The sequence below is a fragment of the Diadema setosum genome, chromosome 5, assembly GCF_964275005.1.
Source record: "Diadema setosum chromosome 5, eeDiaSeto1, whole genome shotgun sequence".
NCBI lineage: Eukaryota > Metazoa > Echinodermata > Echinoidea > Diadematoida > Diadematidae > Diadema > Diadema setosum.
The window spans coordinates 9,401,328-9,472,281 of NC_092689.1; the positions used below are offsets into that span (position 1 = coordinate 9,401,328).

Here is a 70,954-nt window from a genome sequence, read left to right on the forward strand (position 1 = left end):
TTGTAAGCCATCCTTTTCTGCTGTCTTGTCATATGTCCGTTTCTGGTGTCTAGCTGCTTTAGCTAAATTCACTCTAGCTCTTTGATGTGCTGTTCTCATCTTCTTTCTCAGCTCGTACGCATAGTCCGACTTCATTTCGGGGTCAATTTCTTCGTCTACTCTGGTCGCTTCCGTAGTAAGATCAATGGGGAGATGTACCTCACGACCTAACATCAACATATTTGGTGACTCTCCTGTTGATTCCTGGGGTGAGGATCGATAGCCAAATACGGCCAGGGGAACTTGTTCGTCCCAGTCACGCTGCTTTCTGGTCGGGTCGATCATCATGGACACCATTGATACGAGTGTACGGTTAAACCTTTCTATGAACCCGTCAGATTTCGGGTTGTAGGGCGTTGTGCGAGTTTTGTCGATTCCCAGGATAGAGCACATCTCTGCAAACACTTGAGATTCGAAATTTCGTCCTTGGTCTGAGTGCAATACCTGCGGCACTCCGAATCTGCATACAAATTCATGGACAAATTTCTCAGCCACTGTCTTAGCCGTTTGATCCGGGATGGGATATACCTCTACCCATTTTGTGAAGTAGTCCCCTACAACTAGCAGATATTTGTTGCCTCTCTCTGTTTCTGGAAAGGGACCAACGACGTCCAAGGCAACACGTTCCATGGGCATCCCGACTGATCGTTGTTGTAGAGGTGCGCATCTTGTTCTGACAGGAGACTTCTTGCTGGCACACGTGTTGCACATACGAATGATTGATCTTACGTCTGCATCCATTTTTGGCCAGTGATACCTCAGGCGAACTTTTGCGATTGTTTTCTTAGACCCCAAGTGCCCTCCTGTATGACCGGCATGCAGTTCTGCCACTACTTGCTTCCGGTACTTCTCTGGAAGAATAACCTTCCACTGTACGACATCTCCACTGTCGGATTCCCAACGTCGATGGAGGACGCCTCGTATCATTCCCAATTGGTCCCACATACGCCAGTACGACTTTGCGATGTTCGATTGCGATTCGACATTGGACCAGTCTGGCCGGATACCCTCCTTTTCTTTACACTCGACTACCCATCTGATCGTGTCGTCAGCAAGTTGTGCTTCTCTGAAATCAGAGAGTGTGATGGAGGGCTCCACGTGGACTGCCTTTACCTGCTGGTGGAATTCTGAGTTTGGTACCGGGCTCTCCCTATGTTTTGTGTTTGGCTGAGGACAATCTCCTTTGATGTTATCGCACTGTGTACAATCCCTGCACGGTCGCCTGGAAAGACTGTCAGCGTTCGCATGTGACCTCCCCGCACGATGCACAATGTCAAGGTCATACTCCGAGATGACTTGGAGCCATCTAGCCATCTGGCCTTGGACATCTCGGAAGTTCAGAAGCCAGGTGAGAGCTCCATGGTCCGTCCTGATTGTCGTCCGTTGGCCATAAACATACGGCCGGAACTGTTTCAGGAAGACAACGACAGCCAGTAATTCCTTGCGGGTTGTACAATAGTTCTTCTCGGCTTTGTTAAGGGCCCTGCTAGCATAGGAAATGACTCTTTCCTTCCCATCGATCACCTGCGAAAGCACGGCTCCTATGCCCTCGTTACTAGCGTCAGTGTCTAAGATGTACTCACAGTCAGGAATTGGGTACGCCAAAATTGGCGCCTCTTGTAATCGTGCTTTCAACTCTGTGAAAGCAGCCTCGCAAGCTTCGGTCCATGTAAATGGTTGACCTTTCTCGGTCAGTCTGTGTAGAGGGCGAGCGATGTTGGAGAATCCTGCGATGAATCGGCGGTAATATGACGCAAGCCCCAAAAAACTTTGAACTTCCTTCACAGTAGTGGGGGTTGGCCATTCTTTAACCGCTCTGACCTTCTCTGGGTCCGTGGCTATTCCTTGGGCTGAAACGATGTGACCTAGGTAAAGGACACTTTCCTTGAACAAGTGACACTTTTTTGCCTTGAGTTTTAGACCGGACTCTCTCAAGCGCTGGAAGACTGTCGCCAAACGATGTAGTTCCTCTTCGACGGTCTTGGCATATACGATGATATCGTCCAAATAGACCAAGAGAAGATCCCAGTGTAGCCCGGACAAGACACGCTCCATCAACCTTTCGAAAGTGGAGGGCGCATTCGCAAGGCCAAAGGGCATTACGTTCCAACAATACAGACCTCCTCTCACAACGAATGCCGACTTTTTCTTCGCGTCATCGTCAAGCTCGACCTGCCAGTAGCCCGAGGCAAGATCGAGGGTTGAAAACCATTTCGATCCTCCAAGGGCATCCAACGAATCGTCTATTCTTGGAATGGGATATGCATCTTTGATCGTGATCTTGTTTAGACGCCGGTAGTCAATGCAAAACCTTTTCGTGCCATCCTTCTTATTCACCAATACAACATTGGAAGCCCACGGGCTATCAGAAGGCTCGATCATGCCAGTGTCTAGCAATTGTTTGATTTGACGATCGATTTCATCTTGTTCCTTTGGAGGAAATCTTCTGGGGCGTTCCTTGAGAGGTGGGTGATCCCCTGTGTTAATTCCATGTCGCACTCTGTTCGTGCGCCCGATGTCTACGTCAGATTCTGCAAACACATCCTGATATTCACATAGGAGTTTTGCGATATCTTTGTGGTGTGTTCCTTCGATTCCTTGTTTGGCCCGTTCGTAGAGGTCTCTTAGATGATCAGGCACCTCTTCAATCATTCCGGCATCTGTAGGTTGTGTCTGTTTCTCTTCAACATCAGTAACAGGAGTGACGAATCCAGCAAGGGTACCCCGCTTAACAACGCATTCTTTGTTACTTGGGTTGTAGACTCGGATAGGCAGGGTCGTATCTTCGGCCTCAACTAGTACACGTGCCACTAATATTCCTTTCCGAGCTAGTTCATTGTGCGCAGGCTCAATCAGACCAAGGCCTGTCCTGACCTTGCTAGATCTCACGTGACCTGAAATTAGTGCCTCGTGTCCAGCAGGTATTCTGGTAGTTTCCCCAACTACTACCCTTGCACAGAACGATGTTCCTTGTCCGTTGGTGCATCTGATTCTCTCGCCCTTCAGGTTCAATTCCTTGGACTTCAAATCTAAACTTGCCTGGTTTTGTAGGAGGAAGTCCATACCGAGTATTCCATCGATTTGGCCAGTGTTACCGAAAACAACTTGCAATGACGAGATACAAGCCCCTATTCGAAGTTCGATCCAACCACTTCCTAGTGTTGAAAGCTCACTACCATCTGCGTTCCTAACTCCTGAGATGTTGGTATTCAAATGTGGCCTTTTTACTCTAGGAATACGGTGATACAGCGTGGACGACAATATCGTGTCGGTAGCACCAGTGTCTACCAGTAGCATTGTCTTGATACCCCGTACTTCCACTTCAACGAAAAGGCCACTGCGAGCCACGTCGGGTCGTGTTCGAACAGTTGGTTGTATCTCTGGTACTGTTGACAACTCATTCATTGTGTCACGGTATTTGTTGGCCCCTAATTCTGATCCAGCCTCCTCTCGGGCCTCTGAGTCGGCTGATCCTCGTTTCCCGAATTTTTGACCTGTTCTTCCTTCAACTTGTTTCCTGTCTTTTGCGGGCAGTCTCGTTGGAAATGCCCTTTCTCATGGCACTTAAAGCACCTCCGATCTGTTCCTGGTGTGCTCCATCCCGGCTGTCCTGTCCACCCCCTGTTTGCTTGTGGTTTGGACTCTAGTCTTTCTCTGATCCACTTCAGTTCCTGTCTCAGCTCGTCTATCTCCGTCAATGAGTTCCTTTCCAGGACTCTGGATTGTTTATATCTCCTTCCAGTCCTTTGTTCCTCCAATCTGTAGAAATTGTCGGTCGCCAGTGCAGCCTGAATGGCTTCGTCCAGCGAAGTAGGCTTGGAACGGAAGACTCCCTCTCTGACAGACTGATCCTCGATTGCTTCCGTAAAGTGGGTTCTCGCAAGACGATCCTGTGCTTCCTCCGGTAATTCAGGATAGGCGAGCATGGACAATTCTCTTACCGCTTGGCCCAACTCCTGAATTGTCTCTCTTGGCCCTTGACGGCGGTATCGGAGTTCAAGTAGATAGTTCTCGGCTAGCTGTCCGGGACCGAAACGCTTTTCTAGAAGGCCCACCAGTTCGTGATATGAAAAGCCTGATGTTTCACTTATCTTCCCGCCGAGGGTTTTCAGGGCAGGCCCCCTAAGGCTGGCAACCAAGAATACTTTCGCCTGGGCATCATCCCAAGCATTTGCCATTCGACATGCTTCAAAATGGCCGATATATTCATTCCAAGGAGTTTTCCCATCGAACCTGTCCGGAATGATATTAGGTTTTGAAGGTGTTGTGTGTGCGAAGTGTGGTTCGTCAAGTTTTCTTTCTTGTGCAACTACTCTTGTCGCATCAGAAACCTGTCTTTCCATGTGGTGAGGTTTGTCTGCTTGACGTGGTTGCGGTCGTCTGCTATGTGTCGGCATCCTTAAACCTGTCGATGTCTTTTCCCAACCGCGAGAAGAAACGGGAGGTCCTCGGTGCTGTTCAAACATCGGAGAGATAGGTCTCTCGTCCGCTAGGGCACCGTCGTCAAATATGCTCGCAGTAGGTGTCCGTTCTCGTTCACGTACCCTCGGAAATTCGACGGTTGATTGCTCCATTTCCAATCGTTCCAGCTTTTCACGTAGGAGACGATTTTGTTCCAGCAGCAGTTGATTCTTATCTCGAGAGTGTTGCAATTCTACATCACCTCGCTGGACTTCTGCTGCCAGCATGTCAAGTTCTTCTTGAGGATCTAGAGCTGAATTTTCCGCCATTGTCAACGGCTTTGCTTTTCTTGCTCTAGAAGTACAACCGCCTGCAAAAAATGTAGTGAAGCAACCTGACGAAACTGGAATGAAACTGGAATGCTCGTATACAAGCGATGAGATGATGACACCTGAAGACGATGGAGTACCAAAGGCACCTGTGAGCCTAAGGGTGCCCTGTAGGTAGAGTTAACTCCTGCCCTGGACGTCTATGGATGAATTTATAGCGCCCGAAGGTGACGTGTAGGCACAGCTGTAGCGCCTGCAGGTGACATGTAGATGAAGTGGCGCCTGCAGGTGACGTGTTGGTGAAGGTGTAGCGCCTGCAGGTGGCGTGTACAGGTGAAGAGGCGCCTGCAGGTGACGTGTAGGTAAATAGGCGCCTGCAGGTGATGTGTAGGTGAAGAGGCGCCTGCAGGTGTTGTGTAGGTGAAGAGGCGCCTGCAGGTGGTGTGTAGGTGAAGAGGCGCCTGCAGGTGGTGAGTAGGTGAAGAGGCGTCTAATGCAACGTAGAGGTGAAGACACCTTTGCCTACTACGTAGGTGACTAGGCTTTACGGCGACTTGTAGTTAACGCAATAGATTGCACACGTCGGTGACAGCGCCTTTAGGCGTCGTGTAAATGAAGTGAATAACGAAATTTGAGTAAGATCGGAAAATCTTGCAAACGATATGAACTAATACAATCAAAATCCCTCAATATGCCTGACAGATCCCACCGCTGCCACCAAATGTAACACAACCGGGACCGTTGTGATCGAGGTCGGGACTCTCCTGTCTTGGCATACTTGAAGAACTCAACTCCCTCTCATACATCACCGCATTCGTACGTAAAATATATCACAAATAAACACACCGGTGATTGAATTGTATATGTCACAAGCACTTTACTTGCCTTTATTTTCGGAGAGGGGCGAATAACACATCGGAAAGTATCTCGCGGGGTGGCCCTCGGCCCTTCGCAATCTCACCAACTGCTTGTATACGGACGACCCAAACACTGTCCTTACCCGGCCGTGGCTAGAACGCAACTGCCATTTGTCAGTTGCCGTACAGACTCTTATTCATACCGCGTGCTGTAAACGCACGCCCCGTCCGTACCTATATTCTCTAAGAGAACGTGCGTACACGCACTATCATGACACCACTTTGTTACACTATCTATCATATATTCTTTACTTTTAGTCGAATAGATAGATAATAATTCTCAATAGCAGTCGCAATTTCATCAATAAAATCTAATATTTTCGTATATAAGTGGGTTTTTTTTCTTTTTTGTCGAAATTCGAATGGCTGAATAATATGCATTTTGGAGAAAGATGTGTTTAAATAGTTTTTTTTATGATATTTCAGAAGACACAGATAAAATGGATACTGGTCTACAATTTGATAAAATGCTCATCTCTCCTTTTTTACATAGATGTACAACTTCGGCTACTGTTAAATTACGTGGAGATTATAGCCTTTTCTATGAAAAAAAAATATTTTACACAATGTGGTGACATAGTGATGATATTAACTTCTCTACATTCAAAGGAGCAATGTCATCAAATCCAGGACTCTTATCTGTTTTTAATTCACGCACAATCTTAACTATTTCGTCTATATGAATTGGCTGCAAGAAAAAAGAATGCGCGAATGGTATATGTGGCCAAAAAAAAAAATGGTCAAAATTTGAGTCAAATTTTGGTAAACTGTGTGCAAGTTTGGAGCTTAGATAACAAAGAAATAGTGAGTGTATCAACAACGGTTTGAAGGTCATATATAACTTTGCATCGTGCTTAACTTCCAGGTTTGCTCATACAATATATCCTAGTTCTCTTCGATACCACATGGATACAGAGTGTATCAATTGCCAGCATATCCACATAGTTACGTACATACTCAAACATATGACAATAGTAGGCCCTACTCCCTTTTACGATAATGAATTGCACAGTTTACCATATTTCTATAGTTGATATAAACTGATACTTTAATTTTCTAATAAATTAACGATCGGTTTCTTAAAGAAACGCATATTTATTTCCTTATTTGATCTCAGATGATTAAGCAAAAGCTGAAGGAGTCTCTTAAACGTCCTGAGGACGACGTCTTCAATGATGGTGTCGTGGGAAAGCGGAAGAAGCGGAAGCGGAAGCTTTCTTGGATCTCCTTATCCAGATGCACAGAGAGGACCCCAGCTTCACTCTGGCAGACATCCAGGAAGAAGTGGATACCTTCATGTTCGCGATAGGATTCAACAAGAACACTTTTTAATGATATATCTTAACTTGATGTATAATGTAAAGTCAACAGATGAGAGGACAATGAAGCATGAGCCGTCACTTGACAAGAGGGTTGTTACACCTTGTATGATAAACGTACTTCATGATATGGATGCTTTGTGAACGTCGCAAGTGATGTGAATAATTATTTCATTTTCCTTCCTTTAGTTTAGTATACACTGCTCAAACCCCACGTCTTATTCATCATGTGAAATCAAAAGAAAAAAAAAATTGTTGTTGTTGAAGATGCTGCTCTTCTTAACTCCAAAGCACCACGCTTTTTCAAGGTATATTCACAAATAACTCAAGATAGATAACAGAAAGTATCAGGAAAATGCTGCTGTTTTTGCCATCCTCTAAAATCTAGTTTGTTTGTTTTTGTAATTATTATTCATCCCATTTCACTACTTGTGTAAGTCTTGTATTCTATTTAAATTAGTGTGCCAGCCTTCTGAATCAGACAGGCCTGAAAATCTTTGATGATTTCAAAAGGTGCATTTCTATTGTTTCAAATCCTTAAGATAAAATTTATTGTGGGTTTTTTTTAAATGATTATAGCAAAATCTATATCTAAGATCCGTAAAGATTCTGCAAATAAAAGTTAAGAGGCACAGAAATTATTCTAACTTAATAAAACAATGATCTTAATTGAATTCTGAATTTAAAACACAGATTCGATTTCACAGTGACAACAGCATATTTCACTAAAATAGAGCCTGGATTCATTTCAAAGCTTTTACTATGATTTTCATCGCAAATAATTTTGTACCATCAGTTTACAATCTAAATCGGATGCAGGGTCACGACACAACTGCTGCTGCTATTTCTTGGTGCATTCAGCTAATTGGTCTATATCCAGACGTACAGGTTCGTCTCCATGAAGAGATCGACGAAGTTCTAGGTATGACGCACATGATTCTGTTACAGTTACCGTAACTACATAGGGAACACCTTGGCACCTTTATTGGTACACAACATCCCTACAGAGTTGTATTCCCGGAATCATCGGTTTTGTTATATATAGAGTATGTTCCACAAAAAATTACAACGGGGCTCTCCGCAATGATATCTTTAAAAATAGTGAATCAATCTAAATACAAATTCAGGGTATGAAACTATAACTCATTGCCCACATCTTACAGAAAACCCCATTCGATTTACTTCAGTGGTCAAAGAGAAATGAGGAATTTTGTAGAGGATGTCGGGAATCTCTTCTGTCCAAATTCTGTCTATTATTCACACACAAGAGCATTGAATTGCTAAAATTGGAAGAATCAGACTCATGACATGCTTTACAACAATCCACATTTCTCTTTGAGATATAACATTTTAGCTCTATTTTGCAGAAATCCCCATTCGATTTGGTTAAGCGGTCACAGAGAAATGTGGATTGTTGTAAAGCATGTCATGAATCGGATTCTTCCGAGTTTAGCATTTCGATGATCTTGTGTGTGAATAATAGACAGAACTTGGACAGAAGAGATTCCCGACATCCTCTACAAAATTCAGTATTTCTCTTTGACCACTGAAGCAAATCCAGTGGGTTTTCTGTAAGATGTGGGCAATGAGTTATAGTTTCATGCCCTGAATTTGTATTTAGATTGAGTCACTATTTTTAAAGATATCATTGCGGAGGGCTCCGTTGTAATTTTTATTGGGACATACTGTATATATATATATATATATATATATATATATATATATTATGATTACTCATGCAAGTTAAGCAGACCACAGAACCTGAAGCTACAATGTGAGTCTCCCACGCTATTCGATCTCGTGCGTCTATGTATGACGGATAAGTTACTACATTATGTAGTACACCATGTAGCTTTTTCTCCATCATCAGCCTATAAACAATAAATCCGTACCAAATTCAAATTGTTTAGAGAAAAAAAAAATAAAGTCAAACTACCAGTTTAGATGAGCTTTCATCAGATTGGTATTGTGAACATGACATATGAAAGGTAAGGAATGTCAAAGTTTTTACGAATTGTGTCGGTTGCACAGGGTCTGCTTACCTGCTCCAAGCGACCATACGATATCACGGATATGTAATCATTTACACAATGAAAATGGGCTTTTTGATATCTCCAAAGGGGATACAGACCGTCCGGTGAATACAGATGACCTGGCAAAGTTCTCATACCTGGCTTGTGTCCTCAAAGAGACGCTCCGCCTTTTTCCACCTGTTCCCGCCATATACAGGACATTGAACGAGGACATTGTGATTGGTCAGTGATCCTCTTTCGATAAAATAGAATGTCGATCGCACACAATTGTCTTTTTACTTTAAGGAAATTCACTTCAGAGCCAATATTATTTGCTCCATTTCTCCTTCTGCTTTTTTTTTTTTAATTCGTAAAGGAAACATGAATCGGAGAACTTCTCACGACCATAGAATTTTGAATGAGAGTGAGACAGTCAACCCAATCTGCAGTGAAATTCAGCCTTGCATTACGTCAGCCATAGTTATTAGAGCATGACGTCATTTGCGCTATCAGTGTCAACAGGAGTATAGATCAAGGTATAGATCATGTTTTCTCTTTCTGTCTGTATGTCTCTTTCTCTCTCTCTTCATTTGAATTAGGAAGGAATGTCACAAGCACTTCACAAACACTTTTTTTTAATCATCTTCCAAATAGCAGTATAAATTTCTCTTTTACTAAAAAAAAAGCAAAATCAGCGGCAAAGGGAATGATTAGTGATCTTATAATGAAGCTGCAACTAATCTAGTATTAGAGTGACCATCATGAAATGCTCCTAGTTCATAGATCATCCTATATCCTAGTATTTTTTTTTTTTTTTTGCATAAGTGGTCACACTCGGACATAAAATGAATTCTTCTTTTCTCCGAGACACCTTTTTTCAAAGTACAGTTCTAAATGATTTGCTTCAATACAAGAAGGAACACAAAATTGAATAAATCCGAACATTAATTTTAAAACATTTCAAACTAATACTATTGTCGCATGGAGCATGATGAACATCACGATGTAATTTAGAACTAATGCCTCCCGTTCATCTTTGAAATTCAAGATGGCAAAGTGGTCCCGAAGGAAACTGACATCACACTAAAAATCTACGACCTCCATCATGACCCTGAGCAATTTCCTGACCCGGAAAGCTTTGACCCCGATAGGTTTCTTCCGGAAAACAGTGGCAAACCTACGTTTCATTTTTGGCCAAGAAACTGCATCGGTCAGTGACTAACATGTTTCTTTTCTTGCAACCTACAAAAATTGTTTGTTTGTTTGTTTTTTGTTTTTGTTTGTTTGTTATGTCTACTATAATATGTCTTTAATAAACCTTGTTAGATATTCGGTTTAACGGCGTCTATATTTTTCGGTTAACGCACCATTTCATGTTCGGACAATGGACCCCTATTACGACCTGGATATACGAGCTTCTGACGAACAGCTGGAATAACGGACGTTTGGATAAACGAAAATTCGGAATGATGAACCTTCGGAATAAATCTTAATTCTCTATAATGATCTTTAAAGATGTCGCTGAATAAAATTATATACAAAAGTCGTGTTACATTGATGATTAGAGAGAATCGAAGGTGTGTGTTTGACAAACCGACAAACCCATCTCATGAAACAAGCTAATACATTGTAATGAAAATTTTACAGCCCTAAATGACCAGGATATTACAAAATATTCAACCGCCGGGATTTATTATTCGACTTTTTGTTCATGCTGTTGGGGCTTATCAGCTTTTCAAAGTCTTCTGATGAAATATTCTGCAAATTCCCTCCACCAACCTGTCATTTTTTATACCTAATTATTATTTTCAATGATATTGTTTGATCTGCAGGTCAGAAATTTGCCATGATGGAAGCCAGAGTTACCCTTGCCAATCTTCTCCGAAGACTTTCCTTTCAGCCGACTCAGACAATTGAGGAGACCAAGCCCGCTGGGGCGCTGATCAAAACCGACGGACGAAAAACTCCTGATCAAAATCACGAAAAGAAAGCAAATTAAGGACTGATATTCTCAGAAACTTTTAAAGAGAATCTCAGGAAATATATTCCCCATGTTGGTAGTGAGTTTCATAGTTTTGGTCCAGTAAGAATGTTGTATAGGTATGACATTGTTCTATGTTTGTAGTGTAGAAAAGCTGATAATCGTGTGCTGAATAATGGAAACGCTTATTGACGAGGAAAAGGTCTCTAAAACAGGATGTTATGGTTTTGTTAATAGTTTTGTATACAAAAACAACTCGTGAAAAAGCAGTATATCACGGATTGTCATAAGCCTCATTTCATGATAATATTGTTCTGCATTACTTCTCGGGGATGCACCAATTATTAATTGAAAGATTTCCTTTTGAAGACATTTCTTTTTTTTGAGGCGCTACTGGTATGCGTTTGCCCATATCAAATTTCAGTAAGTGAAATAGGGAGAATGATATAGGGAATTATATATGGGGTTTTGTTTTTGTTTGTTTTGTTTTGTTTTGTTTTTTTTGTTTTTTGCTTTTTGTTTTTGTTTTTTGTTTTGTTTTGTTTTTTACTGTCCATGTTAGCCTTTCAAATTGATATTTTGATCATTCAATTTACTGGGGTATAGTCACAGCCATTTTATAGTTCAAATTTCAAATCAATCAGTGGAATTTGTGATCATGTCAATCAACTTTAGAAATTTGTCATTCAAATTCGTAAAAGAAATACTCAGACTTTGCCAAGGGATCGTTCAGTTTTGCCCGAGACGATGTTGTCACTGCGCAGTGTCGCTTCTGTAGCACTAAAATCCGAGTACCCAATAAACTGTGTTGGTTTTATCTCTTATGTGCAATCATAATTACGTGTTCTGATTAGTGTGTTTGTATTATGCCCTGTATTGCCGGTATGTAATTTTTGTTTTGGTACATTTAGTTATTATCATAAGACTTCATAAAATAGCATTTCAACCTTTTCAATATTGCAACTGATTGACAAATTGCCCTACATCGACGTAAATAAGCACTGAATTGATCAGTGTTTTAGTAGTAGCCATGATAAAAAATCATGGGCGTACATACTCGAGCAGGATTCGAACCTACGACCTCCTGATAACCGGACAGGCGTCATCTCCACTAGACCATCGAGCTTTCGCCCGACAGCAAGTGTTGGTTCCAATCCTTATAGCATGCAGCGGGTACTGCTTTGTTATTCAAATTCATGAAATTCTTCCGTCGAGATGTCTTTTCAATATTCTTATAAATAAAACCACAGGTACAACAAAAATTCCACTTTCTTTGTTTTTGTTATACTTGTGTTGTGATGGTTTGATGTTTTCTTCGTTTGCACATTATATCTTCTTGGAAATAGTGTGCATATTTTCTTGAGTTTGCATGTTTTCTTTCGAAGGGGAATTATGTAATATACACTTTGAATATTATAATGATAATGGTAATAATAATAATAATAATAATAACAATAACAATAATAATAACAATAACAATACATGATACTTATCACGTCAATTCCACATGACTAATGTGCTCAAGGTGCCATGAGAAGAAGTGAATTATGAAATAAGATACTCCTTGCACACACACATATACAATTGTATATATGAGAGTAAACAGTGTTGCAGAAAAAATGACATAACCCGCAGACTGGATTCCATTAAACAAGACACACACACACACACACACACACACACACACTCACACACACACATATATATATATATATATATATATATATATATATATATATATGTGTGTGTGTGGGTGTGTGTGTGTGTGTTGCATTATTACTATAATTTTCACTACTCACGAGGGGACTGCATTCTGCAAGCTTGGCTTTTTAGCAGTCCCCTCCATTTCCGACTTTTTCTTTGTTATGATTCAGACACATTTTGTCCATGTATCTCTTCAACTAAAGTATGTTTATTGTTTCATGTAAACAATAACGACGTGTATTTAAATTTCATTTGGATATGCACAAGTTACATTGTACTAAATTTGTTTATATGCAATTGTCATATTATATGCTTTGGCGGGAAATGAAATAAAACGAAATGTAATTTAAAAAAAGGAATATATACTCGTGTGTGTGTGCGCGTGTGTGTGTGTGTGCATGTGTTGAAAAATGAATGAATGGAATATAAATGAAGAGGTACCAAAGCCCAGTGATCCATTACCTTTTTTTTTTAGTGTAACTCTGACCTTCTTTTGCTTCAAAAGAAATTTCAGCAAGATCACTCGATTTTTTTTTTTTTTTTTTTTTTTTTTTTGTTCGTTGGAACCATTTTATGCTTGAATAACGATTTTCAATCAGCGGATCGGCCCGTGTGCAGAAAAGGGTGTAAATCGGTCTCTCACCATTATCACAGTTATGACGTATATTAGACCTACATTTTACAAACTCGCGTCATTACGGACAATTCATCAGTGTTCATAGTGCATATACTTCGTTGCTTCCACCTAGCTGCGTTTTGACGAAGTATGAAGCTGTAACATAAGGTACGAATTTGTCCTTCTTTAATTTCGTTCATTAAAGTATCATGTACAGTCACTGATATTTTGATTTCCTGGCATTTTACTGTGTGGCCTTGTTAAAGGGATCGTAGTTTTGGTTGAGACCTAATTTCAGGTTTCTAAAATTTTTCTGTAAGATAAGGAGAAACCTCTTATGAAATATGAAAGAACATGTAATTCTATGATAAATTCAGCGTTTATTTGATGAAATTGGGTTTTGAAATGGCTGAGATAGCCAAAAAGAGCCATTCTAATAAAGTGTGGGACCCACACTTTATTATGATTGCTTGGTTTTACTTTGGTTTTGGATGTTTCAGTCATTCCAAACCCGATTTTCATCAAATAAACTTTGAATTCCTCTTATAATGGTATGCTCTGTACTATATCATAAGTGTTTTCTTGGTATCTCGCAAAAAGTTAAAAGCCCAATTCTCATCTCCATCAATATCTGTACCATCCCTTTAACGTAATTATTCCTCTTCTTCCATGGTCATGTTAAGAATATACATACTAGTATACATACATACATAATGCTAATTTTATACACCTTTCTAGAGTCTAAGGCTGCAAGCTGGGTTGAATCAGTAACCTCTAGATTTAGAATATCAGTTATACGATGTATGTATTATCCATTATTTTAGACACTATACAGAGCAGCCACAGTCTGTGCACCGATACACACACTATTATATAGGCTTATTACTTGCACGCATAAAGTGCAGGGGATTCATGAATTTCTAAGCGAAGAAATATATCTAGAGGATTATATGTTACTTATCCCAGCACTTTTTACCTTTGAATCAAAGATTTTCGAAATGGAAAAGACCAAAGATGGGTATGCTGTGAGCCTCATGGTAGCCACTGCCATTGGAGTTGCAGTAACGGCACTGGTGTGCTACACAGCGAAATGCCTCCGAATTTTCTTTCTGATCAGCAAGTTCCATGGACCGACGGCCCTACCGATAGTTGGTAATACGTATCACTTCAGCAAAGATCCTAGAGGTTTGTAAAGTAATGTGTCAGTAACCAACAATCACTGAGTTAGTAATATATGGCTGTTGGAAAATTGGAAATAGAGAAACTAAACCAGTACAGCATTCAATCTAACTTTTTTGTGTGAAAAAAGAAAGAAAAATAAAAGACAGGATAAATACGTCTATAATACAAGTCTCTGGCTAATGCATCTCTGTCATACATTATCAATCAATACGGTTTGAGACCAATTAAAGGAGACCTCCGAATGATTTTCAGATTTTTACATTTGAACAAGTATAAATTAGTTATACTGAGGACAGAGTTTCAGAATTTGTGATGATTGGGATGAAGAATAAGAATATTTTCAAAATTTAGAACAAATTGCAATGAACAAGGATGATGACATGGCAGAGTCACCAAAAGAATGTATGAGTTGGGGCTCAAGGAAGCAGAACAAAAGAAGAAGGCATGCATAGATTATACACAGGTGAACTCGCAAGCAAGCGGTATTGTAATGGAATTACACTGCTACATTTCTGAAATATGTGAACCTCCTATGTCATCATCCTTGTTCAGTGTAATTTGAGGTTTTTCAAAGCATTGTTTCTCTGCTCAAGAACCAAAATAAATTCCAGAGATTTATGCATGGAGTTGTCGATTTTTGTACTACATGATGTGAAATTATGAAAATCGTCTGGAATGTCCCTTTAATCGCAGTATTGACGTTTTCATTCCAGCATTTCTGATCGATATTTTTGGGGTTAAACGGAGAGCAGTCAAGACGAAGTTGAATGTTTAATGACTTTACACAGTAAGATATTTTTTCTATTCCGCTATTCATGGCAGTGCACACTTACCTACTCAAGAATAGGTCAAATTTATGCATGCAGACTGAGGGAAAATTACCAGTAATTAAAAGTACATTTCTTTCTGATAGTCACTTCATACAACTTTTGTATTTTTTATCTAGATTGGAGTTCACAAAGAAATGTTCTAAAAAGAAAAAAAAATCATATTCATTTTTTAATCTTTAAAGCTGATTTTGGTTCCAAATCCTAAAGGCATATGTAACATGCACAGGGAAAATGTCATGGACTATTTAAACGAGTATGATTTATTGATTAATGTGGAAACGGATTGCAAAGGTACTTGCGGAATCGCTGCAGTGGGATAAGCGTCTATATATCAGTTCTCTTAGTATTGGAGCTTACATTGACTAGTCTCTAATTTTCAGGCCATCTTGACATCTGAAAAATCCTCCATTCTTGTTCCCCAGTCAACCATGCATCGGCAATTGACAGTCTGGTACTCATAATACATCTTACGTCCTATACAGTGTTACTCCACAAACCTTTGATATTGATATCACAATGTGGAGAAATGCCCGACCATCATTAAAGCAGCAATCCATGCAGCTATCATCAATGTTGAGAAGACGGTAGAAGTCACTGAATGGAAGTGTGATTAAGCCCCTCTTCACTCTTTTTGAATTTTTTTTTCCACTAATGTTATCAGATCGAAACAAGCTCCAACTTCACAACCTCAGGATTTTGATATCCCATACAATACACATTCAGGGATAATGTAGACCTAATACAGCACATAGGTCTATACACATCCATGCTGGAAATAACAGTTTCCCCCTGGCGTTCACAATGTGTTCACAGTGTGTGGATTACGAGGCTAGATATTTGACAGATTTTTGCAGGCATAACGAACGGTGGCCCGAAATTGTTGAAGCAGTATAATTCAGACCTAATCGCAATCATGACCAAGATTTCGTGAGATAGCTAAACTATATAGTCATGCCATGATCTGTATCATTGTGTAGTTTCGATATTTTTCTTGCAGAATTCTTTGTCAACAACACAGCCTTAGCAAATCAGTATCGTGAGAAATCTGGGGGCGTCATGCGAGTTTGGATGGGTCCACTCCCTTGCTTGATCATTTACAGTCCCAAACACGCAAAGGTAAAATGTTGATTGAATAGTCGGCTGGAAATAAGCGAAATCTAGCGTTGAGGAATGCATCCATTGATAAAGTGTGTTAAGCGCTGTTGTGGCGTTGTGTTGTTTCACTCAAAAAAAAAGTTGTAAAAAAAGACAGGAGTAATAACAGAAATCATGCATAACAAACCAAACAAACAACGACAAAAATAGTAGAGACAAAGAAATATTAGCTCTTGAGTATTTTGTTTATTTTTTCCTCCGGGGATGTTACTCAACAAGATTGCAAATGCTGCTAGTTCAACGGTTTATCTGTATCCTTTTTAGTGTTGTTAATAGACTATGTTAAACGATCAAAATCTTTTGGAATTGCAGGGTGTATCAGTTACAAATTGTAGTCGTACTTGATGTCCATTTCTGAAATGATCATAAAATCATGGAATTTCTAGTGGAGATTTAAAGGTGCATGGTCCCGGTGTTTTAGTCAAATGCGTACGCGGGCGCACGGCGCAAGTTTCCTATAGAGACCTACGCTATCGACTCCTCTTTAGCGCTTACGCTTTGGTCCACTTCCCCGAGTCCGAAGATGTCCGATTCTCTGCAGTCAGTGGTCCGATCACAATTCGGCTCATGATTCGGCTGAGGAGGATGACGGCTTTAGCAAACTTCTTTTGTGATGTCATAATAACAAGCACATATGCACGCACCCTGGCATTACTACAGACTGCGTGATGCGCAGAGAAGACAACGAAGGCAACGTTACTTAGCAACACCTGCGCACTTCACTCTTGATGACAGCTCAACTTCGGTAATCTTCGTGTCAATGCTAACGGTGATAGGCAGTATCATCAACGGCGCCCTCTACACTACTGGGACTATGCCCCTTTAAAGGTCCGATAGACCGAAATATTTCAGTAAATTCCATATTATTGTGACAAACATACACAAACACCCATAAAAGCACGCACTCTCCCCTATGGTGCACGCCTTTAAAAATCATAATTAATCTAGTGCACCTCATGAGTAGTTTTCCTTCAAGCTTGCATATGCAAATGAACATAAATACATACACATGCACCCAATTTCCCTTCCAAAACACACACACACACACACACACACACACCACACAATGAATTGCGTGGGTGCGGTATGTGAAGAATGGGTGCCTATCTATAGGACTACAGACCTTCGGTATACCGGACCTTTTTTGGGAGGGGGGGGGTTGTGTTTTTGTTTTGTTTTTTTTTGTGTGTGTGTTTTTTTTTTTTCATTTAATATGGCCGTAAATCGGTTCAGGCGGTGACAGTAACGTATCTCTTTTATTCAACCAGGTCATACTACGCAGCAGCAGCCATATCAAGAAGGGTTTCCTTTATAAATTCCTTAAACCCTGGCTTGGTCAAGGACTATTGCTCAGGTATGTCATACCCACGTCTGTGCTTACACCAAACAATAGAAATAACAATGACGATGATAGATACAATAGTGAAGGTTCAACGACATAATTTTTTTGCTCCTGTGACAACTGCTCCCATGAAATATCTGCACGTCAAGCCAAACAGAAATTCTACCTACAAGCATAACACTAATCCTCATCCTAATCTTCACGTCAAAGTAAATCTAATGCCGTATCACAACCCTACAAACCTAACCCTAAGTCCTTGGTAAAATAAGACCGGAGCCATTGCCGCAGGAGCAAAGTTAATGTCGTGTCACCGTTAATAATGAAAAAAAAAATACAGACAAGACTTTTAAGCAGGAGTAGAACAAACACCGGAGGCCATTTAGGCTTCAGCAGGTGTACTATGTACTCGCAGACCAGCATATGAAACACACTGCCGAATACTTAGTAGGCCTATACAATTTTGCCCTACGATAACTCCACCCTATTTTTGCCAACTATCCCCAACTTGAGATAACAGCCATCAAGAATGTGGTGTATTGTGATATTTCCTCGATAGTTAAAGGGATGGTACAGTATTGGTAGAGACGAGAATTGGGCTTTTAACTTTTTGCGAGATACCAAGAAAATACTTATGATATAGTACAGAGCATACCATGTTAACAGGAATTCAAAGTTTAGTTGATGAAAATCGGGTTAGGAAGGACTTTAACATCCAAAAACAAAGTAAAACAAAGCGATCGTAATAAAGTGTGGGTCCCACACTTTATCAGAATTGCTCTTTTTTGGATATCTCAGCCATTTCAAAACCAATTTTCATCACATAAGCATTGAATTCCTCATAGAATTACGTGCTCTTTCATGTTCTTACACACATTATAGTTTGTGTAGAAATCTTGTTATCACACCAATGTTACATACATAATGGTGCGTGTGGATTTGTAATTACACCAGTGAAGTATAGGACATGTACTTCCCTGAATAGACAAACTCTACGAGGATATACCTATGGAGACCATACCACGTCTCTGATGTCCTGCCAGTCTAATCCTTCAGGGCGTATACCTGCCTGCTTTATTGTCACAAGGTCCTACGTTGTCAAACTCATTTCCGCAGCTCCGGCAAGAAGTGGTTCCACCGCCGCAAGATGCTGACGCCAACCTTCCACTTCTCCATCCTCCAAAACTTCATGGAGGTCTTCAACGAGCAGAGCAACATCTTAGCTGAGAAGTTGGATAAATTCGCGAATCAATTTGTCTCTGTCAATATTTTCCCATTGGTGACCTGCTGCGTTTTGGACATAATCTGCGGTAATAACAACTTAGGTCTACTTAACACCCTTGTAACGCAATTGTTCACTTTGCCAAAAAAAAAAAAAATGCAGGAGAATGTAGGTTAAGCAATCCGCAGGCTGCGTCGTTTGAATATTGACTTTGAACTTAGTCTACCTAAAAGACTTGAAAGAGGTATACATGTTATTTGGAGGCCGTGAGTTAGCCTATTCCTTACATGCAATAGCCTGTTTTTCCATGACATACAGAACTAGAAATCCTACAGACCTTGATTTGACAACATTAGATGTTCAGATTAATACCATCAAACTAAAACATTTACCATGAAAATCCGTCTCTATATTAGAGCTTCCAGAAGTTGTCCAGCAAACGTCTCAAAAGGGTTAAAGGGGAATTCCAGTCCAGATATAAGTTAGTCTGGAAAGAAAGATTAAAATATTACGAGTTCATAGTAAAATTTTGATTGAAATTGAGTGAGAAATAAGGAAGTTGTGACGTTTTGAAGTTTCTCCAATTTTTCAGGAAATATATGAATGAACAGTCAAAACGGATATGCAAATGGAAAAATGAGCATCTTATCCCTTCACAACTTGCCATTATATTTTGTACAAAATATTTTTGAAATTTCCGGTTTTCCATTCAAATGCAATTATGCCCGAGGCTCAAAACCAGGAATAACATCATGTTTCAGATTTCAATGACAGAAACATGGAATTATCATCATTTTTTTTTTGTACACGATCAATAAAACATTGTGAGGTTATGACATGGTTAGCTCACTCATTTGCATATTCATATTCACTGTACGAGAACTGTTATTGCAGAAATTAGCAAAAACTTCCAAATGTCATAACTTCCTTATTTTTTCATTCGATTTCAGTCAAATTTCTACCGTTGAACTCGTAAGATTTTACTCTATTTTTTTATCACACTAACTTATATCTAGACTGGAATTCTCCTTTAATGTCCCAGATTGGTCTGCTCCCGAATCCATTCCCAATAAAGACGTTTCGAAAGATAATTCAGAAGTTTTGTCTATCCTTGTCATACATTCGTGTGCTTATTCTCTCCTGTAGACAGAAAACCAACAAATGTCTTGGCTTTCGATATCAATGCAGGGTATTTCACACTCCTCTATCAGGTATATCTTACTAGAATTTAATTTTCAGTCTGTTACCGGAAACGTGGGTGCACATGGCTAAATGGTCATTTTTCCCCATAATTTTGTGCGTGCGTACTTGTGTGGTATAGATGATGAGTCCGAAAATCTTATGGTCAAAAGTAAATATTACTGTCAACGTAAATCAGTGGCTTATTGTGTCAGCCTGGACCAGGATTCCGTGCTTATCAAGGGGGGGGGGGGGGGGACTTAAGTTGCATATTTACTGGACTAGACTTACACTTTCTTCAGAGCTTGTTACATTTATACGGTGCCTATAAATTCTCTCGAAGGGAAAATCAAGTCTAACCAGGGAGGTGAGTCTCACCTCCCTGGTCTAGCCAAACCTCACGTTGTAGGAGGTAAATTTGAAGTATCATGTTGGAATCTCCAGGTTATAATCGCCATGCGTTCATCATCAGGGTCTCACTTTTCGTTTTCTTGATTTTGTTGTCATAGAAACAGCGATGGGAAAGCATGCAAACGCACAACGAGAGACAGACAACGAATATGTGCTTGCCGTCCGAAGGTAGGCCCATTATAGCTAATAATTCTCATTAACCTACATAAAATATGATATGAACTACATCACAAGAATAGAACTAGTATACCTTTGTACTCCCTTTTTGTGTTTTTGTATGTTGTCTTTTCTTCCCCATGTTGGTCTTTGGATAAATCTTGATAGCTCCATGACACACACATACCTTCTGTCAATATTATCTGCCTAACCTCGTGTCGTATTTGTAATTTTCGTCATTGGCACAATACTATATTCCAAATTTGTGGGATCTTCTCAGAGATTCAGACCCTAATAGAATTAACTATTTCTGTACCACATCTGCATAGGCCATAATTTACACCAATTGAGCAGACTGGAATTCCTATAAATAGCTTAAAGTGTGACATATGACTAGAAATATATATCTTTAACCTGAAACCTTCTGTTGGACAAGTAGCAAGAGGTAAGAATGTGTGACGTCGTAATTGTAATGCACACAAACACACACACACACACACACACAAACAAACAAACATGTACATTATGTCGGAGTAAACTCTCAAATGTATGAATTCAGCAAAGTTGCAGACGGCGAAGCCCATCACCAGCACGCTTCTGCATCACGGAACGCTAATAATAAGCTCTTCTTCTTCGAGAGTCCACTTGAGAGGAAGGATTTAGGAAAAATCATTCCGTACACTGAATTGTCTTATCGAAAGAACACTGAAGATAGCTTCGAATTTCTTTGGTACTTTCAGACTAAGTGATCTGATTCTACAGAGGGTTAAATCTCCGGCGATGTGGATGGAAATCATATTCGACAACACTGAAGCAGGTGAAAAGCAGAGAAATTATCTCAATATTCTTCACGACGTCACATGCAGAGTAAGTATTCAATGAGTGCGCATTAAAAAAAAAAAGACGCATTACATACCTACGGTTTCATGTTTTCAATATTATCTTGTTGTATTGTAACCTAGAATGAATCCGTCACTCCCAGGAAACAATCGCAAACTTTTGATATTGTTTAATGATGGAGATAAACACAGGGTATCCATCAACACCAGCCAACTAGACTATTGAACTTCAGTGCTCGTTAAAAATTCATGATGATAATAGTGGTGATAAACAGAGCTACATACACTAGAGCCAAAATAATTGTGATTAGTAAATGGAAAATGGGGCAATTATATGTTAAGTTAGAGACGAGTGCTTGTTCTATCTTTCTAGGATGTTTAAAAAATGAACAGTTTTCGGGTGGATCTAGGAATCTGACAAAAGGAGGGCATGCAGATGGTGGTTAATAATGTCCAGTTGTGTTTATAGCAATACGTCATGTTATAACAAAAGTAAGGGATCTATCTAATAAGTTTCAGAAAGTGTCAAAACTTTCAAAAAGTTTGAAAACTCTGCCGCTTAACTCTTTGGAGAAACGGAAAAGCATTTTTGCACAATAAAATGAGTCAGATTCAGAGCTCACACTGATAAATCTAACTTTCTGAGTTCTGCTTTACATTACCCTTCTCATAGGTATATTATTTATTTTTTGCAAGGATTTGCCATGCATGTCGCCTTCATTTGTTTTATCAATTGCCAATTTCTATCATAGACAACAACAACAACAAGAATTGTACCAACCAACGATTGACATATATAATTGCTGCAGTTCCTTTAGCCACTTAGTGCTTATGTCTGTATTTTCCATGTCCACTGTCTTCGTAAGATGATTCAAAAGAGACTACTTGAGCCCCCAAACCATCGGAACCATGCCGACTGGGATGATGGGAGCGTTGCCGGGAAACGGAAACGAGTTGCTTTCTTGGATCTCCTCCTCCAGATGCACAGAGAGGACCCAAGTTTCACACTTGATGACGTCAAGGAAGAGGTGGACACCTTCATGTTTGAGGTGCGACAAGATGAATATCGGCATTATTTCAGAAACTGTAACGACTAATTAAAACCTATTTCTGGGATAAGTGTTATCAAAGTAATTTCATAATTTATCTTGTTTCATGTAACCAAAACAAAATCGTTTCCTCTGTAAACATGCTATATGTATGTGTACTGATTTTTCCACACACGACAAAAAATACCAAACCTTGACGAAATTTGAAGTTATATGGCATTTGTTTGACCAGCTAAACTTACTGATTTCATGTCATTTCATACTCGTGAACAATGATCATGTGAACTCTCTATCCCTTATCAGGGCCATGACACCACCGCCGCATTCATCTCCTGGGCCATCCTCCTAATTGGTCTTCACCCTGGAGTACAGGCGCGTCTTCACGAAGAGATGGACCAAGTGTTTGGTACGTAATAATTATGACGCCCCTACACATTCAGTAGAAATATGGTAGCAATGATAGGATCATAGGATTGACTTCACCATTGTTCATACAATGAATTAGCTTTCAATGCTGCGTGACGAAGTTACGGTTATACCACAGAATCGTAAGAGGTAACAGAAAGCAAATCCTGGAAAATTACTTCAGTTAAGGGTGCAGCCTTTTAATAGTAGACTGTAGCCGTCCATTGATAATAATGGTAAAGTGCTTCCCTCAAACTAATGCACAATGGTTTCCTCTTTCTTTTGGGGGATGAAATTTGTTGAATGAAGTAAACTATTACTAACAAAACGGTGACAGTTAAGTTTAAATCAATCTGCAATATGGATGTGAATGAGTCATAAACATGTATGCTAATACTGCTATCTGATGTAGTCACACAAGGCGAATGTTATTTAATGTTCATAACTTCAGAGGCTTCTGAACGTTCTCATTCACCTTCACTTATTGAAATTGTTGAAGAAATGCACTCGGGATAAACGCTCGACAGACAATTTATGAAAGGGGTTTTCACAATGAAAACTTACACTTTACACAAAGAATATGTAGTAGGACTAAACTGTTTATCACACGCAGCTGAACATGACACAATGAATTAATTCACGTGTATTTAATACTTTCAACAGGTTTTAAAAATCAGCTTTATTCTAATTTTTTTATTCTGTTTGATTTAACATGCCTTAATGTGTTATTTGTTCCTTTTTGTTCACAACAACAAAATTAATGAAGGTTGTTTTTTTTTTTATTTGCCTTTAAGTTTAATATCCTCAGTATGCATCAGTATGCGGCAAATGCCAATCGTGACTTTGATAATGGAATGGAAGCTATACAAATGAACTAATATGATTTCAGAAATATCTCTCAGCAAGGGGAATGCAATATAAAAAGAACTGACGTTGACATTATCCTTTTTAAATGAATGTCGACCAAAAGTTATGTGCAAATTGGTAAATGGTAATGGTGCAATCCACTATTCAACTTCCCTATTCTTTTTAATGTTTACACCTCTTGGAAGATTTCATTTGAAGGATGAAATTCTACACTTGTTGAATGATGTAAGCAGGGAAATGTAAAAATTTGTTTTTGCTTTGTTTGTGGGTTTGTTTTCTTTTGTTTTTTTCACTCTAATAGGAAACTTGTTAGACGATGATAGCTTCACCCCTAATCCGAGATTCATATCGATGATTATGGCAGATATCTCTCCACTGAAGAAACGTTTGAATTTTCAATTCCATCACTTTGTTATGAATGTTTGATTTTCAAAGGGACCTTCTACCACCATGTCAATTTGAAACTGCTTTATTTATCAAGTTCAACTGAAACAAACATGAAACTCTAATGTTACAGACCATTTATGGGAGCATGATTGTATTTCTTTAAGAAGGCTATACGGACCGTCCCGTGACAGCGCAAGACCTTGCAAAGCTGACGTACCTGACGTGCGTTGTCAAGGAGACTCTTCGTCTGATTCCTCCAGTACCTGCCATTCAGCGGAAATTAGAAGATGATATTGTCCTTGGTAGGTCAACAATTTATAACAAATTTTTCCTGCACTGCACACTATTGAACTCAAAGATCAGAGAAGAAATAAAGGTCTGCGGATATCTCCGTCAATGAAGGATACTTTACATTGAAACTTTCAACACCTCTACACGTCATGGCGACAAATCTCTTATTATCATCATCACAACGATGCTTGGATATAACAATTATGTTATCAATAAATTCAGATAAGCAAAATTAAAGCAATTGCAGGTATGTCATGAATACTATAAAGAATGTCGTGTATGATCACAATTATGTCATTATATACCAACAAGGATCATATTATGCTCATAAAATTTGATTTTAAACTCCAGATAATATTGTGAACTATAATGGTAAGAGGTAGAGCAGGTGGAAAGCCGAGGAAAAATTTTTCCGGATACTTCAAATTGAATAAGAGCAAAAGAGCCTTTCCAAAACTTAATACCTTTTTTTCTGTAAGCACATTCATTTCACCATGAGGATTTAGAAAATGGTTATTTAGTTAATTTTTCCTGTCGTGTTTAAATCTATGGTGTCATTGCCTACAGTAATCTTTTGCCAATTTTATTCATTTTCCCCTCTTGCAGATGGGAAGGTTGTCCCGAAGGAAACAATTATCACTCTGTCGATCTACAACCTTCACCATGACCCGGAACAGTTTCCCGAACCGGAAGCATTTAACCCAGATCGCTTTCTCCTTGATGCCAATGTGAAGCGGCATCCTTACGCTTACATTCCATTTTCTGCCGGACCAAGAAACTGCATAGGTAATGTATTCTTAAGTGAATTATTTCTTATCCTTTTTTTGTTTTTCGTGTTTTGTTGTTGGTTTTCGTTTTGTTTTTGTTTTTTTTTTACATTGATCTCATGTCAAAAAAATACGAATAGCCTAAGCACCAATGCATAGCCCATAAAAATAAATGAATTGGATTGAATTGAGTAAGGTCACGACTGCTCTGCAGATTGCTACTTTCTCTTTACCTGAACCTTTGCGAAGGGATGTATGCCCGTTCGAGAGGTAGATGAGGTCAAGTTGATAGTGGATGATTTTGGCTAAAGAATTTCTCAGATCATTGCTGTTACTTCATACAATGTATGTTAAAATCGCCATGTGACAATTTATCAGATTCAAAATTATATTCAACTTCCAGGTCAGAAATTTGCTATGATGGAGGCCAAGGTCGTCTTGTCAAATCTTCTGAGGAGATTTTCATTCCAGTCCGTACAGACAATTGATGAGGCAAAGCCGATAGATGAGCTGGTCATGAGACCGATGGAAGGCGAAATCCTTGTCAATGTTAGCAGGAGAAAGTAGACCATACTTCCAATCAACTTTCTCTTACAGGATGTATTCCACGAAAAGAATTTGCCAGCGATCTTGTATTCATCATCTGAATTAGTACATAGCGACGGTGTGAACACAGACTTGAAACACTACGTCGCTTCTGTCTTCTGAATTGTGACGTGACGTTATCCCAAGTAATCCTTCACATTACAAAGTGTGTTTATGTGTGTGTGTGTGTTTTCGATGTATTTAACATCTTATTTAGGCGAAGAGACTCTGTGAAAACGCACATCCAACAAACGTGGCGATTACAAACTACAGATGTATCGACATTTTCATACATGGGAAATGTGTATACATGAAAAGTTATTATCATCAGGTGATATAATGTTATTTCTATTTTGTATCTAAGACTATCTCAAAACAGTGTCAATTGCAAGCTTTTTCCTGTGCTATTCCTTTGGTTTTTGCTCTTTTAAATCGTCAGTTCAAATTGAAATTTCGGTTTGTTCTTGTTAGCTAATATGAGACACTGTATGAAATTTGTATATTTTGATATGACTTATTAAAACATTACCAGCAAATTAAGATTGGTCTATGTAACCCCGTTTTGTGCAAGGATTTTTTTTTTGAAAGTACAGACATTGATGTATGCATCTGGATACGTTTGACAAAGAAGTCAGATCGATTTAAGACAAAGCATGCTCCCAACGTTAAATCCTTCTATATAAAGCTCTAAGTCATATGTAAGTCATGCGTAGGACTCACAAGTCATGCGTAACTTTACGCACGATCTAAAGCCCTGCGTATAAAGTTAAGTCATAGTCCTATTTAGGCTTGGCCATATAGTAATGCTCAATCCAAACTGGCAGAGGTTCACCGGCATATGAACTCCTACTATTCATTGATATCTTCTCTGACGTGAAGTATAATCATTTGTCAAACTAGAATAGCTACTCCAACTCCAAGATGAGTTTTGAGCCCTTTCTGAGGTATTTGCTTTGCTTTATATGTTTTTGTTGTCTTTAAACAATCTTAATTTGTATTCAGCTGTCAATTATGCATCGTTATTTTAATATATTTTAGTATGTATGTGTTTTGTATTGTTATTCAAGACCCCTTTGTTATACAGTTCTCAACTCAAACGCCTACAATGTGAAAGTAAAGTGGAATGTTATAAACAAATCGAAAAGCTATCATTTCGTTGTTGTTATTTTTCCTTTATTTGTAAACAAAACAAGGACATATTGACATAATATACCAGGTCCATGGTAATATTCTGTACACATGACAGGTAATGATACACTTACAAATACGAACAGTGAACAATTTACAGTATATTTACATCAAATTTAACGACTGACAGCAATCACAGAAAAATCTATAAATCGTACATTCCCGTGCAGTAGGCCTATACATTTTAGATTGCTTTTAGTGTCAATCCAACTGTGCAATCTGTGTATTTTTCCTGGATGCATGCATATTACATACTTGTTTTTGTACAATGATATGTGATATTGACAAAACATTAGTTACTGCTTACTTTAAAAGAGTTGGATTGCTTGTCACTTTCAGCTTTCAAGCCTCAAACACAAAAAATGATGAAACATATCGACAAGATGAAATTGAGCAGGCACTCGCCATGCAGGACAGGCCAAGTCACAGGCAGGAGCATAACCTCAGAGAGGTGCCAGAGACCTGTGTCATGACGTAGGCCTATGTAATACACAAGTGATTTATTTATTTATTTATTTATTTATTTTATTATTAATGTCTGGTAGTAACATCATAGCGTATATACAGTTTATGTGGACGGCTCCCCCCCCCCACACCCTTACAGATTCTCCACAGAGAACCCGCCTATTCCTAATCCATTTTGTTTTATGGGTCCGTGGGCAGGTCGTAGCATAATTATTATACATATACTGTACCTTTGGTACATGAAAAGATGTTTCCTTACCAAATAAGGTGACCCCCCCCCCCCCCCTCCCTGGTTTCCGGTCCAGATTTCGAAAAGCTCTCATGCTTGATGAGTTTGGCTTTGATTGCTTCGCTTGATTCGTTCTCAAAGCCACCGTGCTCTTTGGATTTAATAGTAACCCAATCGGCCCAATAGTGTGGTGACAGGACTAGGACAGTCATAAGTCATAAACGTACGGCAAGACCCTCCACTCTGTCCTTTCTAAGAAGGTTGCTTGCTGGTATTATAATCACTACTTCTATTATTTGGCGTACATACTACCTGAAGTCTGGCGGATAGGCGAGAGTTCGTGGAGGAGCATTGTTTGCATTAGATGAGGTAAACCTATTGCTAAATTTCATTCAAGTTTGACCAGTAGGCCTAATCGAAAAATAAGAGTTTAGCATTAGTGCCGCGATCATGGCGATAAAACACAGTACGTATATTTCAGAACTCGCCAGGCCCTTTTCGCCTTCTTGGACCCCATGAGGTCGAACTATAGACGAGATCTCAAATTATAACTATACGTCTTATCAGTAGGCCTAGGTGTGTTCATGTTATTTATTAATTTTCTACATTCCTGTATCCATACATTTTCTTTTGATTCCCTTATTGGTCATCATAAAGCCCTACAATATGTGATGAATATGACAATTACATTATGGTGACTCGTTTTATGAGTGGTGTTTATGCAAGTGGTTGATACAGATAATGACAGATGAGATTAGGATAAGGAAGTGAGATTTAGTGCAAGTGGCACATCTGCTTGCAATAGGCTCGTGTGTATTGATGTATTTTACAGCAGTTACTATAATAGAGAAAAGAAAGCTTAGAAGGAAAAACAACGAAACATAAGTCTGCCCTTGAACCTCCACATTTGTCATTCTACTATTTTCCAGTTTTGCATACACCTTGTGATGATCAGCTGCTGCATTTAAAACTGGCAACATGGATTTAGCAGAATCTGGTAACCATCCCGGCTTTTGCATGCTTTGGACCACAATTGCTGTGACTCTATTCACTCTGCTGGCCTACTTCTCAGCAAAATTCCTCCGAATCTTCTTTCTGATTAGCAAGTTCCATGGACCGTTGGCCCTGCCGATAATTGGGAATGCCCACATGCTCAGCAAAGACCCCAGAGGTTAGTGATCTACTAATATAATATCGGCTATGCATGGCTTGGTGTGTAGCAGACCAACTTTCTTTGAAGAAGAAAAACTCTGGGAAAAAAGTCACCAGATAAAGATTTTTAGGTCAAAATCTGAAAAAGAGGATACTGAGCTTTACAATTATATATTATATCCATCAAAATGTAGTCCTAATACCACCGAAATAAGCATTGGAAAATTGTAGGAAAGCTGCTTTTGACAAAAGAGGGCGTTTGAGGAGTAGCCTACATTAACATGATTAAATTGAACTGAGTCTCCTCATTGTGTAAAAAACAAATGCCACCAACCCATCAATTTTCCTAAGCAATTGTTCCTGCAGAAGTTATGACTTTGTCATCATTAAATTGACACATTTGTATTTTACTGCACATACTGTAATGGAGAAAGATTATAATATGTTTGATCCGGTCAAATGCATGAAATCACCCCCCCCCCCCAAAAAAAAAAAAAAAAAAATCATGAAAACAGTAACAAGAAAAATGTTTGCAATTTGGAGGAGAATGTTACGAATGCTGTGCTTTGTGAAACGTGTACCGAATCCTAGAATCAGCCATGAATTATAAAACTACTCAAGTAAAAGGTTTTTGAATATTTGCAATCGAAGCAAACGATTAGAAATGAACAAGAAAGGATTCAAATGAATGAGATTTTGAGGAGTTTTTTTTTTATTTCCTCTGCCCTATAAAGCACTAATAATAAACGTTAACTTTATTGTAATTGGAGATGCACCATCAAACGATAAAAATGTGGCCCTGGACTGGTGTTTTCCTGACGAAATTACATTCATTATGGTTTCAAAGTATTTAATCTCATGCTGATTGTTTTTTATTGTCTCTGTATCAAAGGTTTCATACCTACTTTCGCATGCCCCAGGAATAAAATACTTCGAAAAATAAATTGGAACGCGGAAAGGTTTATAACAATATTCTTTGTGCTACTATATAAGAATTTCAGTAGTCTAGATGGAGCTATGACATGATGTAAAATATGTTTGACTATTCCCCCCCCCCTTTTTTTTTGGGGGGGGGGGTCTTGCAGTTGAAAAAAAAATTCTTCTTACTGCTGTCTTTCTTGGATTTACATGAAGCAAGAAGAAACATATTTTGTCAGTGATCTGACACAAAATGTATGATGAAGCGTTGTGATGGGCAGAGTCTTGATGAAATCATTTGCTGGCAAGGATATCTGAATATCGTGTCATTTGATATACAAAAATGAAGAGACGGGGGTGTTGTAGACATAATTATCAAACATACATTGAGTTGCCGAATGACTGAATGGACTACAGCATTCTTTATACCTTTTCATATCCAAATGGGAAAAGAGATCAATGCTCTCTTGCTTTTGTACATATTATTGATGACGTTATCTTTTTTATCATTGTATTTCAGAGTATTTCTTGTTCATCAAAACCTTGGCTAATGAATATCGTGAGAAGACGGGAGGTATCATTCGGATTTGGTTTGGTCCATTACCTTCGCTGGTCATTTACAACTGCAAGCATGCCGAGGTAAGAAGCAGGATGCGTAAAAGCTACATCAAACCATAACGAAGTGAAAGAAAGTTATTGAATGCTAATTTTCCCGTGTTTACGGGAATAATTGATAGCGGTCTTTGGATCTGGCGACGCAAAGGCGAAAGACGACGCTATTAGACTATTTCAAAGTGGTATTCTGTACATGCGTAAGACAGCTGTTTCCATTGTTTAACATGGGAGTCCGCGTGGTCCTAGCGTTTGCGTCCCTGATCAAAAGCTTGCTATTATCAGTTGCATCAGCGTACATGCCAGTGTTGATGTCGTTTTCTCTAAAGTTTCCAACTGAATTGTTCGCAAATTTTCATTTGATTTCCTTCTTTTTTCTTTCTTTTTTTCTTTTTTGGAAATCAATAACAAAAGGCTTATTTTCCAGAAAATTACTGTAGCCTTTCAAAATCATTGACCAAAGACAAGATTTTCATAAAACTTTGATGTGCCAAGCCACAGTACCACGCTTGCAGATTGAGAGTATCGTTACTATACGCGAGAAACATGTCACATATAGTCAGCTCGTCTAATCGTCGTTTCATCTAAACATTGTTTCTGCTAATTACCATTTAGCAGCTGTTTAGTCTAATTCTCATCTGGTATAAACTAAGGAGTTATATACTGATCGGGTATTAAAAGAACTGGGCATAGCCAATAATGGTAATTAGATGATAATGTAATTCAACCAAGTGCCAGTTTGGGAAGAGATGGAAATTACACGAACTTGTTGTAGACGAAACAGGATTAGAACAGAAGTGGCATTAGGTAATGGGATCCGACCAAGTTGCAGTTTACCATAGTATGACACATGTGATAAATTCTATGAATAAACATAGAAAACACTTATTTTGGTTATATTTGCATATATATATATATATATATGAAGGGTTTGTTTGCAAAAACCGATAAGTCCATTTTTGAAGATTTTGAAGTACGATCTCTGTCATAAAGTACAAAATAATACCTTTGAAATGATATATTGGTCACTACATATAAAGGTATATTTTTTAAGTTATGGTCAAAAGAAGCAAAAATTTTCTTATTATTCTCTTTATTTTTCTTGACCTTTAATCGCAAATATCTCCATTTGGCAAATATGGACTTATCGGTTTTTGCAAACAAACTCTTCATAAATGAAAGAAAGATATTATTCAGAGGGGTAAAGGCTCAGGTTTTGTTTTGTTTTTTTTTTTTTGAGTTTCTTCAGTTTGTCTCCCTCTACAAATGAAAATTTGTTAAGATCGCAACTGCTGATCTGTAAATTAACAAACATGTCGGAAAAAAGGGAACCAGCGGGACTCGAACCTGTCATCTACTGCTTTCCGGGCAGCGACACTACCACCAGGCTGTCCCTGGTTGCCGGCAGTGACACGATGAACATAGAACAAATACCCAAGCTCCGAGATTCCGACATTGTTATGTTAAGTAGTCCAAGGCGGACAAGGCATATAAATGAAAGAAAGATATTATTCAGAGGGGTAAAGGCTCAGAGGGGTATACCCCTCTGAATAATATCTTTCTTTCATTTATATCTTTCTTTCATTTATATGCCTTGTCCGCCTTGGACTACTTAACATAACAATGTCGGAATCTCGGAGCTTGGGTATTTGTTCTATGTTCATCGTGTCACTGCCGGCAACCAGGGACAGCCTGGTGGTAGTGTCGCTGCCCGGAAAGCAGTAGATGACAGGTTCGAGTCCCGCTGGTTCCCTTTTTTCCGACATGTTTGTTAATTTACAGATCAGCAGTTGCGATCTTAACAAATTTTCATTTGTAGAGGGAGACAAACTGAAGAAACTCAAAAAAAAAAAACAAAAACCTGAAACTCTTCATATATATATATACCACCAAGAAAACATCGCACCAAACATTAATGAATTTTTTTAAGTGTTTGTGGTCACAACGCATTGTCCCAGATTCGTTTTTTCTTTATTAGAATTAGCTATCAAGTGGCATGGCATGATATTAAGCAAACTGACATGATACAAGGTATATCACGATACGATTAAATGCACAAACCTTAATCACAAAACCCTTCGTAAATGCTGACTGATGTTTACGTGCATATATGTGTGCGTTGTTATGAACATGCTGTGTACATTAAGAGTCTGGTTGCTTTCACTACAGGAAATACTAAGAAGCAGTCGTCACATCAAGAAAGGATATGCCTACAGCTTCTTGCAGCCCTGGCTTGGTCTTGGTTTGATAGTCAGGTAACGAGGAATAGAGTACTGTAAAGGAGCCAGAAAAACTCCCTCCATGGCAGTTCACAGTTTCTGCAGTCTGTGTCAGTGAAATCACGTCAGATGCTTGATAATGTACTTGTTTGTACTTGTTTTGAAATGATCTCGATTTTGTCTTCATATTGATGACCTATGTCTCCATAATGATGACTCATGGTATCCTGAATCCTATTGACTCCATCCGTTTTTATGAAATCTGTATAGCATAGGCCTCCAGCACCTGTGGCAAGTTAAACGTAGCTCCAAAAAGAAAGAAAGAAAGAAACAAATGTTCCCCAGTATTTTGATTAGATTTTACGGCATAAACGCCTATTGATACTGCAAGGTCTTTATACTAATTATTTGTACTATTATCTAACGGTGGGCATTCCGTTCCACATTCTAGCTTGCGTGATGTGCACTTTCAATTTTGTAAATGCCAGTCCGTAGACATTTTATGATAAGCATGTAAGTATGCAACCAATTCGAGAACCTATGCGACATGCACATGTGTTGCCACCTTGCAACTATCTCGGTACCTAAGCCCCTTTACTATTTCATTATCTAATTTGATTCGGATGTGATTTTGTAACCTTCAGTACTACATTGGCCACATTGGGGCCACAACCGACAACAATTTAAATTCCTAGTATTTTAATTTATACGGATTACCTTAGGTTTTTTCTACTGTTGTAACCCTTGTCGCCGTCCTACATCCATCTTATCAACCAATAATGACTAAAATCAGATATTGTTTATGTACGTCCTTGATTAAAACATGTTTTTGCTCCATACAATTGTTATGTGCAATTTAGTAACAGCAGTGCAACTGCAAATTAATGCTACTGCATACTACAATAACAATAATCACCAAAAATTTGTAGTATATATTTTTCAGAAGATAGACTTCTGTGAGGATGAGGATGGCGAAGTAGTTCTGGCATATTAAACTTTAAAGGTTCAACTCTGTTGGAATGATGAAATAAGCTTTGAATACAGGTGTAGGTATCAAAGGGAGAGTTCAGCTAGCTTAGACAGAGTTTGGAATAACCCCTTCGAGGTTGTATACGAAATCGCTTGGATTACGAAAACTTGTTCTTACGAAATATATTAACTTCATTTATATACTGTGAAATTAACAGAGAAAAAGAAATAAAATCTCACTAATTTGATATGTAAAAGTAATACATTTTGGTGTGTTATACAGTATATTCTAATCTATTAAAATTAATCGTAATTAATTTATAAGTAATCGTTATCTTTCAAATTTAATGCGTTTGGGAATGAAATTCGAGTGTCAATTTGATATTGTTTTCAGCCAGAACACCCTTCTACCAAAAATACTGAACTCCCCCTTTACACCAAGTATTGGTTATATTGCATACCTTGCCCAGGTAAAGGGGCCTTAACAAATTATTCACGGGGCTGGTACGGCACCCGTACAGAGAGTGTTTTGATAGTAGCCAACCAATATCTTATTCGAAAACGTTATTAGCATGAAGGTTGGCCGATTATCACAACATGCCGACTCCAAGGCGATCCACAAATTCGTATTGGGCCAGGTGGATATCTGACCTAGGCTTTACTAACTTAATTCATTCACTCACCCCTATGCAATAGCAATATAATAGGGACGCCATGTCCCCTGTTTTATTGTATACTTATCCGGAATCATGTCTTTCACGCAACAGTATTTATGTAGTCCCCCAATGATGCACCTGCATAAACTCTCACAAATTTTCTTCAGCCAGAATATCTCCTTAATTGTAATTAAAATGATGTGAATTCATTGACTGCATTTCAAATGTCAGCCATTCTAAAAGTGTCACTGTAACGTGCATTATGATATAGAGTGCCGAAGTTTTGAAGCCACAATTTTATGCATGTGTATTGCAGTAGTTAAACGGTCTTAGTGGGGCCCTCGAGGATGATCTCGGGCTATGCATGTGAATCGCAAAAAAAAAAAAATCTTACCCTTTATTTTTAATTGTTCCACTCATCCTTGTATGCCTGGATTTGGCTTGTCTGTAGGAGCTACACTCGATAGGTTCCCAATGGTTATCAAACGAGCCTAAGTGGCACTACTGTGTTCTGTGGCCCCACTGTTAGGCACTCTGCATAGTTACATCTGACTCTACATTTTACTCTAAGGCATAACTTGTCATTATTTCCTATATCACATCCACTGTAAAGCTCCATTTCAGACAACGTTTGATTTTATATAATGTAGGTCCCTCTTTTTGATATCAACCGGTACACAATTGTAAATGTCATCGGTTTCTGAGTCCTTCATGGTTGTCCGCAATTTCTTTATAAATAAGATTTATATAGATTTAGTTCTACTCACTTTACGGGAAAAAAAAAAGACCCAACAAACTAACATTTGTATAATATACGGTTGATAATACCTCGCATACAGTATACTGTTTATCAATAATTCATAGGTAATATAACATTTATACCTGTCTCTTAGTTGCATTCTAATTTCTGTAATCACTGTCTCATTTTGTAAATCAACTTTATAATTGCATTTCCTTAATTACACCCATAGTGTAGCAGGGAGCTCCCTCTGGTATCATGCTAATGTTTTGCATTGTTTTTTTCAGCTCATGTACATACCCAGACGCTGACCATGGCCTTGAGTACCATCCGTAACGATGTTGATTTTGTTTTATGTGTGTTCATGTTCGTTTCCTTGTTCTGTGTGTGTTTCATGTTTCTCTGTACACATTCCGTTTTCCTTTCTTCTTCTAGGTCTGCATACCCCCACGTATAGCTGCTGAGTCAGGTCCAGGCGAGAAGCCAGTTATTAACTCCCGAATGTTTTATTATAACCATGGCTAACATAACAAATTTTGTTTTCAATTCCTTGAATAGTGATGAATTTTATGACACAGTGAGGCATTCTGAATCTGACCATGCAAATATTACTTCCAGTTTGTATGAAGATTATATATCCAATAAATACAATACCTCAGCACAAGAATTTGAATATAATTTCGACTCAAATGATCCAGTTCAGAGTCCATCATGTGTTTATTTGACTGAAAATCAATATAAGAATCGTATTATGAATACAGTCAATGAAACATTGTTGTTAACTCACTTTAACATACGCAGTATCAACAGAAACTTTCACAAGTTGCGTTTACTCCTAGAAAACCCAGATCAAAAATCTTGCTCCATCATAGGGCTAACAGAAACATGGTTGAACTCCAATATAAGTCATTTGTTTTCTTTACCCGGATTCGAATTTGTATTTAGAAATAGAAACAACAAAGTCGGTGGTGGAGTTGGTTTGTACATCTCGAAAAAAATTAAATATATCATACATGAGGAGATCAGTGTTATGAACGATAAACTCGAATCCCTTTTTATTGAATTGATAAATCCACATGGAAAAAACATTGTGATTGGCGTAATTTACAGACCCCCTCGGTCGAATTTGAATGATTTTCTGACATATATGCAGGATTTAGTACAAAATCCCATTATACTTAACAAAGATACATTCTTAATGGGCGATTTTAATATTGATCTCATGAAATGTAATTCCCAAAACAACCCACAAGAATTTATAGAAACATTAATGTCTGCTTCGTTTTTACCATTAATTTCCAAGCCTACCCGAGTCGCCAGTCAATCGGCTACCCTCATAGACAACATTTTTTTCTAACGTTCTTCCACTTCCTGAGTCTGGTATCGTCCTCTCAGACACCACTGACCATTATCCTATATTTGCCCAGGTTCCAATTAAACTGACTAAACAAAATAACTATCACAAGCGACGTAAGATTACTGCAGATAAGCTTACAAGTCTCCAAAACAGCCTCAAAGAAATCGACTGGTCCTTTGTATACAACACCACCGATGTCAATTTGTCTTATGACTACTTCATATCTACTATTACCTCTGAAATCGATAACCATATTCCGCAGCGTAATATAAAAGATAGATATAAGCAAATTCCAAAACTCCCGTGGATAACCCAGTCCATATTAAGATCTATAAATAGAAAAAATAATTTATTTTATAAATACAGATGCAATCCTACTGAAAAAAATAAGAAAAAATATGTTTCATATAAAAACACACTCACCACATTATTACGTACGCGGAAGAAAAACTTTTATGTAAATCAGATAAATAAATATAAAAATGATATTAAAAACACATGGAAAATATTAAAAGATGCTATGAATACACCTAACAATTCATCCAATATTACTGAAGTTCGATGGGGCGATGCCTCCAGCAACATTCCCGCTGGCATGGCTGAAATTTTTAATGACTTCTTCTCTTCAATTGGACAAAATCTTTCTCAAAATATTCCTCTTTCTAGTAAAACTTTTACTGATTTTTTAGATACACCTAACTCCAAAACTATATTTTTTGACCCTACATATAAAGAAGAAATAGTAAGGATTGTTGCCAATTTGAAAGAAGGAAAAAGTCCTGGCCACGACGGAATTGATAACCACCTGATAAAAAACATAATTCCTCAAATAGTGGATCCCTTAGTACATATTATCAATTCATCGCTTACAACTGGCCATGTGCCAAATAGCATGAAAATTGCGAAAGTAATTCCTATTTTCAAGAAAGGGGAGAAGGATGATGTCAACAATTATAGACCTATATCTTTATTATCTTCTATCTCCAAGATTCTTGAAAAAATAGTTTACATCCGGACAGTACGTTTTTTTAAAACCTGTGACATATTTTCAAATGTTCAATTTGGATTCAGGGAAAACAACAGCACAACACACGCATTACTCGCCCTCATCGACAAAGTCACACACGCACTTGACACATTTTCACACACGATAGGTATCTTCTTGGACTTCTCCAAGGCCTTTGACACGATTAACCATGGAATACTTCTCGCAAAATTATCCCATTATGGCATACGTGGAAAGGCCTTGGAGTGGTTCACGAGTTACCTATCAAATAGATCCCAATGTGTACATGTCAATGGTTTTGATTCTCAAAATAAAACGATAACATGTGGTGTCCCACAAGGGAGCTTACTAGGCCCGTTGTTATTCATTATTTATATCAATGATTTTCATAGATCCTCGGAGAAACTATCATTCATATTATTCGCGGATGACTCTAACCTTTTCTTTTCCCATCCCGACCCAAATATCTTAGCAAGAACAGTAAACGAAGAACTGAAAAAGGTTATACAATGGATATACGCAAATAAATTGTCACTTAATATTCAAAAAACAAAATTTATGCTTTTTAGTAACTCTTTAGATAGCCTCCCGGGCAATATATCATTTGATACTACTCCCCTAGAAGAAGTTTCTACTTTTAAATTTCTTGGTGTTTGCGTTGATAACAAGCTTTCATGGAGGAATCATATTGATATCATATGTAAAACTATTTCACGAAACATTGGCGTAATGAACAGATTAAAATATTATCTTCCTTCATGTGCATTATTAACTCTTTACTCTAGTTTGATACTACCGTATCTAAACTACGGGATTCTTGCTTGGGGTAATACATATCAGATATTACTTGATAAACTTTCTTTATTGCAAAAGAAAGCACTCAGAACTGTTTTAAACCTAACTACACGAGAACATACAGATCCTTTGTTTTTTTACCATAAAATACTAAAAATAAAAGATTTGTATGTGTTTCAACTTGGTCAGTTCGTGTTTAATTATAACAGCAACTTTTTACCCAAAATATTTCACGACTCTTTTCATCGAAACAGTCATGTACATAACTATCCTACGCGACGATCCAACGAATTCCATCTTCCATTCATGAGAACCGTACATGCCCAAAATACATTTCTGTATACCGGACCCAGACTTTGGAATAATCTAGACTCATCCTCATTCCTCACATTTAAATACAAATTCAGAAAACATTTGTTATCTACTTATAATTCTAGATAATCTGAATTAATTGTTTTAATTTATGCTTGAGGTTTCACCTGTCCTGATGTCGCAGCACTTGGCGTGTTCTGTATGCAGACCTCTCTTCTCTCTTTATTCTTCTTTCCTCTTCCTTCCTGTCTTTGTTCCTCGTAGACTTGTATTGTCACCGTCTTCTCTCTTCTCGGTACTGTCTCGCGTCGTATATGTGTGTGGGTAACTGAATGTCTGTACGAGTGTGTCGTCCTTCTTATATTTTCCCGGTACACCAGTTCAATGAACACCGTCTGGGTATTAGCATTGATACTTATTTCCTATCATTGTCGAAGCCAGCGTATAGCTATATTTTTACAAACGACTTAAGTAATCTATATTTAATATAAATACTGTAAGAAAATAATAAAACAAACTTGAATAATATATTGCTTACTCATCAATTATCTAGGGATCCACGTCCTACAAGCATAGCTTTTTTGTGGATCGCTATTTTCCAAAATTGAAGTTATTTTCTGAAAGCTCGCGAAGTATATATGTATACGCATCGTTCCTTCTGATTATTGTACATATGTTGATGTATATAATTTATTTCGTATATTACATGAACCTTTTGTAAAAGTGTAGACAATATCATTTTATGATATGTATACTTTGCATTACGTTTTGATTTTCTTTGATTGGAAATAAACTATGATTGAACTTGAATGTCAAAAAACCTGATCCTTTCGTGAACACCCATGTTGAGACCTGATTCTCTCCATGTGTATTAAAAGAGATGAATAGTAACAAATTTGTGCGACGTGGTAAATGCTTATGGCAGCCATGTGGCAGCAAATCAAATTTGGTAATTACAAAGTTGATATATTGTAAGGAACTTGTATCTATAATATAGATCCACTTTCAATACAGTCAAACACTTGAAACGCCAATGTCATATTAATTCCTAGTGGTTTGACAGTTTAGATTAATGTTCAATATACATTGACCTGTGATGACGACATTACCAAAGTTGTTCCTTGCAAAATTCCATCCGCAGTTCTGGAGGGAAGTGGTTCCACCGCCGCAAGATGTTGACGCCAACTTTTCACTTCTCCATCCTCCAAAACTTCATGGATGTCTTCAACGAGAAGAGCAACATCTTGGCCGATAAGCTGGAGCCGTGGGCAAACAAAGCTGATCACGTCAACATATTCCCCCTTGTGACTTATTGTGCTTTGGACATAATTTGCGGTAATCAAAATTTACCAATAAGCCGACTTCACAAGACTGTAAAAGGTGCAGGTGGTCCAAAAAAATAAAAAAGTGAAAAAGGCGTTGTGATACTTGACCAAAAAAAAAAAATGGGTTTTACAGACCAAAATAATTTTGACCAATGATAACCAGATTTACAGCAGTGGACAAAAATGCACTTAGGCTGCGTTCATGCGAAACTAGAATTGCGTTTCTAAACACGTCTAAAACAACAAGCTTTAAAGGGACTGTACAGTACTGGTTGAGGTGGGAATTCATGTTTTGAACATTCCTAAGTGAGATAATGAGAAACCTCTTATGAAATATGAAAGGGTATGTAATTTTAAGAAGGATTCAATGTTCATTTGATGCAAATTGGTTTTCAAATGGCTGAGATATCAAAGAAAAAAATTGATAATGATAAAAGGCGACAGGCCACACCTTTTATTAGGATCTCTTTGCTTCACCTTGTTTTTGAATATCCCAGCCATTTCAAAACCAATTTTCATCAAACAAACTGTTGATAACCGTCAGAATTGCATGCGCTTTGACATCTCATCGAGTGGTTTCTGAATATCTCGCAAAACGTTAAAAGCTGAATTCTCACCTCAACCAGAACTGTACACACCCTTTGATGAGAAGGCTTAAAAGTATCTGTATTTGATAGCATTGAATAATACTTGATAGAAGGTTGAACAAAGAATAACGTGCAGACGTCGACGGCATTGTTGATATCATCGCTTGTCCCAAGGATCACAAATCCATATCATGACTCACTCAGAGGGTCCTATGGCACGGTGTCGAAATCATGACGGACAATGATAGGCTTATAAACAATGGACCAAAGACAGTATTGCACATGTTTTATGTGTTTCGTTTACCGAATAAGAATGAAATGAACATTTGATAATACTCGCTCCTAAATGGCGTGATCCGAAAAATTGTCATCATGATTTTTCGGATCCGTGAAGGCAAGATCCAAAATGTCGTCGTTTCGACTTCACTGGTCCTAAACTCCTAAAAGTCTAGAAGGCTAGATATGACTGCCAGATCCCTTCTTCTTGTCTTTATTACCCTTCAAGTTAAGTCATAGGAAGATCTGATACTTATACTCCTTCTCGTTAGCACTAATAATTGTGAGCTTCCGTACGCTCAAACAAGGAACATGTACAGAATATTTTGAGAGGGGACATGTTCATACACAGCATTATTCAGTTATTATGCTCACTGGGAATTGAACCCTTTTGTCATTCCATTGATTGCGGGCAGGCTGCCCGAGGCACCTCACGACTCCAAGTAGTCATGAAGGAGATCAGATGAGGAGATTAACCCTCTCTGTACCAGTGAGTCAAGATAATGTGCACAAATTTTACACTCAAACTTATGGACAGGAAATAAACTTGGCACTCAAAGAGTTAAAAGAGAATGAGGGAGCCGGAGAGATGCTCATATTACATATAATACTACTTTTCCTCCTTTTTTTTTTCTTTTGTAATACCTGTAATGATTCATACTTTGAACTTTGAACTTTATTTTGTTTCATTACAGACACTGCAATGGGGAAATACATCAATGCGCAAGGTGACACCGACAACGAGTATGTCCAGGCTGTCAATAAGTAAGTTCGTTGTCTCGATTGTGTTGTATAGGTCTTAATTCAGGAACCTTGATCGAGTGACAAAGCAAACGGTGCTATAAGGCATTGAAACATGCCTTGTGCCTTGATGAAACCTAGGAGATGCTTGTTCAACAATTGCTGTCGGGCTTTGTGTCATGAATGTTCCAGATCATGCTTCACATGAATGGCAACTCATATCCTGCATATCCTTGACCACAACGTATTTTAAGATAATTTCATTCATTGTGCTGTAAGTGTTTATCTGGGGCCATCTTTCTAGTCAAGCTCTGCTTGTGAAGATGTTACCCTGCTTTCCAATTTCGTCTGATATCGTATATATTATTTATATTCAGTTTGAACTGTTCCTTGTCGAAAAATTTACTTCAAATACTTATATGAAACTGTTGTATATATTTCCTTTATGCAATAGTACCCCACGAGGTGTGATAATGCGTTGGAACAATGCATGATTTATGACTTATAGTCAAATTTTGTTATACACTGTATTGAAAACTGAATGCAAAAATAATCTGAACTGTACTGAACTTAACTGAAGAAGGGGCAAGAATTCTTTAAGATTGAGAAGTACACTTACCATTTGAAAGTCAAAGAGACAGAAAGGATGATTGCAATGGCTATACGTCCTATATTACTTTGATCAGAATGTCGCAGCTGATCTCGCTGAGGGCCAGATCTCCATGGACGTGGCCAGATGTAGTCTTCCGCCATCTTGAAGCCGGGGCCAAACAGCGAGAATGTCTCGCCATTCTCCACGGCGTCACTCGTTCAGTGAGTATCATTCAACGCGTATAAGCAACGTAGTAGTAGCGTAATTATCAAGCGGAAACATCTTGAAGAGGCATTTGAAACTTATGTCATACATAATCCATTGTATTTGAGAAACAGACGGTACAAATGAAACACATCCTGAATGTGAAATTCTTGCAACGAAAATAACAATTCTAATAAACCGTAAGTATATGTCTTCTAGAACAAATGAGTTGAACATTAAAACAAAAGGAAATGATAGTGTTGTTCTTGCCAAGAGGAGGATAACTGATTCATGATATAGCACCCACTTCAAGCTGAAAATAAAAGCACGTGCCTGTAAATTCTGAAACTACCTAATAATTAGTTTTAGTTTCACGTATGATCAGGCTGGGTTTGTGGAGGACATGTGCGGTAGCGAAACGACAAGTGGGAGTTGATGGTACGAAAAAGAAGTAGATGTCTGATTTTCTCAAAACTTTCACTGCGCTGGCCAATTTAATTTATCACTTTATATTACAGTCTCTAACGTGCTTACGCTTTTACTTTTCTATTCGCTTGGTTTTGTTGCAGTTACTTTCATCAATAATCTTGACAGTGATGGAAGAGATATAAGTATAAAGTTGTTTATTTTTTTGGCCATGTTTTGTTTATTTCAATTTTTTCCCGAAACAGATGATTCGAGAACGACTTCATACATGTCATAAGCCCCCGAAAGACTGTGGTGATGATGGGATCGAAGACATTGCTGGAGAACGGAAACGGTTTGCTTTTCTAGATCTCCTCCTCAAGATTCATCGAGAGGACCCAAGTTTCACGCTGGAAGACATTAAAGAGGAGGTGGATACCTTCATGTTCGCGGTAAAGATACATCTCTGATTAGTAAATAAATAATGAACTAGTTAATCAATAATATATGAAATAAACGAATCAATTATCAAAACAGCCCTCATAAAACTGGTTATCGGAAACATTTGTACTCAACAACTTTCCACTTTATCCTCGAAACACTTTCCTTTCTGATACAGTAGTTTAAACTGCTTAATAATGTCATAAGTACTAAAGTACATGTATACAGAAAATGATAGACTGTTCATCGGGACATTGCTGATATTATTGTCCCGAGGAATCTCAACTCCGTGCTATGACCCGAGAGCTTACTCCGAAGGTCATATAGAATAAAGTCGAGATCCCGTGGGGCATTAGTTTCTAATATCCCGAATAAAAATAGTCTATATTAGTTTTATTAACCCGTAACAAATGGTATTTGATAATTTACTTAATATTATTTGATTAATATTGCACTAATTCTTTCTCAATAAATTGGACCACAGTAAAATAAGTTGTTTCCCACGTGCATGTGTTACCATGTACATGTATGTAGCCTATATACAGGGCTTGGCATTAGCGATGGCTCGGCATGGGGCCATTAAAAATTGTTGTCGGGCCAGCAGATTTACAAAAAGGATATTTTCGGACACTTAAGCTTCAAAGTTGATTTTTATGCTTCCTTTTACTTCGGGCCAGTACACTTTTTTTTTTTGTTACCAAAATCTCTGTTGTAAAGATTTTAGTGGCCCGAATGCACATGCTAGATTGACACTGACTCTTCTTTTTCGAACCAGGGTCATGACACTACTGCGGCAGCGATTTCGTGGGCCTTGCTTTTTATTGGTCTTCATCCCGATGTCCAGGAACGCCTCCACGATGAAATGGATCGAGTTTTTGGTATGATGCGTGCAGATAGGAAAATGGTTGCCGTGGGGATTTTTACGTCGTTTTCAAATTATTTCAGATTTGATTAAAAATGACCAGGACAGAAAAAGCAGCAGATAAGAAGATCAATATAGTAATATCTCTGTTCTTGTGATACTTCAAAAACAAATGTGCTGTAAAAACACCAAGATTCCTGTGTCTACTCTTAACCACTCACTGCAAGTTATGTTGAGATCCGATTAAAAGTGTATTAGTTCTTTGCAATGCCTCCACACCACCCGTGGGAGGCATGTGCATTCCCCTGTGCCTGACTGTGATAACCTGAATGTAAAGATAAGATTTTTGAAAACGTGATCCATGAAGTAGGATGACAATGTTCAGATAAATCTATTACACTTTGGAGAAGAACAGACGACATAGTATAATATGGCCAAGTTTAAGATAATATCTATCACACATTCATAATTTGCACCACCAAAGCCTTATGGCCTTTACAAAGGAAATTCCCTCGGATTTGTTTTAGCGATCGTGATCTCAGAAATCCGTACAATGAGGTCTTGATTATGCATTCTACAAAGTGTACATCAATTCATTAGACGACAGCACCACAGTTGAAAATTTCTCCAAAGTCAAGACACATGAGTTAGTTCTATAAAGGATAGACTGACAACATTACAAGAACTTCCAGAGATAATGTATTTTAAAGACAATAATGTCAAGAATATTTTTCGTGTTGTTTAAACATTGTTTTTTTTTCTGACTGAAAGCAAAAAAAAAAAAAAACAGAGAGAGAGAGAAAAAAAGCTTTGTGACAAAGTTGGCCGAATTATTAGTATAGTTCTGTAACCATTTATTGATTCTTTTTTTCTCCGACTATACGCGCTAAGCCGAGTGATGGCGCGATCCTCGGGGCAGCAAATCTCGGGATTGCGCCATCACTCGGCTTAACGCTTAGAGTCAGCGAAAAAAAGAATCGATAAAAAGGGTCCAGAACTAGACTAGCCGCTAGTATGAGGTAACTAGAGAAATGATGAAATGTATGAAGTTAAGAGAAGAACAAATTACTTATCATCGTCAAATATGGTAGTTCATCCAAGATTCATCAAGTATTCAACAGAATATGCAGTCATTTCATTTGTTTGTATCTGACAGGTGAGGCAAACCGTCCTGTGACCACAGGTGACCTTGCGGAGCTGTCTTACCTGACGTGCGTTGTCAAGGAGACTCTTCGCCTGTTTCCATCAGTGCCTGCCATTCAACGGAAATTAGAAGATGATGTTGTCCTGGGTAAGTCGACAAGAAGTTATGATCAGCGCTGCACAGCATCTGAACTCAAAGGTCAGAGTGGCAAAATATGAGGATATCTTTTCTAATGGAAGGAACTTTGCAGTTACATTAACACCTCCAGCACGCGTTGACGACATACTCATCATCATCATCATCATCATCATCATCATAATTATGATGCTAATGATAACAATGACGATGATACTAATACATTGATGTAAACAAAAAGTTGATTCTATAATAGATATACATTACAAGCTTGTGAACACAACATAATGTCATTTCTTATGCTCTTTCTTCTGGTATATCATTATACACTAGGTGACGATATAAGGGTAGGAATCTAAGAAGAGCAAGAGGGGGGAAAAAAAGATGTTGCTGATTAACAGTCGAATGCTTCAAACTAAAACGCAAATGCAACGCCAGAATAAGGGATAAAACATAGAGCTGTATTGCGATATGTAAATACAGCTCTATGGGATAAACTGACTGTTCTTTCACTTTGTACATACAATATACACCCGTACGTTATCTTTTCTTAAGGCCATTGTCTCTTCAAGCTCATTGCTTATCTATCGATAGCTTTCTGCCTTCCAATCCCACCAAGGTTTACAGCAATACAGTCAGATCATAATATTTTTTCCTCTAACCCGAATATCTTTCAATCCAATCTACATAACTTTTTATATGTTACCAGATTATCACACACGTAATTTTAACTATGTTTGAATGTACCGTATAGGCAAGTTTACATTGTTTTCAACAAAAAGAAAGTGACTATGTTTCATTTGTAATATGTTTCATACGAAAAACTCTGAATAGATTTGAAATCGGATTTTGATATGAATTTGCAGATGGGAAGGTTGTCCCGAAGGAAACAACGATCATTCTGTCAATCGTCAACCTTCATCGTGACCCGGAACAGTTTTCCGAACCGGAAACATTTAACCCAGATCGCTTCCTCCTGGAAGCCAAAGCAAGGCGTCATCCTTACGCTTATATTCCATTTTCTGCCGGACCAAGGAACTGCATAGGTAATGTATTCTCTGATAAAGGATTTCTTCTCAATATATATACTTTTTTCGGCTTAATGCGCTTAGAAACATCAGTATTAAGCGCTATATAAGTGTTATTCATTATCATTATCATTCTTCTTTTTTCTTTTTCTTTTTCTTTTTTTTTTTTTTGGTCAATTTCATGCCAAAAAGCCCCATTGGCCCAGAGTCCCATCTGTTCTGCACGTTTTTTTTTTCTTTACTGTAGATATTCCTTTCTTTTCTTTTTTATTTTTCGAGATGTTACTTAATTAATACTGTTATTGCATATTTGTATTGGCTAAAGAACTTTCTGAGGTTATAACTATCACTGTTATTTGCATACTCTGTACATTCAAATCATCATATTAATATGTCTGTCATATTCAAATTATGATCATCGTACAGGTCAGAAATATGCCATGATGGAGGCCAAGGTCGTCTTGTCCAATCTTCTGAGGAGATTTTCATTCCTGTCCGTCCAGACGATTGACGAAGTAAAACCAATAAACGATTTGATCATAAGACCGATGGAAGGCGAAATCCTCGTCAAAGTTAGCAGGAGAAAGTATACAATGTAATTCGAGGCAACTTTCTCTTTAATACGAGCATGTATTTCTCTAAAGGGAAAGCCTGCGAACTTGCACTCTTCGGGTGACATAGTGACGATGGAATTAACAGGAGTAAAATGAGGCTTGAAAATAGCTTGGGTTGCTTCTGCTTATCGGGAGGATATACCAGCCATGCCGTATTGTGATAAATTCAGCTGAAATGATAATCAGTAAAAAAATTTACTCCTAAAAATTCAGTATGATCATTTCGTCTACTCATCATTAATCTCTGTATATCATAATCAATTGGCGAACTAAAATTGGAGTATGGGTACTTTGAAAATGCATAAAATTTTTGTGAGATAGTTTGCTGCACTTAAAGCAAAACAACATTAAAATGTTGTTTTAGTGAATGGACGTGATAAAAATTCGGCAAATAAAGATCATCACAATTCTTTGGAGTTAAATCAGGTCCGACGGAGAAAAAAAAAGACAAATTGAATGCACTTGCAATATCAGAGGGATTTCCCTATTAATAAGTTTTTGGACTATGCATTAATAATATATTATGATCAATTTAATTCCATGGTTTTTGCCCAATGTTACTTGTTACTTTCCATGTTAAATTCATGTCACCTTAGATCAGTTAAGTAAGCTTATTTCGATATTGTTTACATTTTTTTTTTGTAAAGCAACACATTTTGTGAAAGCATATATTCTATATTATACTTACTACTGGTCTTAATTGAATTGAATATTCCTTGCTTTTTCCGAGGGTTTTTTCTTTGTGGATTTTTACACGGTTTATTTTTTTTACCAAAGTTATATTCATCCCCTAATTTTGTGTGAATTTTGAAATTCGGCATGTACCCTGTTACCGACTTTTTTCTCCATAATCATCCATGCAGTGTTCATTCGCTAAATTAATTCGTTCAAGATTTACATTTCCGATACTTTCTGACCTATGCATCACTACTTTAGGTTTGGTATTGATACTTTGAAATAATTGCGAAGATAAGAGAAATACTGGCAAATGATCGGATACATCATAATGCAATATACCCCTATAATTAAAGGACAAGTTCACCTTCATTAACATAAGGATTGAGAGAATGTAGCAGTGAATATTAGTAGAACACATCATTGAAAGTTTGAGGAAAATCGGACAATCCGTTCAAAAGTTATGAATTTTTGAAGTTTTTGTGCAGTTACCGCTGGATGAGAAGACTACTGCAGTGTATGATGTCACATGCGTACAACTATAAGGAAAATATAAAGAGAATTTCACAAAATTTCATCTTTTGAAAAAAGTACACATTCCCTTCACTCGTTACTGACATTATGTTATGGGTAATATCATTCCCATTGCCTTTAGAAAGAGGCAAGTCAAGTGTTCTTTTATTATGCGAAAAAAGTGAAAATATGTTGAATTTTCTTTACATTTTCTTTATACTGTTGTACTCATATGACATCACGAGCCTTAGTAGTCTCCTCGTCCAGCGGTTCCATCACAAAAATTTTAAAAATTTATAACTTTTGCATCGATTGTCCAATTTTCCTCAAACTTTTACTGATGTGTTCTACTAATATTGCTGCATTCTCTCAATCCTTATGTTTATGAAGGTGAACTTGTCCTTTAACTTAATCATTAAAAGTGTTACTAATTACATTTCATAGATAAGTTAGTGATGAAAATGATGTAGTAATTCAGGTTGATTTTTTTTTCTATTACAGTCATGGGGAAAAGAGCATAATTTAACAATGAACTATTATTCAAAGAAATTGTCTAAAGTTTCGTCGACATTTTCCATTTCTTTATTAAGAACAGAAAGATTGCAAAGCGCAACATCTTTCTTTCAAATCAATATTCCAGCCACTGAAAGTCTTGTACTACTTTGGAAGGAACCTTCAATTATTTTTGGTGATAGGGAAATACTTGCTTCCGCGGTATGTGGTTGGTTGATATGACTCCGCTCGCCACGTCTCTTCGACTCGGTCTCAGCAGCTGGGACTGGGCTGCTCTGCTTGATACATCAGGAATGTTACATTAACCATCATGGCTTGGATTTTTCAAGGAGTTAGGAAGTGTAGGAACTTCTGAGCTGGCAGTATACAGTAAATGATGCGACTTCATGGGAACATGGACTTCGATTCGTGTTATGGGGGACATTTTTTGCTGCTACATTTACTGGTGCCACTTCAGAGATTAATCGGTTGACAAGCAGAAGAATAAATAAATGAATAAAAAGGGGGCATTTAACATTGTCAAGTACCCATATGCACTTCCGGGGTCAATCGGCTGAAAAAAAAAAAAAAAAAAAAAAAGTTAAACGCCCTATGATCTTGCGGAAGAAAAATATCTTCCGACCACCGTATGTCCATTTTTACGCTATAGAATGCGACGTCTATATTGTGGTAAGAGAAAATCCAGGTCCTATTGATAATTATAACTTTACAATGATTACTCAGTGCCGTACTATGATTACTAGTATACGAGCGCCCTCATTTAGGGTCCGACTGCCCGTATTTACGTGTACTCGTGCGCACTATTATGATAGGCTCGGTTATGAAGTTAATACATGTATTGTGAGAATACTTGAGTGTGCATATTAAAATCTTGGGGAAAATGATTGCGCGCGAAACCGAATTATGAAGCATGTGAAATTTTGGGGATAAGTTATTCAACTTTTGTTTACAGCTTACCTTGGGTCATTAGTTATAGTTATGTATTAGCAGAGATTTGTCCAGGGCGTTTATTTTTGGTTAGTTGGGTTTCCATATCTTAGTTTCTTTTCCAATTCCATTTTTTTTTAATTATACAGTAGTATTTCATTCGTACAATTTGTTGTATTGCGTGTGTGTTGGGGGGGGGGGGACAAGCACTACTTTTTAGCATTGCTCCCCATTACCAGCATTATCCTTTACTTAAAATATTCTGTAAACTTATCTTTTATTATGTATTGTGATGTCATTTATGTATTCAATCTCTGTAAAATATCCATATTATGTTTCTGTTGGAAATGGAAAAAAAAATAAATGAATGAAAACGAATGAATGAACAGTCAATGTGTATTTTTTTTCACATCCCTGGAATTGTGTGTGTGGGGGGGGGGGAGGGGGGCTATATGACATGTATATTCCCCCACCCCCACAGGATCGACGCACCTGAGAGCAGTCTATGTGACACGACTAGGCCCCCAGGAATTATCAATTAGCATCTCATGCTATAAAAGCCATTCTTTATTCATGAAACCCGAGTTTCAAGTCTCTCTTTTTTGTTCCTTTTTTTTTTCTTACATACGCTTTGAACCATCAGTGCTCACTTATTTCTCACTTTTCGTAAAATAGAAGGGTAGTTGTGTGGAGAGGTGGAGCATTATGATGATACGTTTAGATATCATTTTAAAAATTTATTGATAATCATAATGCACGTACACACTGTCAGCTATATCAGATATCAGCTATTAATCAGATGAAAGAATACCGGTATAATGTAGTACAATTCATAAAACCTAGAGTTTACATTGAAACTTTTATAGAGCATTTGAGATTGCACCTAAACCATAAATGGCATGTCCCATGCAATCGCTAATCCTTTATGGAGATATCTTTTTTTATCTCAATGGAAACAATACACCCAGGTTTGCAATTAACTTTTTATCTTAGGAATCAATAATGGTGATGATGATAACAGAAATTAATCATGACGGTAAGAGTTGCGCGTTGTTGCTTTTCGTTAACTGCCCTTTCATTTAACTGAGACTTTTACTATGATTTTACAGACACAAACACTCTCCACTCAGCAGTAGCTGATACAACTGTATACTGTCATTGCTGACTGTCGGCTAGAATTAACAACAGCAGCGACAGCATGATATAGCTTGTAGTTATGCATAGAAACATTCTATATAAATGTATATATATGAACTAAACGTAACGAATAGAGAGACTGCTAGCGTTAAAAAGCGGGGAAAAACATCACCTCTAGCTTTCAAGCCTCAAACACCAGTCACGGATCAAATTATTTTTATCTGTCGGCCAGATGAATGTGAGCCAACCGAGCTAAACCTCAAACATGATAATAACAATAATAATGATAATAATAATAGTAATACATGTAGTAATAATAATAATAATAATAATAATAATAATAATAACATATATATATATATATTTCATTTCATTTCAATTTATTTTCATATTTCTCACATATATCACAATATAAAGTAAATTGATACGAAATCTATACAGAACATAATTCAAAATAGAACTCCACCGGAATGTTCAAAAGTTTGTCTTGGTATACACAAGGTCTGTATACATGCGAGTTAAACTGAGATCATAATGCGAAAAATATGATGGGGCCTGCGTAAAAGCAAGCTTGTATAGAGCCGCAGGTCCCGTGGTAAAATCAGATTAGGGGAAGCATAAGTACAGATATTTTTAGACCATACTATAATTGGGGGATCCGATTAAAACGAACAAGATCAAATCAAATGTTGCTATATAAAATACAGAATAAAACACTGAAAGGTCACATGTTGCAACTATAACCTACTACAAGTAAGGACATTGAGAGAACAACGACTGAGATTGTAAGGATTTAAGTGGGTGTGGAGGTATAGATGATGACGTAACAGTTTGGCATTTACATAAATGGAAGATGGGCTACAAGAATTTTTTCGTGAATATAAAATATACACACAAGGACAATGGAGCTCAGGTGTCAAATTCCAGCGGGGTCCTAAACCATGCAGGCCGTGTGACCATGGTAACAGACAGCTGCCACGCGCAAGAATTCCAACAATCGAATGTAACAATAAAAACTTAGAGAGCGCAACAGGCAGACTGATCGAAGAATAATAATGTACATGGTTAGGATCCCGTCGGACTACTACTAGAAGATAAATAAGATAGACAAGGGAGGAAATACTGAGCAACAAGTACTATACAATATGCATGCCGTAGCTGCTCAAAAGATATTGTTTTAATTTTCGTTTGAATGAGGTTAAAGTGGTGCAGCTTGTAAGTTCCGTAGGGAGTTCATTCCAGTACTTAGGTCCAGTGAACATGATAGTTTTTTTCGCAAAAATTGTTCGGGTACGTGGAAGGTGATACGCATAACGTTGGCGGGTTGGATAATCATGAACTGTATAGCTTCTTGTGAACATTTTGGAAAATACATCTGGTAATTGGCCAGTTGAGAATTGAAACATAAACAGGCAAACGTTGTAAGAAAATAACTCAGGAATTTTCAAAATTTTATTGCTCATAAACAGTTCATTCGTATGCGATAAATATCCAGCGTGGTTTACAATTCTAATAGCGCGTTTTTGCACAATAAATAACAAATCGATAAGATTCTTAGAAGCATTTCCCCACGCCAGAATCCCATAATTAAGATAGGGAGATATCAAAGTTGAATATATACTCTGTAGAATATTACATGGAAAATAATAACTAAGTTTGTTTAGAACCCCTGTATGTATTTGTAGCAATAATTCTACTTACATAACCAACATGGGTTCTCCAAGATAAATCACTATCAATGTAAAGACCCAAAAATTTTGTACTGTTGACCTGTGACAAATCAATGTTGTTGATCTTGACAGAAATAGGTAGTACAGATGGGGAATTACTAAACAAAATATAATGAGTTTTTTCAATGTTTAAGGAAAGTTTGTTTGCAAAAATCCAAGATTGAACTGAAACAAGTTCTTCATTTATTATGTTTATAAGTTCATCAGGATTTGGATGAGAAAAGAACAAATTTGTATCGTCTGCAAAACAAACGAAGGAAAGGATCTTAGATGAGTTCTGAATATCGTTGATATACAAAATAAAAAGAAGTGAACCTAACAGGGAACCCTGAGGAACCCCGCAAGAAATTAACTTAGGTTGGGAATCGTGACCGTGGATACTTACAAATTGTTTTCTATTTGTCAGATAATCAGAAAACCATTCTAGCGCCTTACCCCGAATTCCGTAATGATTTAATTTATAAAGTAAAATATCATGATCTATTGTATCAAACGCCTTTGAAAAATCAAGAAAAACACCAACAGTATCGAGATACATCATCTATAGCATGAGCTATCTTATCAATAAACTTGAGTGATGCGTGAGTTGTACTATGTTTTTTGCGAAATCCAAATTTAGAATCAGTAAATATTTTTGACTAAAGAAGAAAATTAAGGGTACGTTTATACACAAGTCTTTCGAGTATCTTTGAAAAGGAAGTTAAAAGGGAAATAGGACGATAATTATTAACAAAATCTTTTCGCCCTTTTTTGAAAATGGGAACAACTCTGGCTACTTTCATTTTACAAGGAACTTTACCACTAGATAAGGATTGATTCAAAATAAAAGTAAGGGGTGAAATTATTTCATGAATCACGTTTTTTACCAAAAAATTTGTGATTCCATCGTATCCCGAACTTTTTTTGTTATTTAATCTATCAACAATCTTTATTATTTCATCTTCAACAATCGGTACAAAAAATAAAGATGCCACATTCCTATTATCCAGAAAAGAGTGAAATTCCTGGTGCGTTGAAGGGATTTTGTCAGCCAGATTTGGGCCAATGTGTACAAAGTAATCATTAAAAACTTCAGCTACGTCTATGGGGTCGTCAATACGAACATCATCCTCTTGAATATAACTAGGAGCATTATTGTCAGTATTACATTTCAACGCCTGATTTATCACCCTCCACGTACCCTTCACATCATATTTGCATTTATCGAATTGATTCATGAAATACATCCGTTTGGCTAACCGTAATGAAGAAGTAAGGATATTACGATACCGAGTATATCGGGACTTATTCATAACAGTGGGTACTTTACGATATTTACGAAACAGTTTATTCTTCTTATTAATGGATTTTAAAAGTGATTTAGTAACCCATGGCTGCCGAGGTACTTTTTTATAATTTGATTTAAAACATTTACGACAAGGGATAACAGTATTGAGCTGAGTAATGAAAATATCTATGAAAAAATCAAATGATAAGTTTACGTCATTTTGATTATAAACAATCGACCAATCAACGAGTTTTAACTTTTCTCTAAGCCTGTTAATATTTGACTCTGACATCACACGAAAACCGGAAGTGTTGTGCGCACTTTCTGTCAGAGTGTCAACGTTACCAATAAGTGCATACACAGGAAAATGATCAGAGATATCAGTAACCACAATACCAGGTGAAATAGGAGAAGATAACTTGTTTACAAATATATTATCGATTAAAGTAGAAGAAATATCAGTGATTCTTGTAGGTTTTCTTATAAGAGGAATGAAAGACTTAGACAGCATTTGATTGAGAAATTCTTGACAGTTATGGTTATCGTAGTTTAAAAGATTTAAATTAAAATCACCCATAAGAAAACATGTTTTATTTCTGAAATACTGGTTCAACAAAATGCCATCGAGTAATTCAACGAACTCAGTTAAATTCGAATTTGGTGGCCTGTAAATTTCCCCGACAATTACATTTCCTTTATTTGGTACTTTTATCTCGATGAAAATACTTTCAAAAAATTCTGTCATAAAACTGAACTCCTCTAATAACCGATGGTTTAAATTTTCTGTAACATAAAATCCAACTCCACCTCCTTTCTTACATAATCTATTGTTTGTTATAAGTTTAAATTGATCAATGTGAAACAAGGAGGAAGGTGACTTCTCCTGTAACCATGTTTCACTGAGGCCGATGACACCATGAGTAAATCGTAGTTCATCAATGAATAGAAGAAATTGATCAAAATGTTTGTTTAAACTCCTTATATTAAAATGAGAAATGAAAAGTTGATTTGGGTCAGAATGGGATGATGAAATGAGATCTTTTTCTGAGCAGTAACTTGCAGAAAACATATATGCTGGAATGTCATTTAGATCAAAATCTAGTTTTAATTCATCAGATTCTGTAGTTAAAAACATTTTAGAAGCAAAATTATCATCGTACTCATTATTTTGTAGTGGTTACGGAACTTCCACCTTCCGATAACTGAACATCTGCAAGAGTATCATTCATATTCATTGGGATAAAACTCTATGCAAATCATCCTATTTTCCACAGTATTTTCGTTGAGAAATGTGACAAAATGAGCAGGAATACTAAACATGACATATTGCCATTGACCAAGATACATGGTGGTAAAAGACACGGTATAATATTTGTCCTGGGGACATGTACGCACCTGAGTAGCTATTGCCGACATTGGGAAAACATGTTTACGTAAGAACGGTGAAAAATACACCAGCATCAACGCATGGAATTCGGAAGTGCAAATAGCGAGTGAGCGAATAAAAAGTGCTAGGGTTCTGCAAACACGAATGGAATGTGTCACTCGATTGGATAACGCGTGAAACAATGTATACGACGGATACAGTGGATACATAGATTCAACTGGTGCGAATAACATTTCTGTAGGTTCAATTAAGCATTGCGAGCATGTGACCTTCCCTAAGAGCAGACATGCACACTTGGCATTGCTAATAAATACGAAAATGTAACATTTGGACAAAAACGCAAAAACAAACAAAAGAAAAATAAGCATGTACAACACTGGCTCTATCTTAGAGCACATCACTGTCATCACAAGTGATAATAAGGTGACAAAAAATGTCAAACTGTACATTTCTTAGAGTCATGAGATATCGACGGCCAACCCACCCTCCCCTCCCTGATACAATTTACTATAATTGCAGACTTAAGTTTGGTCCATGAACTGAGTTTAAAATTGAGTTGGTGTAGTTAAAGATAAGGTTCATTGAGTAAAGTACACTGCATCATAGAAAATGAATATACCAAAACCCCTCAAAAAGGGTCCTTTTGCATTATACCGTAAGTTTGTAGTAAAGCATGGAGCGAGTACTTCAGAATTCATGAAAAAAAAAAATATACAGTATGTATATTTAAAAGAAAGATGCACTCCATTCTGGCGTTCCCCCCAATCAACCATTATAAATCAGAACACATCTGAGAAAGTTGTGGAGAGAGAGAGAAAAAAAAAACCAAAACAAACAGGCAGCAGTATAATATATATATACATACAGCGAAGAATCAAGAAATAAACTAGTAATGCATTATTTCGCCAATAAGAATGAGTTTATTGAACAACTCATATATACATACACATATATATAGGCCTGTTGCTTGGTGTGAAGAGTAGATTACATATTACAGTGCTCCTTTTTTTTCTGAAGCAATTACACTGATTTCTCATCAACGCACGTATATTGATTACAACTAGAGCCCTTTTGCTTTACAAGTGCATGATGAATACTGCTCCACAATAACTATATCCCATCTACTATAGCCACACCTCTACAATCTCCAGATCTCCGCTCACAGAGCTACAAAACATAAGGGCCTCCTTCAAATTCCCCGCCCACTTGAGCAAACACCAAGGTAGTCGAACACTCTATGCTGGATCCGTTATGTGGGACATTCTACCGCAACAACTCCGTCCATGTGTTTCAGAAGAAACTTTCAAAAGGAAATAGTCTGGGTGCCAAAACCACGTTTTGGGCCTAACCTTGTTTTACCGTCCACCCAATGTTTTTTGATGGTTTTGCCCTATTTCGGGGGTGCTGAATCCGAATCTGGATGATGCAACTCTTGCATCCTTGAGGGTTTTGAGATATTCAAGATGGCCGCCAAAATGGCCGCCAAAACCGGAAATTCTCACGTATTTCCTTCTAAATGGTGAGATATTGAAAACAATTGATGGATTTACCCTATTTCGAGGGTGCTGAATCCGAATCTGGATGATGCAACTCTTGCATCCTTGAGGGTTTTGAGATATTCAAGATGGCCGCCAAAATGGCCGCCAAAACCGGAAATTCCCACGTATTTCCTTCTAAAAGGTGAGATATTGAAAACAATTGATGGTTTTACCCTATTTCGAGGGTGCTGAATCCGAATCTGGATGATGCAACTCTTGCATCCTTGAGGATATTGAGATATTCAAGATGGCCGCCAAAATGGCCACCAAAACCGAAAATTCCCACGTATTTCCTTCTAAATGGTGTGAAATTGGAAATAATTGATGATTCTCCCTATTTGGAAGGTGCTGAATCCAAATCTGGATGATGCAACTCATGCATTCATGAAGTTTTTGAGATATTCAAGACGGCCGCCAAAATGGCTGTCAAAATGGCCGCCAATTAAAACCGGAAATTCCCATGTATTTCCTTCTGAATGGTGAGAAATTGAAGACAATTGATGTGATCTACCCAATTTCTATGGTGTTAAATCCGAGTCTGGATGATGCAAACTTTGCATCCCTGAGGGTATTGAGATATTCAAGATGGCCGCCAAAATGGCCGCCAAAATGGCCGCCAATCAAAACCGGAAATATCTATGTATTAGCTTTTAAATGGTGAGAAATAGAAAATAGTAGATGGTTTTACTCTATTTCGAGGGTGCTGAATCCGAATCTGGATGATGCACCTCGAGATAGTCAAAATGGCCGCCAAAATGGCCGCCGAAACGGAAACTCCAATGTATTTCCTTCTTATAAATGGTGAGAAATTGATAACAATTGATGGTTTTCGTCAATGGCACAGTTTGAACTTGCTGTATATACAGTGAAACCAGCTCTATCGATTGAGTGGGTACGATACAAGTGTGCCAGCAATAATTAACCCTTCAAGACTACAGATGCGGTTGAATAATTGCAAGATTACACTGTTTTCCCTACATATAATGGATAAGTTTTGAACACTAACAATTAATGGACAAAACATGTTCATCTAAATCATATTTTGATAGTGATGTAGAGAAGTGTACTGAAATTACCCAACATTACCTGCCTTAATCCATGAGCAGTTGTAATCTCTTTATCCATGAACACTCAAATTGGTTATTTGGTTTATATTGGTGGTCTTGATGACATTGTTGAAGACACGAGTGGGACATTTTTATTGTTATGCTTCAATTTTTTCTTCAATATGATGTAACATTATGTATGTATATATGTATATATAATCTATTACAAACACACACGAGGGGACGGACAAATCACAGGTAACGCGCCTTGGAAAAAAAAAACTAAATAAAAATCAAACGACAACATGGAAGGTAATAGTTGATAATTCAGTACTTACGAATATCATAATCGCGCAGAGTGCTTTTGAAATTACCCTTATTGATATCTACTATAGTGGTCATGGATGCAACCATTTCCAATGACCTAATCAGAATATGCGACAAGTTTCACAAGAATACGAGGCGAGACTCGTCAGAATACAAGACAAGTTTCAACACCAAATACCAACATGCCATAATTTAATTTTACTCTATTGATAGCCGAAAAGGATTAACTTTACATCTATGGAGCCATATTATTGGAGACCACAAGCATTATTTCATAACAATTATGCATAAAGACATTTTCAATCGTATCTTTCTTTGCGTTTGTACGTTTCAGTATGATGTCAATATCACTTCTTCTTTTTTCCAGTACGTGTTAAAGTTCCGTTTGAGACATATCGGAATATCTCAGTATATTACAATACCATTGTGACTGTCATTTTGACTTTCAATAAATTTTGGCTGATTTGACAAATTCGCTCAACTGAGTTGAATTCAAGAATACGAATTATTGCTTTTCACCCTGCATGGGTTTAATCTCCCGCTTCGCGTTGGAGCACAATACTTCACCATTTCAGTATAAGAACATGTTAAGGAGTTTCCGTTCATACAGGATATTTATAGATGTCCGAAAACCTTCAAAGACCTTCAGCATCCTCGAAATAGGGTAAGACCATCAATTTATTTTAAAAATTTTACCATTAAGAAAAAATATATTGACATTGGAATTTCTGCCACTTATTTTGGCTGTCATCTTGGTCTAAAAACCCTAAAGAATGGACGAATTTCAACAACCAAGTTTCGAGGGTGCTGAATAGGGCCTGAAATTTACCAATTTTTGACAGTTATTTTGGCGGTCATCTTGGACATCTCAAAACCCTTAAAAAAGAACACGAAAGTTACATCAACCAGGTTCGGATTCAGCACCCTCGAAATAGAGTGAAACCGCCACTTGTTTTCAATTTCACACCATTTAGAAGGTATATAGGGCTCACATGGAAATTTTCGTTTTTGACGGCCATTTAGGGGTCATTCTGGCGGCCATCTTTCTTATCTCAAAACCCTCGAGGAAGTAAGAGCTGTATACTGGAGCTTCAAATTCAGCAAACTCAAAATAGTGTAAAACCACCAACTGTTTTATGTTTTACACAATTTAGAAGGAAATAGGGGGTCTACATATGAATTTCCGTTTTTCGCGGTCATTTTTGGCGACCATCTTTATCATCTCAAAACCCTTAAGGATGCAAGAGTTGTATCCTGAGCTTCGGATTCAGCACACTCAAAATAAGATAAAAACCATCAATTGCTTTCAAATTGTCACCATTTAGAAGGAAATACACGGGAACTTCCGTTTTGGGCGGCCATTTTAACGGCCATATTGACTATCTCAAAATCTTCAACAATGCAGGAGTTGCACCATCTAGATTCTGATTCAGCACCCTCGAAATAGGGTAAAAAAAATCAATTGTTTTCAATTTCTCACCATTTAGAAGGAAATACGTGGGAATTTACGGTTTTGGTGGCCATTTTGGCGGCCATCTTGAATATCTCTAAAACTTCATGGATGCAAGAGTTGCATCATCCAGATTCGGATTCAGCACCCTCGAAATAGGGCAAAACCATCAATTGTTTTCAACATCTCACCCTAAGGAAATACGTGGGAATTTCCGGTTTTAATTGGCGGCCATTTTGGCGGCCATCTTGAATATCTCTAAAACTTCATGGATGCAAGAGTTGCATCATCCAGATTCGGATTCAGCACCCTCGAAATAGGGTAAAACCATCAATTGTTTTTAATTTCTTAACATTTAGAAGGAAATACATGGGAATTTCCGGTTTTAATTGTCGGCCATTTTGACAGCCATCTTGAATATCTCAAAAACTCCATGGATGCAAGAGTTGCATCATCTAGATTCGGATTTAGCACCTTCAAAATAGGGAGAATCATCAATTCTTTTCAATTTCACACCATTTAGAAAGAAATACGTAGGAATTTTCGGTTTTGGCGGCCATTTTGGCAGCCATCTTGAATATCTCAAAACCCTCAAGGATGCAAGAGTTGCATCATCCGGATTCGGATTCAGCACCCTCGAAATAGGGTGAAACCATCACTTGTTTTCAATATCTCACCATTTAGAAGGAAATACGTGGGAATTTCTGGTTTTGGCGGCCATCTTGGCGGCCATCTTGAATATCTCAAAACCCTCAAGGATGCAAGAGTTGCATCATCCGGATTCGGATTCAGCACCCCCGAAATAGGGTAAAACCATCAAAAAACATTTGGTGGACGGTAAAACAAGGTTCAGCCTCTGGCACCCAGACTACTGTGCGATTTTTACTGCGATGCGCTGCGCTGCGACAATGTGCGATATCGCAACCTGTTGCACTCTGTCGCAGGTGCTGCGATGTATACCGCACACTGTGCGATTTGTGGCCTACGATTTACACTGTGCGCATGCGTACATCGTACATTACGGCACCTGTTCATCATAAAGAACGGTCACCATGAATGAAGTCACTCGTGACTGTTTTTGTTTTTGTTTTTGTTTTTTGTCGTTTTTTTTTTTTGGCGACGTTGGTTTGAAAAGTACATGTATGTTCAAGCTTGTTTTTTTTTATTCTAAAGTAACTACAGAAATTACTAGATATGAATCGAATAACACTGTTTATTCTAAGAAATAAAGTTAATAATGATAGAAAAAAGAAATGCCATATTTTGGTATTAATTTGGATCACTACCTGGATCAAAGTCCCCCCCCCCCCTTTTTTTGGGAGGGGGGGGGGGGTTACGTGGTTGTAGGATTCTTGATCATTGGAAATAGTCATTTACAGCATATTACGCATATTTATGTAATTATTACAATGGGTAGAAATCACAGTAAGGGTGAAAAAGTACTGCTTGGTGGAGGTCTGTATTCTCTGAGTGCTTTTCTAAGGCTTTGATAGTGGAATTCTAGCATTGTGGTTTCTCAAACACATAAAATATTGTGCTGACATATTTTTCTGGTTGGCCCTTGAAAAATTCACTCTTGTTTTGTGTACGGTATGTAATTACCATCCAGATGTAAGGGAATCACACTTATTTACAATACATGTATATATTGATTCACAAATAAAAACGTGACAAGAATAAAGATAATGATATATTCAAGTCATTAAATTACATCTAAAATATAGACACATTGATCACAATTAAAGTCAATTCAATAGTTTATTTATTTCCATCATCAAAAAAAGAAAAAGATGAGATGGTACAAAGCAGTTCAAGTTGTCGATTTGTCTTTCTATATCATGACTACAGCTGTATGCTTCAATTAGTTCAATACAATTGTACTGTCAAAAAAATGCAAAAAAAAATGCAAAACTAGTAGGAAAAGCAATATCATAATTGTGCTGTACAATTCATATATACATACTGCAGTATGGATGTCATAGTTCTTAAAAGTATCACACAAAGTGACAAAAAACATCAACTTCCACTTCTTTTCCACATAAACAATGAATAAATTCAGTCAACTTGAACATCTGCAATAAGTTCAGCTCAACGAGTTACCATTACAATGTGCATGAGACAACTACCTATGCCACTACAATTTCCTAAATAATGTTGCAAAAACAAACAAACAAACAAACCTCAGAGAGGAAATTGCTGCAATCTAACATACTCTACAAGCAATGTTCACAGCTAGAGTTTGTGTACAAAGGTATATAAACACTTACTGTAAACATACAGTGTATTTTGAAAAATGCCAAATTGAAATGATCATACCAGCATCCGAAGGGGTGCTTTGAGATGCACTAAATGTGCTACTGGTCCTAATCCAGATTAATCAGACACTGCATACACTGCAAAATACTGTGGCAAAGCAGTCATTTGAATTGAAATTCCAACTGTGTGTGAACCTTGTCAATTGTATACCTTAAAAATGTAATATCATTACAGGAGATCTCATCTTCAACACTGCCCATTTTCTGTCCATCCCAGATTATGTTGGTGCCTACCTTAGGCATTCTTTACAAGAAGATGTGCTGGTTAAAATGTGCGGAAGAAAAAAAAAATAAAAGGTTCAAGGCTAGAGTACATGTAATTTTGGTTACACATATTACTTTCAAGAATTGACTTATAAGCAAGAAATATACAATTGTGTTACCTATACATCAGGAAGGTACAAATGAATGAACATTGAATTGCTTTGACTGATAAGGGCAAGTGGCAAATTGTAGCCTACAATGTAGCAAATACAACTATAACAATTTGCTGACTCAAACTCTCAGATGTTGAGTCCAGTAATAAATGTTATCCATCGATACAGATAGAGGTATGATAAAAAACAAGCAAACAAACATAATTTTGTGCAGAGGGGGGAGATCAGCAGTTAAAATACGTATGATTAAAATACCATGCAGCACTTATACGGTAGCATATATACGACTGCATAGGAAAAAAAAAATAGCTATCTCAGAACGCCGACTGCTGCATTCACATTGCTCTAAATTCAGAATTGCACAGTAACATGATTTCTTGTTTGCAGCTATAGTACAATTTATTGCAATGATACATGTGCCATTCTCCATTTTTCTAGCCCAAACATTTCTGGCAATACATGTATCATTGTCAGACTCACATTTCAATACGCTTAGACAAGGGCGATGAAAACACACTGTGCAATTCCATCATTGTGCAATGATTATTAAAAGCCTTGTTGATGTAGACTGGCATTATTAGGGTGATTAATAAGTTTACAAAACTAAGTTGTTCAATGGTCAAGTTAAACTAATATTAGACAACTTGCAATAAGCTCTCACTTCCACAAAGGCCTAAGGTGTTTTTACTCTGTGCAGTCCTGTGAGTGATGAAGAAATATGATGTCATGTCACTACCACTTTTGCAACAGTGCAAGTCATATACAACAACTTCAAGGTAAAACATCTCTTGAACTTCTGAGGTTTTCCATCGATTCAAAAGAAGTTTTGCTTACATGTTCAGCTCACTGCAAAGTGTGTTGCCTTCGTAACAGCACTAATTGCCCTCAAAGTTATGTAACGGCTTTAAGAACAGCTTTCTTCCCCAGTTTTCGAGCCATTAAAACAATGTTTGGCCCACATGTTGAGTTTAATGTAAAGTTGCACAAAACATACATTTCTAAACAGTAGTGGAAAGAGTGTTGCTATTGTCTCTGAACATTGTAATGGCCCTCACAAATCAAACAAAAGCTTGTGGAAATTTTCCCTCTCCAGTTTTTCAGTGATACAAACAAAACATGGTACATTTGTTGTACATGATTTAAAGTTGCAGGATACATTTTAAAGAGAAAGGGAAAGTGCATTGTCGGAGTAACAGTGCATAATCGCCTTAAAATCATGACAAAACCTTGCACATTGAAATTCTTCAGCTGTTTGATGGTATTTCAGAAAAAAAAAAAAGACTCACGGTGATTGCACGTAAATTTGAGTTTTTCGAGAGTAGCTGTGTTTGTAGTTGGTGGGAAAACAGAAATCAAACCATTGTAAGTTAACATCAAATGCATGTAAAGTTCATGGAAACCTGCACTGGTCCAACATAAATGAAAGAAACAAGTCAATATGTCAGTTTCTTCAAGTTCCACCTTCACGACTGCCTGCTGTAGTAGCTACCACTTTCCTGCTTTGAAAAGTCACATTTTGTTTCCAGTAAGTCCCAGAGAGACAGCAATGTCATCCCACACCGATCTTGCAGTTACAGGTGTAAGTGTTGAATGACAAGGGCTAAACAAACACAAAAAGGAGAGCAAAAGGGAGAAAATAGGGGAAATATTAATTGTTACAAAAATGCATAAGGTTCCCTGTGAAGCAAATGTTTGTAGTTTAGGATGCCTCAAACTCTCCGCTCATTTGCTTACAGTGTTTACAGCACTTGAACTACACACATTAGCAACTGACAACCACAGTTGAGTTATCGAGTTGAGTTTTTATGAAGTTCCTCGACCATGGAATTGACTGTGGAATTTTATTTTCCTGAAAAAGTAAAAGAACAATGTGGCATGTTTTTATTTAATACTTAGAGAACTTACGCCTGAATAATCCTTTCGACAGTGATCATAGATCTGAACGCCCTGACAAAAAGAAGTATCCCTGGATGATAATTCTTTGAATAAAGTCTACTCAACAATGTTCTTTGAAGTACAATGTAAGTAAATCAAATTAGGGATTTTCAGGTACACCCCAAATACATAGATATGTTGCACTTGTCTGTAGAGAGAGAGGAAATAAAACAACAACAAGCATGTTTTTGTTTGTCTTTCTCTATTTTAGAGGTAAAGCAAACATTTTCCATTAGTGCATCAGCAGGGTACAAACTGCTGATAGAATTTTGGTTTCCTTTGCTTCTTGACTCCTCCTTATCTTCTTAGGTTTTGCTTTGACAGGTCCTGCTTCTCCTTCTCCTGCTCCTTATGTGTAGCATTTCAGCCTTTGACGCCTTGCTGGTAGAGTCTTTATCATCTTGTAATTCCTAGTAAATAGGAGAAGAAGAAAAAGAAAAAAAAAACACACAAACATGATTACCTATTGTATTGAATTAGAATGATGAAGAGGGATGCATTCCCCCTATGTCTTACAATGGATTCATTCTTTCAAAGAAATGATGTTTTCATTTATTTCTAGAAATTGCTTACAATGACTGTATATGAAGTTCTATGAATAAACTATTCATCACTTTTAGGGTAGCATGAATGAAATTTTTATTTTCTTCAAAATACTGTAAAAGACAATCAAATTACACTTTTTGAAATAATATCTTTCTTGCTCTCAACTTAATTTTTTTTTATTGTCAAGCCACCATAAAAACAAAAAGAAATTGATGTACATTCACACATGCAGTCACATAAACATTTCGGAAAGTATGAAAAAGTGTTTATTTTATCTTCTAACATATATACTATACCTCAGTCTCCAAAATTGGTTAAGTATCCTCTTGGCATGTTTGTCCTCAGAAATTGCAGGTAAGAGAGGGATTCATGTACTTCTGCAGGACAATCAGTTGCCAGCTGCTCCTTTTCTGCTCTTCCTCTTCAACATTACGACAAGCCTCCAGTATGAATTCCTTAGAGATTTCATTTTTATTCAGACCTGTTTAGGGTGACACAAAGGGACAACTATTTGCAGGCATTTATGATAATTACAGTAGACTCTAAATTTACCATTTGGGTAAAAAGGACAACATTTGGGAATGAATCTAGAGTTAACAAACACATATAGTGATAAACAAATTTATTCAACTATTCACCATTGTTGGTCATTGGACAGCTAGGCCTGTACATAAGTGCTTCATAAATTCATATATCATAATCATAATTATTTCAGTCATTTACTAAGGTCTAAGGGGTCGAAAGCTTAACTAAATTACACTATGCATTACATATAGTGTACGTTTAGTACAAGTATGTCAATATACACATGTGTAACACATGACGCACACAGCATTGTTTCCTACAGTCTGCAATTTTGGATAATTCATGATTGCCCTTGAATGATGTTTTACATTCTGCAATCAAACTGCAAGTACAGTTTGTATACCTTACAGATTGGGGCAGGGTCTCTTGATGATTTCAGACTGAGAGTTCATTTTGATATGGTACTTTATTATGAAATTAAAGGGCAATTAAAGTTAACAGAGAGTATGACATGTACACCGGTACTGTACTGTATACTATATAGCCTTACCTAACTATACACAGCCCAGTCGCTGTACATGGTACGTCGCGACAGGGCTGTACGCGCGCGACCACCAATCACTAGGAGAGCGACGTAATCGTATCACGATATCTTTGACTTTTGATACTTACGATCATTTTTGTCACCTCAAACTCATCGAGGATACTCTTCAATATTTACTCTACATCTGATGCTATTTTATATTCAAATGTACGTAATGAAACTTACCGAAATTGATCATCATATCAAGCATGTCCACACCGTACACAATCTTTCACGCCAGGCCAAGCTTAGATATCGGGTGGTCACGTGATGTGAATGCCCTTTCAAAAGGTCGCGCTGTCGACCGTGCTGCTACACTCAAGCAGCGTACGCACGGTTACAGTACTAGTATACAGCTATAAACTGTACTGGGCTTGGCGGCGGCTGGCGTCTGGTCGGGCGAGGAACATTGAGCTCCATACCACGGTTATTGTGTAGCAGACGCCAAGGTTTGTTCGACACTTTCAACGCACACGCGCTCGCTCTGGAGCACATCCGGTCACGCATGCGCATAAGTCAAGGCGCCATTTTGAATCCTGCAACGACGAAGCCCGACGGTCAGGAATTGCGCCAGAAAGTGTCATTTATTTGTTCCACGGACTTATCGCAAGTGGTCTCCATGGACCCAGTGTGGCGAACTGTTCTTCTGTAATAGAAACATGCATTTAACGTGAGTAAAGTATTCTGTTTAAAGGAGAAAAGTATACATGTTCCTAAGTTTTGTAGTTGTGTTGAGGTTCCTCACTTCGAGGCTGCATGCCGTGCTCGTCAGACGCTGTTTTCGCATAGCGTAACAGTGTCTGGTCGGGCTAAGCCTTACCAAGAGCTGTGCACAGCACGTTTGTGACTTGCTGAGGCAGCAACGACAAGGCTGTGTTTATTATCGACACAGATTAACAAATGACGCACTGCCGGATAATCAAATACTAGTACTTTGTAGCACTAGTCTGCAGACCCGAGCATGAACATGTTACAGCCTCATACAGTAACAACTTTCAGTTTGGAGTGCATGATCGATCATCACATAAAAACTCGGACAAACATGGATAAAATGTTAATCACCTAGTAACCTACATGTAGAGAGGGTCACTTCAATGCATTGCATTTGTTTTGTATGTGTGTGTGTGTGTGTGTTTCTAGACTACAATTTCTGTACAAATCTCCAAGAACAACTGATCAATCTAAGTTACCTCAGCTCCACTTAGGCCTTATTGTTAAAAATCTAGAGTGCTATACTCCTGGCTTAGTTAGGTAATTTCCATGACATTGAGACTAGACACTACGTCTACTCTAAAAAAAAAAGTTTGGGAACAGTTTGTTTATTTTTTGTCTAGGATCTGGATTCATACTGCTTGTAACTATAGCAATGGATCTCAATTACAGTGTAGGTCTATTAAACTCTAACGGTGAGAGTTCTAATTCCTCTAACGTTTAATACAAAATAGGTCTAAGCCTACGGTTCTAGCGTTAGACCACAGCCAAGGGCAGGAAAGGCTAGCACAGCTACTGACAATCTAGATCCAGTAGGTGCCTAGGCCTAAGTACTGTAATAATCGACACTGTATTTCTGTAGCCATCACTAGCTTAACCAGAGTAGGCCTACCGTATGATTTTGAAATCCATGAGCACATTTTGGCAAAAAAAAAAAAAAAAAATGTAGACCCATCTAACGTTTGTACCCTTACGTTAGATCACCGTAAGGGACTATTAAACATTACTATCGTTCAATGTTGTAGAACGGGTCTAAAACTAAGAAGAAGCCTGCTGACTGCGAGTAGTGCTAACGTTAGTGCATGCTACTACTGCTAGTGCTAGACTAATTAACTGTTAGATCTAGTGCTTAGGGTCTAGACAGACTAGTTTAGTTAATATATATTAAGACTTTAGACGTTAATAAGAAAATGTAGATTTCTAGAGATCTTATCACTAATGATATCAGTTACATCTTGATGGGCTAGACTTTCAATTATCAATATCCTTTCCTAACAACGTGTAAAAAATATCTGGATCTGTTTCTGCTTCTGTTCCGGTTCCGTCGGTATAGAGGTCTACTCAGAATTAACTGTACTCCACCAACGTTTTGTAACTGTGTGTTAGTATGGTCGTGTGTGCAGGGCAGGAAGAATGTTACACATTTGAAGCCTCTAGACTAGACTACTAGTAACAGTTTAAAGATCTCTAACTGTTGGTTACTCTTTTTCAACGTTATGTCGTTAGACAGAAACCACGTCCAACGTTAGGCCCTAACGTTATGTGTTTACTGTTACTGTTAGTGTTAGTGTTCACGTTCACGTCAGTCGATCCAGTAGCAGTGCAATACTAAGCCATATAGGCCCGAATTCACGAAGGTGGTACAAATGAAACCATGGTTTAAACCATGGACAAAAACCATGGAGCGCCAAGTGTCGCACGGAATATTTCGTTGCGAAATTGGTCATTTCGTTGACAAAATGACCGTTTCGTTAACGAAATTATCATTTCATGGACGAAGTGTTCATTTAGATACAAAATGTTGTCATTTCATTACAAAATAATCATTTCATAGACGAAATAACTGATTTTGTAACGAAATATCCCGTACGACACTTGGCGCTCCATGGTTTAAACCATGGTTTTAACTTTATCGATGGTCCAGACGGTTTTGATGGACTTGTCCTCCCGAAGGGCGCGCACGATCCTGTTTCGAAGGGGTGTGAGGTCCTCCTCAACGTAGACGTTCTTCCTGGTCTCTTTCTTCCGCAGCTCCTTCTTCTTCTTCATCAGAGCCTGCTTCGTAGACCGACGGACGAATTTGACGATGATAGGCCTCGTCGAAGATTTCTGCACATCCGGTTTCCTTCCCGAGACGGGAAGACGGTGGCTGACACTGATTTTGTTTGCTGATATGGATACTCCCATATCGGCTGCCAGCTCCACAACTTTGCTAGTTGTATCCTCCCCTCGCGTCTCCTCCAGCCCAAAGATCCGGATGTTGTCCCTCCTGCCATACTAGCTGTTCGAGGCGGTCAACCTCTGCTAAGGCTCTTGCTTCCTGACCGGTTTCCACCTCGAGTTGCCGTAGACTCTCTAGCGGCTTCTTGAGCTCGTCCATCATGGACTTCATTGCGGCAGCTACTGCCGCAGAGACTGACTGCACGATGATTGGTTGGATAGCAGCCAGGACTTTGGTTACGATTATCGATATCTTATCCTCCTCAATGTCATGCTGACGAGAGCTGGCCGTCTTCCCTGTCTCATCATGACGAGCTTTGCCCGCGTTCATCGAATAATCCGTCTTGATACCAGTAGCAGCAGCCACGGCGTACGAGATGGCATCATCAAGAGCCATGGATGGTGGATTCTTCCTCCTCATGGAGACCTCGTCATCCAGTAGGTCAAACCGGTTTCCATTTGCCATGACGTCATTTTGCCATGATGTGTGTCTTTGCCTGAGACGCGCTGTCTTTGAAGATGTTGTTTATCAAGCGTCTTTGATTGTGAGATCACGTTGTTGCCAAATGTTTACCTCCACGAAATAATCCTTATTACTTTAAAATCTCGTTCTTCAAAATAATCCCCTTAATCGATAAAAAGCTACGACTACAATTTTTAAATCTTTTTAAAATAATAAAGATACCACTACCTTTGGAAATAAATGATGTTCCTAGGTGTACTGAGTTTGTACTTATCTCTCTTTTGTATCGTCATGTAGGGAAGCCATTTTGTGTCCATTATTATCGCGCGCCTTCTTTGAACTTTGAACTTTATTGAAAATAACACCTTTTTGCCCCGTGGGGGCATATAAAGGCTTAAACGTACATAACATGCAATGTAAACATAGTATCATACTATAACGATAATAGAACATATATTTACAAATAGCAGGGGCGGATCTAGCTTTTTATAAAGGAGGGGGTTGGGGCGGTATGCGAGGGAGCGTAGTGACCGAGCCCGAGTGAGCGGAGCGAGCGAGGGGGGGGGGGGGGGAGGAGGGTGTGGGAGGGGGTGTCCCCCCTCCCACAGCAGGGAGAATTTTTGAAAATCTGTGTGTGAAAATGGCGTTTTCTTGCATCTGAAACACCACTATTTTTGGTATAGAGGTCATTGCCATAAATAGAAAAAAATAAAATTACAAGTTTAAAAAAAAAGATAAGATAAAAAAAAAAATGGTCCCCGGATTTTTTTTTTTTTTTTTTGGGGGGGGGGGGTTGCAACCCCCCCAACCCCCCCTCTAGATCCGCTTCTGAATAGTGTACAAAATATATACATGTATATACAGTTGTCAGCCGTCACTCAATCTGTGAATCAAGGCTTTCTTGGCAGTAAGCAAAGTTAATTACTATGTAGTTACTTAAAGGGAAGGTTCAGCAGTGGGGTAGAGGGAGGTCTAAACTTTAAAAAAAAAATGATTTATGATATCAAACAAAGACGATTATCAATTTTTAATACTTTGTATTAAACAAATAGGTTCTAATGTAACAAAGTTACATTTTAATCGTATAGTATACAATAACAAAGGGTTTTTTAAAGCAGTTGAAAGCTTCGATTATGTTCCACTATTGAACCATCCCTTCAAGTCGGAACCGGATAAATAATAATGGTGCATAAGACATTATAGTTTCTAAGTAAAACAGTAATATTAAGAGTCATGGAATTAGGAGGGGGGAAAATGTATTCTACGGGGAGGGGAAGGGGAGAGATGGGGGTGGGGGAGCTCAAATGGTGGCTTAGAGGACTTGAATTCCACCATAATAGCATGGGCAAACTTGGCAAGTATGATCAAAATCTTTCTATCTGCAACATTAAACAGCTTTTCCATTTTATATGTATTTGGCTTAGTATAATAATAACTTAGTAATAATTCTGACCTGGTATTTTCTAATGAACTGCATTCAAAAAGGACATGAAATTCATCACCAATCTTTTCACTTTTACACAGAGTACAGTGCCTTTCATCATAACTAATATCTCCAAATCTTCCTACGGGGAGATGGGTAAAACCCAATCTGAATTTAGTCAAGTTAATGGCATATTTTCGTGGGAGTATTAATAAGTATTTCTCAAGGCCAAATTTTTTCTTTAAAATTCTATACTTTATACAGGCACTTGATGATTCAATAGAAGAATACCAACTTTGGGTGTATTGGTCATCCAATCTTCGTTTAATGTTGGCTTTCAACCATGAAAGGTTACATGTTTGTGATGACCAAACCCCACTAAAACCACAATCT

At 37.8% G+C, this 70,954-nt stretch overlaps 2 protein-coding genes across 2 annotated transcripts; both read left to right on the forward strand.

The window, feature by feature from the left end:
- Positions 1-14,316: 14,316 nt before the first annotated feature.
- Positions 14,317-25,964, forward strand: LOC140229064 (cytochrome P450 4C1-like). The gene is made up of 11 exons (XM_072309322.1): positions 14,317-14,503; positions 16,328-16,446; positions 17,754-17,839; positions 18,941-19,134; positions 20,735-20,804; positions 21,533-21,659; positions 22,498-22,680; positions 22,984-23,086; positions 24,504-24,641; positions 25,237-25,416; positions 25,801-25,964. The coding sequence occupies exons 1-11, from the start codon at positions 14,317-14,319 to the stop codon at positions 25,962-25,964; spliced, it is 1,551 nt and encodes a 516-aa protein (XP_072165423.1).
- Positions 25,965-28,430: 2,466 nt separating this feature from the next.
- On the forward strand, positions 28,431-46,938 carry LOC140228485 (cytochrome P450 4V2-like; the record flags this gene model as incomplete). Its single annotated transcript, XM_072308697.1, has 12 exons — positions 28,431-28,446; positions 28,892-29,035; positions 30,455-30,573; positions 32,716-32,801; positions 39,741-39,934; positions 41,483-41,552; positions 42,215-42,341; positions 42,996-43,181; positions 43,946-44,048; positions 45,189-45,323; positions 46,178-46,357; positions 46,766-46,938. Coding segments are annotated over 12 exons (1,533 nt in total), but the record flags the coding sequence as incomplete, so codon positions are not given.
- Positions 46,939-70,954: the final 24,016 nt, after the last annotated feature.

Coding starts and splice junctions, on each gene's coding strand:
- LOC140229064 (XM_072309322.1), top strand. CDS start 14,317: ATGGAAAAGACCAAAGATGGGTATGCTGTGAGCCTCATGGTAGCCACT. Junction 24,642..25,236: donor AGAAGATGATATTGTCCTTG/GTAGGTCAACAA, acceptor CCCCTCTTGCAG/ATGGGAAGGTTGTCCCGAAG. Junction 25,417..25,800: donor CGGACCAAGAAACTGCATAG/GTAATGTATTCT, acceptor TTCAACTTCCAG/GTCAGAAATTTGCTATGATG.